We start from the raw sequence: 71909 nt of genomic DNA, 5'->3' as shown, positions 1-71909 counted from the left end.
TTCAGTTTTGGGGAAAGGAAATTCATTTGCAAAGAATCCAATCCTAGTAGAGATGATGCCGGAAAGGAAGGTCCACATTTTAGGGCCAAGGAGCCACAGAGCTGTGCCTTTCAACTATGGATCTTCCAGGCCTCCTTAGAAGGTTTTCTTCCTGGACCTGCAGGATGGTATTGGCTGGCAGAACCTATGTAAAAGGTACTCCCTCCCTCCTCCATGCTTTAAAATGCAGACCTGAGGGGACCACGCCCTACCAGTGAGGAGGTAGCCAGCAGCTGGCTCTCCATGGCCCTTAAAGTGAATTTGGGCCTGGTTTGAGCCCAGCGTGACCAGCTTTTTTCATCTATGAAACTTTGAAAAGGATCAGAAAACAACTAATTAAAAGCGTTCCTCTTGCTGCCACAGAAATACAATAATGACTTTAAAAGGTTTTCCTCTTTTAATTAAATGCCAGCTACCTTTGCTGATTTCAAGCCCAAATTGCCAAAGCTGTTTTTTCTCTCTCTCATGATGACAAAAGAGGAGACTGAAAGCCAACAGTAAACAGTGAAGTTAGAGAGTTTGTGTCCCAGAACATTTTGTCCAAATGAAGTTTTGTTCTCTCTTTGCTTTTCTTAGACAGCTATTGGTGGGTGTTGGGTTTGAGGCTAAGAGCTTGTCAAGCCATACCCACTCATAGTAGCCTCTTGGTCATAGCTGCTGTCAAAGAAATGGCAAGTGCCCTACAGAGAGAGCCTGTCTGTGAATCTGAATCCATTAGCAGTCTTCCCAGGTACCCAGTGTCTTAGTTAGGGTTTCTATTGCTCTGAAGAGACACCATGACCATGGCAATTCTTATAAAGGAAAACATTTAATTGTGGTGGTGGCTTACAGTTTCAGAGGTTTAGGTTTAGTTCATTATCATCATGGCAGGGAGCATGGTGCCTGGCAGCATGGTGGCATACAGGCAGACACGGTGCTACAGAATTATACATCTTTGATCCAAAGGTAACAGGAAGTGAACTGAACACTGGACGTGGCTTGAGTATATAACACCTCAAAGCCCACCTTCACTTCCTCTAACAAGGCCACACCTACTCCAAAAAAGCCACAACTCCTAGTGCCAGTCTCTATGAGCTCATGGGGCCAAATACATTTAAACTACCACACCAAGACTCAAAGAAGTAAATGCTAGACCTCAGACAGAGCTGCTCAAGTCATGCCCGTCTGCTGCCCTTTCTACCTCTACCTTCATAGTTGGTTCTGGGATCCCCACTGTCCAAGGAGACACAGACACCAATAACCTTGTAAGACTCCCCAGGTACCGGATTCTGGGAGAATGTCAGCCTCCCCAATTCTCACTTCCCCACATGCAAGTTTACAGCCAAGGCTGTCCGTGGCTTATCCCTCACCTGAATGATGGGTGCAACTTAACTAAATGTGACTCTTCTCCTAACTTCCCCCATATCCTCTCTTCCTCCAAATACAAGCTCCTCCTCTGCATCCTCAGCAACCAGGGGATGAGAGCTACCATGACTACAGGCAAGCACTGTGGCTGTTCACCAACCATATGACATGAAACCTTTCCCTTCTTCTGACACTTACAAGAGAGGACCGCTATTCTGCCTTGTAGATCTGACTATTCTTAGGGCTCCTGTCATACTCTTGTCTGTCTGTAGTGTTAGCATCACTTCAAATATACTCTTACCAGAGAGGACAGTCTGCCTCAGTGCCCACCTTGAACCCTAGACTGGAGACCTGACATTGGCTTGTTGTGGGTGTGACCATGGTCATGATGATGGCTGTCCTCACCTGTGTGCTATCTTCTCAACACACCATGAAGCCCCTGGATCCACAGGCTGTGGTTCATTATCTTTCTTTGGTTCTCTTTGAACTAATTTTTTTGTCCTGTGTCCTATCTCATGAATTTCAACCTGAGAACGTTACAAAGTCAGGGCCAGGTTCATCCCATCAGCGAATCCAGGGGGTACTGAACTCATTGGATGGTGGGAGGTGGGTGTAAGGGCTAAAGTTAAGCTGCAAGATCCACTTGCCCATGGACAGATCACTTCCTGGAATGCTGGGAGTTGGTGTTCCTGTGACATAAGAAGTCATGTGTTTCCCCACTTCCGTACACAAGGTTGGTTGTCCCAACTGCACAGGGAATGCTTGTTCACTTGTAAGCAGGAGATACGGAGACAGGAAGTACATCAGGATGTATGCTTGCCCCTGATTCGATGAAGAGGCTTTGAGGATTTGGCCTTTAGAAGCACCTGGCCAGTGTAGCTCACAGCCAATCTCTGGGAATCCCAGGTATGGATCTGGCCAGTGTTAAATAAAGCTTGCCTCACTTGGATAATTGTGGAACTGGTCTTTCTCCTCGTGACTATCAGGTTTAACACTGGGAAGGCGAGAGTTTCTTTCCACAGCTGTGTGTGACCCTCATCACTATTCACCTTTGCAGTATTACTTTATGTATGTGTATATATGTATGTGCCATGGATGTATAGTGCCCACGGAGGCCAGAAGAGGGTGTCAGATCCCCAAAGCTGGAGCTATAGTTGGTTATAAACCATCTGAGATGGGTGCTGGGAAACAAGCTTTGGTCCTCCAGAAGAGCAGCAAGTACCTAACTGTAGGTGGAGACTGCTCGTTCATTTCCTGGCTACCCAGACCCGAATAACAACACAGAAACTATATTAATTACAACGCTGTTTGGCCAATAATTTAGGCGTATTTCTAGCTAACTCTTACATCTTAAATTAACCCATTTCTATTAATCTGTGCATCACCACGAGGCTGTGGTCTACTGGTAGGGTTCTGGCTGGCGGCTTGCATTTTTCTCCTTCGGCAGCTACATGGTATCTCCTTGACTCCGCCTACTTTCTTTCTATATCTCTGTTCGGATTTCCTGCCTGGCTTTACTATGCCATTGGCTGAAACAACTTCTTTAATAACCAATGGTAATAAAACATATTCATAGCATACAGAGGGGAATCCCACATCACCTAACCTCTGAGCCAACTCTACAGCCCAGTGCCACATCTTAAAAATGAGATTTACAGGTTGATCATCATTGATGCTCCTGTGTGCGGGCAGAGGTCAGTGGCAGATAATGATTATAGCCTTTCCATTTAGTGTGCAATAATAGGAAAATGTACAATGGGTCATTGTCCCATGCAGTTAGGAAGAAAGGGCAAGTGTGTGGAGTCCAAGTTAACTTACCAGAGCTACCAGAACAAGCACTGCAGATGGTGACATCAGTTAAACAGGAATTCACTGAGCCAGTTCTCCCAATCAGAGTGCAGAATCAGGCTGTCTGCAGGGCATCTTCTGAGGATGGTGAGGCAGGATTTATTCCATCTCCCCTCCCCACAGCTTTGCGTAATTTCACAGCAATCTTCAATAAATGTTGGGCGTGGAGGTTGTGCTGGTTAGGTTTTTATTTATTTTATTTATTTATTTATTTTTGTCAATTTGACACAAGCTAGAGTCATCTGGGAAGAGAGAGCCTAAATTGAGAAAAACACCTCCATCGCTGACCTATATGCAAGTCTGGGGGCAATGTTTTGATTAATGATTGATGTGTGTCACACCTAGGCAGGTGATCTTATGTTCCATAACAAAGCAGGCTGAGCAAACCATGGAGAGCAAGCAGTAAGCTGCATCCTGTCTCCAGGCCCTGCCTCCAGGCCTCTGCCTCCAGGATCCTGCTTTCAGTTTCTGTCTTGACTTCACTCAGTGATGGACTGTGATCAGGATTATGTAAGTCAAATAAACCCTTTCCTCTAAAGTAGCTTTTGGTCATGGCTTATCACATGGAAACTAAACTAAGACAGGTAGCCGAGATATTACCCCAGTGTCTGCCTTCACAGGGGATTTACCCCTTCTTTCCTATTGTCTTTTTTTTAAATGAAGATACCATATTGTAACATGCCTGATAGGGGTCAAGATATTCTCAAGAAACAGTTGTGTCCCCAGTTTTGACTACCAGACTCTTGAAACAATTGACTCGAGAAATTGGAATTTCCCTAAGAATCTCATGCTGGAAGAAGAGAAAACCAAAAGTCTGGGCCAATGAGTGGTGGGCTTGTCTCCTGAGAAGAGATTTGTAATTTAACCCACCATCTCACAGGAAAGTGGAGCCAAAGGAAGCAGCGTGCCCATGATAGTGGACCACACCTTGGCCAGCACTGCTTAGATGCACCCAACTCTGGCCCTCTGCTTAAATCTAAACTCATGTCAGGACCCCAAATGATGTATGGGAAAGGTCAATGAACCAAATAATGGGTTTGAGGGGTTGATGGACAGTCTGTTTCTTTTCCCAATGTAGCCACATTAAATGAATCACTTTTTCTTGTTTTCACCATTAATTAGACTTTTAAATTTGAGTCATCTAAGACGGTGCCAAGCTTGGCTTGTTGGGGCACAGGCTGTGAACCAAGTCCGATAACACTATATGCTAGCCCGCCCTACTACGGCCCCATTTTAGCATAGCTCTCTATGTAGAGTCTTCCTCCAAGCGAAGCCCCACTCTGGGATGCTGGAGGTCAGCACTGCAGCATAGTTGTTTTCAGGAGACAGAATTCGGCTCACAGCAGAACCGGGAGCTCCCCACTGAGGCGTGACTCTGAGTTTCCAGCAGTGTGTCCTTGAGAGGACACGCATAGACCAAATTTGCCATCGTAAAATTCTATGTAAGGGGTTATTCTTCCCTTATTTTCAGAGGATCCTGAATCCCCAAAAGCATCTGTATACTCCCTCAGAGGAGCCTCCAGCAGTTCTAGAAATATGGTAATGTGCTTACTTCCGACAGAGGAAGAGGCTCAGGTAGGCGAGGGGGCCAGCCTGAGAGCTCACAGCCAGAGCTGCGACAGCTCCGTCGGTCTGCCTACACGTCCAGGCTTCTCTGCATGCTACCAATTTGCTAACAGCTTCTTCCTTTTCTCTTTCAGGAGATCACTCATCTGAATTGTGGGTTTTTTTTCTTTTTTTAATTAATTGGGCAATTTGCATAGAAGGGAATAAATTACTGACATAGAAAGGCACATTCTCCTAATCAAATGTGTTTATTTAAAGTTGCAGGGGAAAGTCTGGTAGGGAGAGAAGTTAGCGATGGTTGTTGGTTCTGGAGGGGAGCGCGGGGGGGGGGGGGCTTGGGGGGGAGGGGTGCTGGGATGCCTGAGAGGAAGATGGAGGAAGAACAGGTGGGCAGGCATGAGCTCCACAGCAGGGTACAGGGCACATTTGGCCCGGTCCTGGAAGAGCAGAGCAGGTTACCAGTGCTCTGCCTGCCTCAACCTACATCTTTCAACATCTGTGAAGCAATGTAACAATGCCACACTGGATGGGTGAGCATTTGCCTAGGGTGCACAAGGCCCTGGGGTCAGTTCCTGGCACTTTAAATCAATAATAATTAGAAACAACAACAACAACAATAACAACACTGGCAGCCTGTAAAACCCAGTGTTTGGTGATGTCATTAGCCAACTTAAATGACACAGAAATAAAGCATATTTTTTGGGGGGGGGGAATAGCACGAAGGTTTGGGGGAAATGTGTGATGTTGGAGGTAACAGATGAGAATTCCTTTAGACATAACCAGCAGAAAGATCCATGGCTGGGACTCCCACGAGAAAGAGGCTGCAGATAGACAGTTAGGGATTATTGGCAGAACTATTTTTTTTTAATGCATAGGTTCAACCATCCATTTTAGGAACTAACAGGCAAGCAGTTCTGTGTCTAAAAATAGACCTCTAGAACTCTGTGACAAAGGCTACACAAGATCTGGGAGGACGGCAGCAGAAGAGCTTACCTGGTCTGAAGGGAGGATTTCAGAAAAGCAGTGAATTTTAAACTGAATATTGACTATGAGCTCAGATGTGATTGGTAGATTCCACAGTTTGGAAACTGAGGAAACCCTGGGATAAATCTCGCACAGAGGAAAGTAGACCTGGGCTTTGTGAGTCAAGCCATTGTTAAACCAATTCTACACCAGATCTAACGTCCCGACGGAAAACAGGGTTGTGTTGTAGGTTGTCGAGGTAATTCTGCTATGACAAGCGGACCCAACATCCCACTAAGACTGTGAAAGATGCTCAGGTGGACAGGTGGCTCTTCGACACGGCAGCCAGGGACCCACGTCCCCTCCATCATCTCTGTCATCCCTGGATGCCAGAAAGCCCCCAGCTCTAACGTGTCGAAGGATGGGGCGGTCAGTGAGGAAGAGCAGAAAAGCCCACCTTCTTGAAAGAGCCAACCTAGACACGACACATTTCACACCCACTCACATGCAGGCAATGATGACTGGCATGCACGAAATGGTGGACATGAGAGGCGACCTGGTGACAAGTCCCCATATGAGACAGGACCATGAAAGGTTCTGGGGACCTGGCAAGCTCTGTCAGTATTAGCATCAACTGATTAGCAGAGGGAGCACTGAGCACCGTGTGTGACTCAGTGTAGAGGGCACCGGACGGCAGCAGGGCTCAGTGGGCGTGGGCAATGTGACTGAATCGCTGAGTGGCTCCTGGGCTCAGATAGGAGCAGCTGGGGGTATGAAGGCCAGTTACCTACAAGCCAAGCTCGACAGCTGTCACACAAGTTTATTTGGAACTCCGCCCCTGTGCGTTCAGAAATGGGTTCCATGTGGTACAGGACAGAGGAGTTGGGCACAGTGAATAAAACAGAAACAGGCAGGGATTATGCGGTCATAACTGCAGGAAGTGAAGATGAGGTGGTCCTGCATCAGGGCCCTCAGAAATGAGAGTTGAAGGAGGCAGAGAGAATCTCTAGTCACTCCACGGGAGTGGCTGCTGGAAACTACAGGGCTGCCAGGGCACCCATGGTGCCTCCTTGGAGTCTGACATCATCGGAGGGGTCACAAAGGTCAGCAGAGCTCAAGGGTCACATGTTCATTCTCTAGCAGTGTAAGATGAAGAAATCCAGGTATCTGAGACAACTTACATCTAAACTAGGTGTGAGTGTATTGTAGGTAAGACAGCATCACTTCCAACTGTCAGAAATAAGAGACAAGCAAGCAGAGAAGGAACACCAGGTGTTTTTCACTGAGAGGTCAAGACAGACTTGCATGTGCTTGAGGCAGATGAGAATGGATGAGCTAGATAGATAATAGACAATGGAAACACACACATGTGCACACACACACACACGCACACACACACACACTTCATAGGTTATGCCAGTAGGGGTTAGAACCAGCATAGCTCTGTACTGGTGAGAATGCTTACACCTAAATCTTGGTTTCTAAGTTTCTTGCCGCAATAGAAGGAACTAAGTCTTCTTAGGGACACAACAGATTTCAGGACTGGGAAAGGGGAAATATAAGATGAGCCTGGAGTATCAAATGAACTGAGAAAATGAGTCCTGGAAGTGTGGCTCAGGGGCAGAGCACTCACCTGGCCTGTGTAAGGCTATGAGTTTGTGCAACACACACACACACACACACACACACACACACACACACACGTATACATACATACATGCACGCATTCATACACATATCAACACAGAATATGTGCATACATATACATTCACTATACAAGCATGCATATACAACATGTACAAATATAGACAAATGTATATGTATAAGCATGCACACACAATACATACATGTATGCATCTACATACTTATGTTTATATAAATATACATGTGTAAATATACATCTCTATACACACATACATTCACATATATAATCACACATACAAATGTATATACACACGCATATACATATATTCATATGTATATACATAATGCCATGTGGGATTGCAGGGCACATCCTGCATCTGAAAAAGGATTTTAGTGGAAAACCTGGTGATATTTGCATAAAGTCTACAGATTCATTTTAAAAATAATCTATGTGAAGAGTTTGCTCAACATTGTTTCAGGATTTATGACTGCAAAATAATATTTTAATCTTACCATTAAACATTATATTTCCACACAACTAAACTCAGGAATAAAAACTGTTCCTAGAGGTGGGGAATGGGGCCACCCCTGATTCTGACAGGCTGTAAGTGGGACTAGGGAAGGGGCCACAGCTGTAAGCATCCTAAATGCAGACAGGAAGGAAGCAGTTTCTGTTGTAGGGCCTTTGAGGCAGTTAGTTAACATATTTAACCCGCAGCAGCCCTGCAGGAGCCGGAGGTGCTCATACATAATTCCAGGCTACAAGCAGGGAAAGCCAGGCAGAGTGAGAGGCCCAACAGTGGGGGCTGTTGGTCATGTGTACGGTAGGTAAACCGCTAAGCGTCCTTTCATGAAATTCTCGTAAAATGAGGCAAAAGCAATTCAGATCTCCACTTGAAGGATGACACCGCTGCACTCGAGGGAGAAGGGGCTGGCAGATACAGGCTGCTTGCCTTCCCCTCAGGCCCACTGTGCTGCCAGCGCCCTGTAGGCTCCACCGGGTACCCAGAACACCGCTCACCAGGAACCTCAAATGAAACACAAATTCAGCTCTTCCACAGACTCTAGGCGTGATCCCTCTGACTGAAGGCAGAGAAAAACAAAGACTGAGAAAGAGAGACCTCGGAGAACGTGGAAGGAGACGCAGTAGGATTCCAGAGGGCAGCCTGGCCAGTGGAAGGCAGCTGCGACCTACTGAGTCACAGGTCTGACTTCTGGGGAGGGAGAGACCCTTTTTGATGAAAGGGCAGGAGTGGGGATGGGGCGTAAATACCATGCTACGCTAAACTAGTCTGACATTGATGTTGCCTTGGAAACCAGCCTTTTCCTTCAACCGTTCAAGCTTGCTAATTTTGGAGGCTTCTCGGAAACATGATGAGGAATTTATCTCCTCTTCTACACAAGTCCCCAGTCAGATTAGAGTGGACTGTGGGGGTGGCACGGGGGATAAGTGGATTCACGGCAGTTCCAAGAGGTGGTCTCTCAATTTTCCCCCCAAATAACATCTCCCTAAAATAACTCTGTCCTGATCACCTGCTGGGGTCCCCTCCAGCACCATTATCTCTTCCCCCTGTCAGGCAGCAATTACCCACTCACTTGTCTTGCTCCCTGGCTGTCCTCCAGCCTCAACTGTGAGCCTCAGGGAGCAGGATAGCTTCCTTCCAGGTTGAGGCTCTGCCTGTAGTACTAGGCTAGGGAAGAGATCCCCCGGAGCACTCAGTTGAGAGCGTGGGCTTCCCCTCCTCTTCTGCATCTTAAAGACGCTGTTCCAGTGACTTCGGAGGGTGTCTCCACAGAGCCTCCCTCCCAAATTCTTTCTTCTAGCTGGAACTTGTCCTCCACAACCTGCCTCTCAGGCTGCCATCCACCCTGGGACTTCTAACTGGCTCCTAGGGAACTCAAGTCACTGTCCCCGCACAGCAGGGCTTCCCCTCAGAAGAGGTCCTGGTGTTGATAAATAGATTGAAAAGTATGCAGAGGCCATGAAGGGAGTCTCTTCCACTAACCTAAGTCCTGGTTTTATGATCATTGTTGGCTCAGCAGAGCTCTGTGAAAAAGGAGATTTTCTTGACTAAATCTTTGGTTAAATTCTTCTCACTGCTCTGGCGCTTCTGCTCATCCAGGGGATTATATTCCCTTTATTCTGATGAGAAAATTATAACTCCACTAGGAAAAATATTAAGGTCACCCCTAATATTCAAGATCCCATTGCCCCTCCATTGCCTCTTCTCTGTCCTCTCTCCCACCATTATCCATACTGCACATGGCCGCTCAAGGTAGAGCAAAGATAACCTTGGTGGTTTCTCTTTCTTCTTTCTGGCTTTATTTATTTATTTATTTTGGCAATAGAATAGCAAATCCACTTATGACAGAATGTTTGAACATGTGCTCATTAAGCCTTTAGTTGACTCTGTGTAGTTGAATGATGCATCTGGTGTTTACATGTTGGCTATATGGATCCATGGCCTCTTTAAGTGGGATGCCAGCTCATAGCCCTGCCTGGGCCTCCCAGGCTCACTGTTTCAAAAGACAGGCTGGCTTACCCAGAGCTCTGGGGTATGAGTAGGGTTGTCTCTGCCCTGGGGTGAGAGCTGGGGTTAGACTCCCTTCCTTCTCTCTTCTAGTCACGGGCGTGGCTGGCCCCAATCCCCCAGTTTTACGATTAGTGTAGTGTGCCTGCTTCCAGCTCTATCTCGCCAGTCCTGCTCTCCTCCCCGAATGGCCTGCCATCTGAGGCAGGAAGATGTGTGGGCACGAACTGCACAGCGTCGAGATGCGTAGCTGCTGCTGCTGGAACGGTGGTTAAGACGCGAGCACCAAGATGCGTGGGTTGGAATCACAGCTCAAGCACTTAACCACATCACCTTGCACAAACGGCTTCGTTGCCTCTGCTTGTGCACTTAAAATGGAAGTGACAGTGACTGCCAATGGCAGGGACGTCGAAGGTAGGGTTGTCTCCTTCCTGGAACTGCCAAGCACTTAGCACTTGGCACAGCAAAGGGCATTTGCTATTCTTAGCATTAAATACTTAGGCTGAGTTCAAGCTAAGAATAAGCCAGTTCGCTTTTTGTGAGAACCGCGGTTTGATGTTCTGAGAAATGAGCAGTGATTGTGACTGTGTTGCCCTGAGTCTGACACACAACAGAACGAGTTCGGGGCCAGGAAATCAACCAAACCTAGATTTAAACCCCAGTTTGTCTACTGGGGCCCAGGGGCCTCTCCCTGCCTTTGAGCTTCAGTTCTTCATCTGTCAATACCTGTCATCTAAAGCAGCCAAGACAATAGAGGCACTGGTGTTCTCTGCCTCCTCCTCGAGCTGCTGGCTGGCAACCAGATGCATCGTAGCAAAGGCACCAGCAGAGCCTGCTTCTGCCACTGTCCATTTCTGTATCTAATTTTTGTCTCTAAACTTTAGGGTAGTGACGTGTGCGGTAGTATATATGCTATGGTTTGAATCTGTAACTAAAGTATGTGTCGGAAACTTGGTCTCCAAAAGCACATTGTGGGGGGTGGATCCTGGTGAGATGGCCGTGGGGCCGCATCAGCAGGTTAATGCTGAATACGAGTGAGGGTTTGCTCCTGGAGATGGAGTCCTTGCTTTCTTATATTGACTCCTGGCCTTCCTAGAAGGAGCCGCCCACCTTCTAGTTCAATAACTTCCAGCAACCAGACCCGTGAGAAAGAAATTTCATTTCTATCCAAATTACTCAGTCATGCCAGGACCTCAGTACAGAGTCAGGCTCTGAGTATCGTTCCAGGCTCTCAGTGTAATGGAAGGAACTTAGTAATATGCCAGGACTTCAGTACCTTATCATGCCCCACTCAGTGTCACAGTCAGGACGTCAGGATAGCATCACTTTAGGCTTTCAGGAGCCATGTCAAGCCCCCAGCAACGTGCTAGAACTTCAGGATCATGGCAAGCACTCCATGTCAGTATCATGTTAGGGTCATACCACACATCCAGTAACACCAGGACTTAAAATCTCTTCATGTCCTCAATATCAGGTGGGACCTCAGTATCTTTCAATTCATGTCATATTCTCAAAACTATGTCAGGACTTTGGTATCATGTCAGGTCCAATGACAGGACCCCAACATTATGTGGGACCTTAGCAACACGTCAGGCAATCTGGATCATGCCAGTGCCTCAAAATTACGCCTGCATCCTGTGAGGCCCTTAGCATCACATGTCCTCACTATGATGCTGTGGCCTCAGTGACCTATCAGGATGTGAGCCTATTAACAGGCCCATAGCAACATGTCCGGATGTTAACATCTCTGTTACCATGGGAGTTCCTGAGCGTTATGTGACAAAAATCAGCGTTACTCATTCCCCTTGTGCTATGCTATTTCCTCTGCATCATGCCATGATCTCGTTAGCATGTTGGTGTCAGATTCTTCTATCAGAACCTCAGTATTGTGTCTGTCACTCAGGATTCTATTAGGTCCTCAGCCTCATGCTAGATCCTCAGAAAAATAGTGTTAGTCTAATGTCATGTCAGAACCTGTGTATCAGGGTAAGTCCTAACCTTTATGTCAGGATGTCAGCTGCTTAGTAGGTCTTCAGCATCATAGTGTTGTTCCAGACCTTGACATCACGACTTCAGCTGTGTCATGAGTGGATCTCTCATATCATGTTAGGTCTTCTCTGTCATGACCTGAGTGTCATGTTAGACATTCAACGTTCTTTCAGGGCCTCAGCAATGTGTCAGGACTTAATTTCATTGCAAGCCTTCAGCATCATGCCAGAGGATGGGTGTCATGTCAATCCTCAACAAGATGCCAGACCACAGTGCCATGTTAGCCCTCGGCATGATGTCAGGACCTCATCACAAAGCGAGGATGGCGGCACCATGCCTTCCATCAACATACAACCTCAGCAGAATGGGAGGACCTTAGCATCATTTCAGATGCTCAGCATCACACCAAGGCCTCTGTATCAGGCCAAGCTTCCCCTGTCATGTCTGAAACCCACCGTATCAAGACCTCAGCATCATAGCAATATCTCAGCATCGTGCCATTTTCTCAAGGTCACGTCAGGTCTTTTGCATCATACCAGAAACCCAGTGTATCAGGCTCGGATACCATGTCCGGCTCTGAAAACTATGTAATCACCGATAACACCATGGTATGCACTCAGAAACTTTAAGGTGGAGATCCCCCTCCCTGGGCCCCCAGTACCTCCTCCCACCTAACAGGGCACTCTGCTCCTGGCCTCCCGATCCCCTCTCCTGTACCCTCAGTCTTTCCAGCAGGCTCTGAGAAGAAGGAGAAGCTGTAAAGGACGGCCGAGACGCTCAGACACATCTATGTTTATTTTTTTTCCTGTCAGAAAATCTCAAGAATTACACCAAAAAATACTTCAGCCTCTGCTACCTACTGACAAAAATACACCACAAAATTATAAAGCGCTCTGTGGTTTTGCTAGGGATGATTTGTTGATCCGCTTCAGATGACGAATGAATTTACAGGTGACTCAAGGTGATGGGAGGACGGATGGGGGGAGGAGGGAGGACAAATCGGATGAGCGAGTTTGGCAGGATAGCTTGCGCTACGCAACTCCTGTTACCCAGCGGCTGTGTAAAATGATTTCAGCAATAAAGCAAGCCACAAAAAGCACTCTTACATGACCTGTTGGAGAGTCACTGGGAAACAGTAACACATGTCAAATGAACACTTCTCCTGGCCAGTTCTGGTCCTCCTGGGCCTAGAGCCAGCACTTCCGCAGAAAAGGGCCTTCCTGGAATTCTCCTGAGAAGCAAGAGGCTCCTGCTAGCTGCCCTGTGCCCTGGAATGGGAAGCCTAAGAATGCTGGCCACGCCCCTCCTGCTCCCCACCCCCCCCATCAGGGGCTTCTGGAACCCAGTTGGGGAGTTTGAGTGCACATCCTCTGTCAACACAACGAAGTGAACCAAAGACAGCCACCTTTCTTCTCCAGCTTCTTTTAGAAATGACCTGCCACCATTGCAGGCCCAATCTTCAGATTTCCTCCTGGCTGTCTCTTGGATTTCCTGGCTAGGCTCCCTCGGTCGCTGCTGCTGTCATGAGTACTTTGGGAAAGAGCAAACATGTAAGACCTGGGTGCCCATGCTTCTAGCTGGGCCCAGGGGCGACCCGCCTGTTTCCTTGCCACCCCTCTTCCTTTCTCTCCTTTTCCACCCCTGCCATCTTGAGAACACAGGCAGCATCTAGGGATACACCTAGAAAAATAAAAGAAAGACAACGTCTCAACATCTACCCACGTCTGTGTTTGCTGATTCACAACAGCTGCCCTATGAGCATCAGGAGCCTAGATCCCATGGGCTACCCTGGGTGGAGCATGGATGCCTCCCCCGTGGCTTTGTGCTCCTCTTGCAAACTCACCACTAAGTGGTACTCTATGCATTCCTGGTCTAGAAATGCCAGCGTCACCTTTCTCTCCAATTCAGCCTTCTCTGCCTTGCTGTGCTCCTCTCCTGCAGACCACAGGCAAACCAAACGGCTCACACTTTGCCACACAGATACCCGGTCGCCCACACTGAAGGCACCGGTGCCTTGTCTAAGAAGCCCAGAGAGGCTGTGCTCTTTCCTGCCCTGCTGTGTCTTCCTTACGGAGCCTGTTTCAGGTGCCTTTTACTCATTTTCTCTGGCTCCCCTTCCTGTCTCTAAATTATCCTAACAAAGAATAAGCAAGGGCTTTGAAAGTATCTTACATGGGAACAATCAACACGAAACATGCCTTTGTACACGAGCCTGACTTGGGTACGAAGGAACAATACGAAAGGACAAAAGGAAAGATCGATTCAGACGACCCCAGTGCACAATATTTTCAGGGAGTTCTCCCCAGACCCCGTCCTGCCCCTCCCCCACCCCGTACCCCAGCAGTACAGTGTTGTCTTGTAGCTTCAGCTTTGCCTAGCCAGTCGGGGGTTCCCCTCTCCACCCACCACCCCCATCCCGGCTGAGGCGGGCCTCTAATGGCCCTGGGTCTTGGGCGGCTTGGGCTCGTGGATGACGGCGGCTGCCGACAACCACGGTCCGATGGCCCGGGCAGTGCTCTGTTTGGCCACACTGTAGTGGCTGATGACGGTGTAGAAGCGGCTCCTGGAGCTGGGATCCTGGGCTGAGTAGTAAGCGTCCAGCGAGGCCGGGATACAGCGCTTGTGCTGGGGAAGAAAGAGATACGAGTCAAGAGTAGCCGGGTGGGCTGCTGGCACCCACGGACCCACAGACCCACGGAGACACTGCTGCCCTGCGCCGGAGTTTCAGAGACAGTACTGCTGAGCTTGGCCTCAGCAGACCTTCCCCAATTATACCATTGCCATCTTCAGAGCAGAGGAGATACACCTACTGGTACTGAGGTAAGATCACACTCATCGGCTTGATGACCATATGGCAATAGTAGTTCTTGGTAGCACGACATGACGTCCTCTTACCTGGTCCCAGTGACTGTCTGGGCCACTGTCCACAGATAATGATGATTTCCCGTCCTTTGTTTAATATATGTATTTCTTTTCTCTTACCAAGGTTGTTGGTTCCTAACATTAATATGAATTTGCATTATGAATTTGTATTATTCTACCATATATATATGGTAATCAAAAATACTACCAATATTAGCACTCATAGTGAATTGTGCATTGAACGGATGTTTCTATGTCTTAATGCCCTGGGCATTTTCAACTGTCTGATGGTACTAATGTGTACCTAGATAATTCTGTTTCTCGATTTAGCACAGTATCCAATAAATTCCATAAAATGGCCACTGTTACAAAGTAGGCCTCATTCCAGGCGGTTTGGGCCAACTCTAGGCCTGTGTAGAGTCCTGACAACCGATAGGTCAGATGCCCTAAAAGGCACTCTGCAGTCATGATGGTTCCAGCCTATGCAGGGTTCTCCTGTCGTCCCCACAGTGAGCTGAGGAGTAGCCACACAAGCTACTGAGATTCTGCAGGCAGTGGCTATTTGAAATACTAGCTTTCTTTGCCGAGTCTCTCCGCTTGATACAGAACTAGGTTCTTTGTTTAGCTTGTTTTCAATCTGCGGGGTTTACTTTTTCTTATTTATTTATCAAACAAGACAACACTTTACGTATTTTAAGGAAAATATATAACGAGCTAATTCTGGATGAACATTGCATCTGTCCTTGACTCCTTCCTTCCTCCTCTCTGAGTATCCATGTTTGATATTTTAAATGTTTATCTTTTTAGAATTTAGAAACAAGCCTCTTTCACCCCCCCCCCCCACTTTCTTCCTTTGTTTGCCAGTATTATCTCGAAGGGGAATCGATGTCCCGAAGCAGACAGCCTTTTCTCGCTGTCATACTCCTTAGGATCCCCTTGTGTGGAGAAAGCAGGGTCTATTCAGCTGTCTCTGCCACTTGCTGTCACAGTCTCCACTCTTTCAGAACCTCAGCTTTTATCCAGCAGGAGCATCACTCCATGGAGACACACAGCGGCACCAAAAGACACACGCTCTCAAGTTGGAACGGCTCTCATTTGATCCCCCACTTTGGAACAGCTTCCTAGCTGTGAGGCATTGGGAAACCCTCTTAACTAAATACCCCCAATTTCTGTTACTTCTTATGGAAAACAGGGACAAAAATAATCCCATTTTCAGAATGGTTGTGTGGCTTCGTAGAGATGATGTTTATGGAAATTTCTAGTAAATAGCCTGACAGAAAATAAGTACTCAGTAAACGGTGATTATAAAAATTAACACTGCCAGGCAGTGGTAAATCCCAGCACTTGGGAGGCAGAGGCAGATGAATCTCTGTGAGTTCAAGGCCAGCCTGGTCTAATGAGCAAGTTTCAGAACAGCCAGGACTGTTACACAGAGAAGCAAGCAAGCAAGCAAACAAACAAACAAACAAAAAACAACAAAAAAACCCACAAAAACAAAACAAAACACAAACAAAAACCAAGAAAAAATACATCATCACCTGTTTCCGATTTAAAATAGCTAACTTTATTGCAACTCATATGTATTGAGTCCGTTATCCCATAGGTTTTATTTATTTATTTATTTATTTAGTGCTAAACTATTTGACTGTTTGGGCATACATAATTCTCCAAAAGAATAAGAAAAGCCCTAGGTCACCCAACGCTTTGAAGGAAGGAGGGCAACTAAAGCAATGGTCAGGAGGAAAAGGACCCAGAGGACCAAGGGTCTGGACACAGGCTGGGAGGAAAGCTCAGAAGCGCTCTGCCTCGTGTCTCTTCAGGGACACCCTGAGGTAAGGAATCAGCAAGCTGGTCAGAAGATCCACGTGAAGTGGAGCTTTCCAAAGACGAGCGAGCCAGTGTCAAGTGTCAGTGGGCATCCTTCACTGCTCATGCGCAGTCTGGAGGTGGCCCACTTCCTGACCTTGCTAGACCGCTCTCGTGCCTGTCTGAGACTGATCCTTCAGGAAGCCATGATCACTCCCTTTCAGCTGTGTTTCAGTCCTTGGGGATAGTGCCATACCCAAATATGGCCACCAGGAAAGAGACGACATTGATAATGTCTCCGGTTATTGCCAATCACCTAGGGCTGCGCACCTGCCCTAAGCCCCTTACCTTATAGACAAATCCCTCAGGACAGCTGTGGTCATAGGTGAAGGCTTTGTAAACCACCAGGAACACAATGCAGGCGAGGAAAGCGAGGGCCAGGCTGACAAGAATGGTGACCTGAAAGAAGACAGAACTGAGCGTCACACAGTCTCAGCGCATGCGCTTTCAGGCTACACATGCAGCCTTCAGCATCTGGAGTCAAGAGGCGGGTTGGTACATCGGGAAGGGGAGTGGCCAAGCACCCAGGGAATTGAACGCTTTAGTCACTAACTAAAATTTAGCATGGGCCTGCGAAAACTTGCCCTTCAGGAGCTTCAGATTCTCCCTCCTAGGAGAATCCAGGAAGTTCTTTCTTGACTCTACAGATGCTTTCCCCGCTACTCTTCCTGTTAACATGAGGGTGGGGGCGTGGTTAAGCCATCACATCCTGGGCATTCTGCTTTCCTTCACCATCCCACCCCTATCGTCAGCACGGTGTTCTAATGTCAGGCACCAGTTGCTGGCTTTGCCTCTGCTTGGACACCTGGCACCATCTTGAATGCACCCCCATTCTCCCACTCCAACTTTCTTCCCGCTGCAGGAAACGGCAGCTCCACATAGTCAGTAGTGAACACACACCTTCCGGTCACGCTTAACTATGTCCCCCTATACTGCACATCAGCTCGTCAGGAAAATCTGCCTTGACATGAACTCACAACCTGACCCCTTTTGACTGCTTCAGTCATTTCCGGAGTGTCTGAAGCTATGCCACCTCTCCCCGGCAGTACTGACAGCAGCCTTTAAAACTGTAAAGGCTTTCTATAGCATGGTTGACACACAGCGATAGAAGACTTGGAAATTTTAGTTTTTCTACCCCCAAAAGCATGTGATCATCACCAAACAACCAGCTCAGTGTAAAGGATTGACTCTTGGCGGTGAGCGACAGCAAGTGTTTGTTTGTTTAGTACCCGCCATGCCAAACCGAAGCAATGCCAGGAATTACTGGAAAGGAGTATATGATCAATTACGAGCTCACATTGTGTCCACGACCACGCATGTGTACAAAACAAAAGGCACCTCCCATCTCCGTGATGCGAGGGTCTGCCGAGTTCTTGTCAAAATTTGAGAGTATGCATTATTTTTAAATGCTAGCCAATCGAATCAGTTGGCCTAAAAATTGGGCACAGTTCCTCCCAGGAAGAGAAAGTTCCTTTCGATATAGGAGAAAATTAAATCAATGTGGGTTTTTCTGGGGGGTCCTCAATCCCACATTTCACCCTCAGATATGGGGGCAACAATAGGAGGAGACAGGAATCTGTGATGCTCCAAATGAGGGGAGTTGCCTGATGACCCCTTTAAATACTGGATGGGAGGAGTTTGGAAGGGGAAAGACAGTGAGGAGAGAATCAGGCCGAATCCTTGGGTGAACACAGTCCACAAGAGATTTCTCCACTCGCATGGGTGTGAAATCCCATTTTAAGTTATTGTGGAAGCATTGTGCTGTCCTGGCTACTCTTTCCATTACCCAGGGCCTCTGCTGAAGCCTATTGCGCACGCGCCAGCCTCCCAAGCAGGCTGGAGTCTACTGCGCACGTGCCAGCCTCACAGGCAGGGTTATGGCGACCACGCAGGAGGATGAGGTGATTCTGAGGTCTGACTTGGGTCCTTCAGAAGGGCATGGGGCTGAAAAGCCGCAGAAGCCCATGGAAACGGAACCTGGAGAGATGCTATGCTCCCCCAAATTAATATTAATTTATTAGGAAAGCAGGTCACCCAGGATCACCACTCACCAATCCCAAGAACTCAAAAGCGCTGGCCAGAGAGTGTCTGCATTACAGATGTATAGAAGCTAAAACAATTCCAGATTGTCCAAGACTCGAAAGACAGAAATAGTTCAGGATAACCAAATATTATCTTATCAGCCTCTCATATTTAATGATTCCACATTAATGGGTTCAATTAACTAGAGACCAAAAAATTTGTGGAAAAGTAAAATTTTCTATACTGAACACATCAGCCTTTTTATTTTATTTTTTATTTTAATTTTTTTATAAATATGCTCCCCATATAAGGCTATATAGCAATTACTAACATGGATTTATATTGTACTACTTTATAAGAACTTCAGAGGAGAGCTAACACCCACAGAAGATGTACAAAGGTCATATGCAAATACACGGGAATTGCACATCAGAGGAGTTTGGTACCCCAGGGGGTCTTGTGTCCAGGCACCCCCTGATCTTGATAGATGGTGTGTATTCATATAACATCACTCAGTCATAAGAGGAATGAAATACGTGTTGACAGATGTAGACAGACCTCAAAACCATCACACCGAATGAAAGAAGTCATATCTAAAAGGTCACCGTGAAATACCGAGAATAGATTAAACTGTAGCGATAGAAAACACATTGCCAGGGGCTTGCGCACGTACACTTTGGGGGTGGGGCAGTGGGGAATGAATGATAATGGATACCAGGTTCCTTCTAAGTGATGAAAATGTTTTGAAATTAGACAAGGATGATGGTCACAATGCTGTGAATATTCTAAATGTCACTGAATAGTTTGTTTTAAAGTGACTAATTTTACAGTGTGCAAATTTTTACCTCAGGTTTGAAATGCTAGAACTAAGGGAACATGCTGCCTCCAGGGTGGGAGCCATTCCTATACGTGGTGACTCCATCAGAGAGCTCTAAAATGCTTCCCTGCAGGCCCAGCCAAGAGGGCTGCCCATGTTCTGGATGCAAAGAGTTATCTGTGCAGTATCTGTGGCAACCACATGGCTGTGGACGTCATGCACACAAAGGAGAGAGCAATGGTCCACAGGATCACCTAGCCAATATCAGCAGTCACAGGCAGCTCAAGGGGGCCCTGGGAAATTCCCCCATCCCAGTAACCACATGTGATCTCAGCCTCTGACTGAGCTGAGCCCCAGCCTTTGGCAAACCTAGCAGCAGGGCAAAATATCTAAAGACAGTCACGGTCCCAGGGAACATCCGTTTAGGTGTTCCCACCCCAGGGGTCTCTAGCAGGTTAGAGAAGGGTGTCCAACATGCTCACCCAGGGTTAGCCTCCCCAGACATGGCAGGGCTCTCCCATTCCTAACCTTCTCTGAGAGAAGCAGGTGTGATTCACCAAGGTCACCAAGGCCGACTGTGTGATGGAGGGGCTTTCAGAAAATGTCACTGGGAAAAGAGGAGGGAGGAAAGAAGGATGTGGTTTCAAGTATACTGCTAGGAGCATCTGAGGGACCCGAGGATGCTGACATCCAGGTTTTCCTCTCCTGTGACGCCTAACTTAATGGACATGGAGCAAATGGGCACAGTTTTCAACCTTCCAGTGGACTGTAAGGTACACCCATGGGAAGACTGGCTTCTCCTGTAAGCTGTTTGGATTTGGATCTCAAGCTGGCTGCACATGTTGTCATCATGTAGCAAGTGTTTTAAACAAGCCCCATCTCCTGCCTCCACCTGGGTAACGACCTCAGAATCTCTGGGATAGAGTCCAGGCTACAGGATGTCTGAAGTCCCCAACTCCTTAGAGCAGGCAGGGAGAAAGACATTGTGTGTAGAGCTTGGATAGGGTGGCTTGTGGGAATGCTGAGTGGAGGCTGGGGAGTAGCCTGGTTGTGTGTGCGATTCTGCCCATCAGGCTAGCTCTGGTCAGGGTAAGTGGAGGGCGTGTTGTCTGAAAGCCTTCGCTCTTCTCCTAAAGTTTAGTAGGGCTTTCTCTGTGACTGAGGCTGTCAGCACGGGGGGCGGGGGACTCTGGGACTAACCTGCAGCAGGGGATGTGACATTATGGGCAACTGCAGAGAACACCAAGTAGGAGGGCTGAAGGCTCTCAGTAGAGGACTGTGCATTTCCCAGAGGGCAGCTGGAGAAGGTCTGGGCCATCCTGGATGCAGGGTAGGTTTGACTCAGAGGAGGCAAAGAAGGAAGAGGCCTGGAGCGGAGGGGTGGGAAGTGGACATGCTCAGCACAGAGCCTTAACTCAAGGGTGGTGGGAACTATTGACAGTTTTACCCATGCAAGTGGCTGGATCAAGATGATTAGGCTTTGGCAGGGCTGGAGGCAGGGAGGCCAGTGGGAAGGCTGGTCATTAGGTTAGATCTCAAATGTTGAACTGGACTGGGCAGTAGAGTGGATTGAGTTGACTCTGAGACTTGCTTAGCAACTAGGGATTTCTGACTTGCCTTGCAGTGAGAGTTTCAGACAGATAGAGACCTGGCTGCCCTGGGCCAACCTCTCCCTTTCTAGAGGATCTGTGGAATTCAGAGGCCTCCAGAACCTGGAGCCTGTAGCTAAGTCCCCCCATGGAAAGGTGAGCCTTGGCCTGCAGGGAAGGACCTTCCGTTTCTCCACATACCAGGCTCTGAGCATAGAAACTGGGCTCCGTGTCCGGATTTACCGACTTACTTACAGCCCCTAGTTCCTGGAATTTAACAATCTGGGACTAGCAGTGAATTACACGTTTCTCGCGCTAGATTCAGCGCGTTGTGTGACGCGACTGTCACCACCTGCCAACACCTGTCCCTCTCTTCCGTTCATTTCCTCACTCCCTGACTTCCTCATCACAAACAGATGTAGGCTCTGAGCCAAACGCCATGAGGCAGGCAGGCTACTAGGACCGTGAAGTGAGCAGTCAGGTGAGAGGCAGGTATCAGCCCCTGACTGAATAACCTCCCAGCATGCCACAGGGCAGGGTGTGGGGCGGAGCAATTGGAGGACAGGGGTGGGCTGGAAGGAGCCAGATACTGTGATTCTGGGCAGAGCATTCCAGACTGCCCAGAGAGTCTGCAAAGAGCTTGGGGGCCCAGAGGGCCTGGAAGGAGGTACCTTGTGACAGGAGGGTTATAGGAAACATTGCTGAGGTGACAGGGACCAGGGCCATCCCAGTCAGGAGAAAGCACCGCTCTGAGACTTTCCACAGATCTCCGGCCCCTCCCCCACCCACTGGCCAGAGTCAGACACCCAGCCTCCCAGCTGCTTCCTTGCAAAAAAGAGCCCTTCCTCCATTATGTGTGCTCAGCAGAGCAGACAAGGCCCTGACACAACCTGCCTCCTTTCCTCTGTGTGGTCACCAGTTCTTACCTCTGAAGTCACTAACTTCTCAATCTGTCCTAGACGCCCTAGATCAAGGAGAGCTCATCCATCCCCCAATCTCCCCTCAGGTTCTCAGGCAACACTAGCCCCTTCCCATCCACTCCTGCTTTCTGAGATGCTCTGTATCAGAAAGAATCTGTCCGTCTGTTGTCCCCCTTGGGAGGCAGCGTGGGTCAGTTCTCACTTCCGGAGTTGGATTCTGTTTGATTGATGGTCCCTGAGGTAGAAGCTACTGGATCTTCATCTTTTAGACCAGACTAGGCACAGAGAGGTCATGCGCTTTCCCCAAGGACGCACAGCTCATTAAGCAGTGTTCTCCCAGGAGCTGAACTATGGGATGGGCCACCCGGGGCTGGTCTGCTCTGCTCCTCAGAAAGTGTGGACTGAGCACGTGTTCATCCACTGCATGCTGGCTTGAAACTCATGTCAGAGGTAGTTCTGCACCTGGGGCAGACGGTGCTAAATGTGCAGACGAGGGTCTTGCCCCGTGGGCTCCAACTTTGATCCCTGTGGAAACTTTCCTCCTCCACAAGAGAAGGATGGGGTCAGATAGACAATGCAGGTGAATCCCTGGAACAGGGAGGAGACTGGACCCTGAAATGCATGCCCACATCTTCTGCCATAAATAGTACCTTGTTTGGAAGGATGGGCGTGGCAGGTATGATTAGGTCAAAGGTCTTGAGGTGAGATCCTTGTGGATAACCCAGGTGGGTATTACAGTCCAGGAAACATGGCTTTATTGGAGACACATATGAAGAGAGACGCGCAGAGGAAGGGGAGGCCATGGAGGGAGCCCCAGGAGTTAGGCCAGGCAGAGAGAAGACTTTTTAGAGGACTGTGCTGGCTAGCTTCATGTTAACTTGAAACACGCTAGAGTCACTGGGGAAAAGGGAGCCTCAGTTAAGAAAGTGCCTCCGTAAGATCGGGCTGCAGGCAAAAGTCTATCAGGCATTTTCTTAACTAGTGCTGGAACTAGTGCCCACTGTGGGTGTTGTCATCCCTGAGCTGGTGGTCCTGAGCTCTACAAGAGAAAAGGCTGAGCACGCCGTGAGGAGCAGGTCAGTGAGCAGACCCCTCCATGGCCCCTTCCCCTGATCCTGCCTCCAGGTTCCTGTCCTGACTTCTTCAGGGAAAGGCGGAAGTGTAGGAAAATGACCCTTTCCCGCACTCTGTGGCTATGATCATGGCGCTTCCTCACAGCGGTGGTAACCCTGACTAAGACAGGGCCTAGCCACATGTTGGTTGTGAACTTGTGGCTTCTGTAACTGTGAGAGAATGAGTTCTGCTGCTTTAAACCACAGGGTTTATGGCCCACTTATCAGGACAGCTCCAGGGCACTAACAGTGTCCTCCAGAGGTGCCCAGCATGGGAGCTACAAGAGCTTTTTCTCCACACCACCGGCCAAGCTCCTCACTGCTTCAAAAGACCCGGATACTCAGGAGGACTGCGGTATGTATGACTCACCATGTATGGTGTGCCAAGTCATTCTCCCCATCCCCACCCCCACCCTCACACTCTTAAGCCTTGAGGCCGAACATATCACACATCACCTTCTCTTGCTATGTGTGTGTGGTGTGTGCGTGGTGTGGTGGTGTGTGTGTGGTGTACTGTAAGCATCACGACACCACTTCACAACCCAGCTCCTTGTGACACAATTCTGTACCGTGTGTGTGTGTGTGTGTGTGTGTATGAGAGAGACAGAGAGACACACACAGAGAGACAGACACAGACTCCTCAGTCCCCTCTCTACAGCCCCAGCTTCCAGCTCCGGATCTGGCCCCATGGAGAGGAGATGTCATACGCACAGCACATTCCCCACCTTAAAGCCGTGTCCTTGTTTTTGGCACAAAGCCCTCTCTGCTGTGACATCTCACATCCCCTCTGTCTGTCATCTGTCTGTCTGTCTGTTCACAGAGTCTCCCCATGTAGCTTCAGCTGACCCAAAATTTACACTGTAGTCCAGACTGAACTCAAACTCACCCTCTTGCCTCTGCTTCTGACTGCCCAGATCACAGGCATCTGCTGTTATGCTGGCTTCGGGCCCCCATTTCGTTGTTCCCCAGTATCCAGGGAGGCAGGAAGGGAAGGAGGGGCTGGCCATAAGTCAGTAGACTCTCGAGACTGACATAAAGACCACACGAGGTAATGCCTCCAAACTCAGTGGCTCTGACTGACTGCTCAATGGCACACACATCCCTGTGTCAGGGGACATGTATGTTCTCTCTCCTTTAAGCCTCATGCTGATCTTAGAAGCTCAGTCATCATCCTCACTTACAGACCTGGAAACGGAGGCACAACGAACACAGTTCTTGGTAACTGAAAGACCAGAGCCTGACCGAAGCCCCAGAACATTTCTGCATCCTTTCCCCAAATGCCACCTGGCATGCTCTGCTAATCCCCCCGTCTGCAGCTGCACCTGCCTTCAGGAAGGCAATGAAGTGCCACGTTACTGTGAGGTGAATTGCCCACTGATTCTGGGAGCACATGCCACCACAGACGCTAGGGTGGAGAGGAACAAAAGCCATTCGCTGTCTGCCCAGCTGGGCTGCTGACGCAGGAAACTTGGTGCTGGGGTAGCAGGGGCTTTGTGAGCATGCAGGTCCTGCTGCTCCTCTTTGCCACAATGCTCAACAAACTGCCCTTCCTTATGAAGAGAATAAACCCTGGAAACCTTGTGGCCACAGAAGCTCTCATTGGGGAAATTAAATTTCATGGTGATACAAAACCAGAGTTGCCCAATACATGTACATGTACGTGACATGTACGTGGCAGCTGCCCACAGAAGAGATGGAATTGTGGCACCTGGCGCCTTCTCCCTGGATTGGCCCTGAGGTTCCAACAACAGTGGAACAGGAGGGGGCTCAGAGCCTCTGCGAGGCCACCGAGACAGTTCTGGCTTCCTCAGCACTCTCCTTGGCACCAGACAGAACAGAGAACACAGGAGTCTTCCAAGATGGGCCATTTAGAGGGAAGCCCCAGAGCTGTCTGCACCTGGGTGGCTCTCCTGCTTCTGGGGATCTCAGTTTTCTTCTTGGCTGAGGGTGGTATTGTTGGCATCCTCATAGTGACTGAGTGTGGCGATGCATAGCAGCCCTTGTGTAGGCCTGGATCAGGGTAGACATTCAGGGTCTCACAGAAATGACCTCGGCACAGGGGGCAGCTCTGTGCCCATTTTACAGATTTGTGTCAGAGGCAGACAAAACAACTTGTCGTATGCAACTGTCTTCTTGTTCCTCTACAGCATCTTACCCAAAGAAGAGATTCTGGTGGTTTCTTTTCTCTTATCCCATTGACACACTTGAGGGGAGGACACAGAGTTCAACCTCTTGCTAATTTCAGGCTACCTGAGAACCCTTGACTTCACATATAAGATGGCTCTAAGTTGTTCCATTAATCTATACTAAGTGCCCAGATACAAACAACATGGGGCCGTGGGAGAGGAAGAGCCACGAGAGGGAAGTCACCAACTCAGCTCCAGGATATTCTATTCCTTCTGGCCTGGGCCCCACCAGGCCTGAATGTGGCTCAGTGGCTTCTTTAACACCAGGACCCAGGAAGTGGCACCGTCATCACCCTGTGTGCTCTTGTTCCCTTCAAGGGCAGGGCCAGCCTCTCTCTGAGCTTCCTTGAGGCATGGGGGTCCTTTGAGGACCCTCTGGTGGTTCCTGTCTTCTCTGGCTCTTCTGCCTCCCCTGCCTAGCCCATTCTTCCTAGGGCCACCGAGGGCTCTTCCTACCTGACCCTTCTGGACACTGTGGAAATGCTGAAAACCTTCCTCTCACGTCTCATCCTCAGGGCCTGCAATCTTGTGGAAGTGGGTCAGGTGGAGTCCCGGGTTCCCGCCTGCAGGTTCTGATAGCCTCCATCCTACCCTACCCCTGGAAATCAGCATAGTCCACATTGATCCTGGCAGTCTGGAAGCAAGGTACCCACAGCTGTCAATAGCTTATGATAGTCAAGATAAGTTTTCTGGCCTCGAAAGAAAAGAGAAGAGGGCTATTGTTCAGTGTCTGTGAGGAGCTGGTTCCAGAACCCTTGTGGGTCTTGTCACTATGCCCATCTCTGCCCGTACTGTTCTTTACAGCTAGTCATGGAGGATGAGGGATTGACCTCCCAAATAGGTGGCTAGGTTCCTTCTCTACAGAAATATTAAGACCCATGACCCCAACCCTGACCCATGAGACAAGAAGAAAAGGAAGCGATGTCAATGGGGCTCGGGAAAACAGGAAGGGAAGATGGAGGGAGGGCTGAGACCCTGTGTTCTGTCTCCAAAGCACAGGGCCTCCGAGAAAGCCTTGCTTACCATCGTCAGGGCACTGGGAAGTGAAACACATCAGAGGAAGGAAATGCTACAGGTCTCCAAGGCCATGACCTGGAGGACCCAGACCCAGAGGACTAGGTATGACGTGTGTATGCCTGGCTGTGGCTTATCACCATCAAGGGCTAAAATCAAAGCCACCAGAAGAATAAGAGCCCATGGCCAAGTCCAGCCAGGAGCAAGCTCCCAAAGCTCTCCTGGGGTGGGGGGCACGCAGGCTGGGCTTCATCCCCACCTAAACTTTGTTGTTTTTATTTGCCTGCATGTAGGAGAGTTACAGACAGTTGTGAGCTGCCGTGGGGGTTCTGGGAATTGAACCTGCATCTTCTACAAGAGCATATAGGTGCTCTTAACCACAGACCCATCTCTCCAGGACTCATTTCCAACATTACAGCATGTCACGTGAAGCTCATTAGAGACTCAGTGCCTGGGGATTTGTGCTGGGCGCTCGTCATGATGTCACCCTCTGCTGAGCACCTCCCTGTATTTTAAACTGCCAGACTGAAGATGGGTGTGCAGCACACGCTGTATTGTGTGTAAATCGGGGCACAAAGAGGCCCCCATCGGTTCTGGGAATGGCGGATCACTCTTAAAATCTAAGTTTCCAGAGGCTAAACTTACAAACAGCTCTCTCCAAGGGGTAGAGGGGGTGATCTATAGTCTATATGAGTGCTTTTTTATACAGACTGCTTCTCAAATGCCACCCCAGTGTGTGTGTGTGTGTGTGTGTGTGTGTGTGTGTGTGTGTGTGTGTGTATGTGTGTGTGTCTGCCTGTCTGGGGCATGTAGAAAAGGAGATATAAGGACCTAGAAGATTCAGCAGGGAGTAGTTCTTCCACCTCACAGAAAAGGCCAATAGTATGGAGCAGAAATGTGTCTCCCTTCTTCCCTTCTGGCTGGTTTTATGTCTACATGACTCAAGCTGGAGCCATCAGAGAGAAGAGAGCCTCAGCGGAGAAAAGGCCTCCCTAAGATCCAGCTGTAGGTAAGCCTTGGGACATTTTCTTAATTAGTGATTGATGGGGGAGAGCCCAGTTGGTCGTGGGAGGGACCACCACTGGGTTGGTGATGCTGGGTTCTATAAGAAAGCAGGCCAAGCAAGCACGAGGAGCAAGCAAGTTAGCAGCACTCCTCCATGGCCTCTACTGTATGAGTCTCAGCTTCTGGTTTTCTGCCTGGTTTAAGTTCCTGTTCTGACTTCCTTTGATGATGAACTGTGATGGGGAAGTGTAAGTTAAATAAACCCTTTCCCCCCAATTGTTTGGTCATGGTATTTCACCACAGCAATCCTAATCCTAACCAGGACACCTCTGTGTCCACAGAATCCTGTTGCCAATGCTGACTACCTTGTAGACAGAAATGGCTGCTCACCATTCTGGGAATTACAGAGACATGTGGGCTAGCCTTGCTGGCTCTGGAGCCTTCACTGACTTGACTAACAACACTGCAGTTCTGTTCGTTAGGATTTGGAACAGAATCTAAATCTCCAAATCAATTTTGCCGACCTGATTTTTTAAAAACCAACTTTTCTGCCAAGAAAGGGGATCAAAGAATGAAAGTGGCTGAAATAAAACAAGGTACTTGGACTGCGGAAATTGTTCTTATCCATGGAGAGGAGAACATTGGCTGCACAGGACCAGCAAGATGGCTGGGTGCAGGAAGACAACCATGCACCATTGGCGGGGCCAGAGGTGGGGTTCCCACCACAGGTGGGATTCACTTTGAAGTCTCCGGAGTGGAGGAGGGGCTGCCCTGCTCTGGCCCCTCATCGTAGAGACTGACTAAACACATGGATGTCAGTCTGTCAACAGTTAAGTATGCTATGTTCCAGGTCCCGACTAGACAGAGTCATTGCTCTTGGGCTCCTGACCTTGGGAAGCACAAAGCCTGGTGCAGCAGCCTCAGCGGGCAAGACACCATGATGCTTTGGCATTAGGTGACCACAGCTAGGACTCATGGCATGGGAACCCAGAGAAACTCACCCCAGAGACATGTCAGGGAGGATTCTTGTGTGCCCTGGGGAGGGGTGCCCTCCCCGGGAAAGAGAGAAAAAACATGCTTCTAAGCAGGAGCAGGAATTCTAGTAAGCCCGATGCTGGAAACTGGGAGCAAAGGCGGTTTCTCCCATGTTCCACCTCCAGGGGTTAGTTGGTTTGTTTTCTGGTTTTGGTGAATGTTCCTTGGGTTACTGTTATCATCTGGAAATGGCCTGAGTTCATGTGCTTGCAGCTTGATACCCAGTGTGGTTATCCTGAGATTTGGGGGAACCTTAAGAAATGGAGCCTCAGGAGGTTAGTCATCTGGAGGCACTGCCTTTGGAAGAGGTTCAAATACTTCCCAGAGGACCTTGGTTACTTCCCAGCAATGGGCTACCAGAAGGAGAGTAGCAAGATATGGTACCAAAACACTCTTACTTTTCCTTTTTAATAAAAGGTTTTAGAAAGTTTTAATTTATGTGCATACGTGTGTGTGTGTGTGTGTGCATGTGCGTGTGTGCGTGTGTGTGTGTGTGTGTGTGTGTGTCAGTCACATGTGTGGCACCCACAGAAGCCAGAAGAGGACCTGGAATTACAGATTATAGTGATACACTTAATGTGGGTGCTAGGAACCAAATTAAGGTCCTCTGGACTGCTGAACATCTCCTCAAGCCCTCTCTGAATCCCATCCACCAGCTGATTCACCTCCTCTTCTCCCAGCCAAGGTGCTCCACCATCTTCATCCTTAAATAACACACAAAAACTCAAGACCCACAAGTCTGTAAGGCTGTGAGCATGTGTGCATGCATGTGTGTACAGCGTGTGTATGTGTGCACGTGTGTGTGTGTGTGTGCATGCGTGTTTGTGTCTCTGTGTGTGTTCCTGTGGCCTCAGGTGGAGTCTGTTCTGGGAGGGACAGGAAGGTGGGTTAGTTAGTGACAGGAGTCTCAGTGATGAAGCCAGAAGCTCTCATGCTTGTATTGCATCTCACTCACTGTTCTCTTACCCCATTTCACAGCCCCAAGTTCTCATCTGGGGATGGAGATGCACGGACACAGGAAGGAAACTGGTCTCCATGTTTGATGCTGAACACAGCACCTGGCATAGTGCAGGAGCCAGAGACTACGACTGAGGAGGATTGGCTGCCTTGGGATGTACCATCTTCCTTCCTCTTCCTATCCCAGGACTCTCATGTCTGGGTGACTATTTTTTATTCCCTAGAAGATAATCTTCATCTGACACTGACTTGTTTGTTTTGGTATTCATCGGACTTGTGCATATAGCAAGACAGCCTGAGCTGCTCATGTTTCTGTCAGTCTGTCTCGCTTCACCAGGAGAAAGGGAGTCATTTCATTCTGGTTTTGTGAATAGCAGGACAAGGTTGAAGACAGCTACGACTCTTGGTCAGAGCTGGTTCAAAACCAGTGTAGCCCTTAGGAGCAGGCAGACCATCCGTTTGCTGCCTGCTCCTCTCATCATTGGTAAGATGAAACTGTGTTTTGTCACACTGTGAATGGAATCTGTTTTTCCATCCATGAGAGGAAGGTTTCACTGCCTCCTAACACTTGCACAAGCATTGAAAGATGAGCCCAGATCTTAAAGGCCACCTGCCTGGCTTTGGCATGAAACGGTACATTCTCAAAAGTGTCATCTAAGGGAATACATCAGAATGATCTCTGTAAAGGTATAAAGGACAGAAATGCCAGCCCTAAAATGACGAGACAGGTTTGGAGTAAGAATCTAGAAAAAGGTCCTGTTCACTGTTTGTCATTCTGTCCACGTCTTCAGTCGGAGCCAGTTCCTAAGCAGGGACTTGGCTTTGCTTCCCTCCCCAAGATTCCATTGGCAAGGTTTAGGGCACCATTATGAATTATTAAGCAGAATAAAGGTTTTTTCAGTTTTATTTATTGTTTTACACGCATGTGTGTTTGTTTGTAACATGTTCTGTGTGCAGGTGCCCACTGAAGCCAGAAGAGGGTGTTGGAACCCTGGGACGGCTATGAAAGATGGCTGTGGACTGCACACTACGGGTCCTGGGAACTGAACCTGCACCCTTTGCTAGAATGGAGAATGAATGCTCTCAACCGCAGAACCGTCTCTCCAGCCCTGAGGTGCAACTGTTTAATGATTCTTAAGTCCGTCATATCAGGTAAGCCCTATCATTTCTCCCAAACCAAATTGCTATATCATCATGATGTTTGACCAGCTTCCCACAGAACCCCCCTCAAGCCCATTACAGAAGATATCTCTCCGGGGCCCCGGTGAAATCTGCTAAGTAAATTGCCTTTTGAAAGTAGAAGAAAATGAAACATCTGTGGCCCTCAAAATTCACACAAGCAATGCTTGGAGGATCTCTTTCAGAACTCAGGGGGAAATTCCCCATGGGTGGAGAATGGCGTGAAAGCGTGGCCCTGCGGCACAGGACCAGGAATTCATGAATATTTGTGGCATCCTTGAAAGAGAAAAGACACTGTTTAAATTGGAGCGTTCCAAAGCAATCACTCATTCCCCAATTTAATGTGCTATTGGCATAATGATTACAAAGGGGGCGGGGCGGGCCCTCTGCAACTCGGAGATAAATCTCTGGCTTTCTAAAGAAGTTTTCATCTTAAAAGTTAAAGCTATAATTCAGCCCAGGTCAGGGGATATCGAGAGCTGTGGCGGAGACCCTCTTACAGGCGAGAGAAGCTGAGAGGCCTTAATTCCCACGATGGTGTCTGTCTATGACGACAGAGGACAGCTAAACGTGAAATAGTTCTAGACAAGTTCCCTGTGTCTAACTAGCCAGCTGGTCCTGGTCACCTTTTCTGAACAAGTGTGGAGCTGACGACAGGAATATGTGACAAGGGCCAAGAGGAAGGCAGAGGGCACACTGGGGACTGTGGGGGTCCATCCCATCATACTCTCTCTCCAGACGACAGAAAAGACAGAAAAGCGTTCCTACATCTTCTGATTTTTCATACATACACCGTGTGTTTCTCTTCACTTCTAGACGCGGGAGAGCAGACCAAATGATACATTCATTACCTCCTTGATACTCACTTCAGCCTTTCAGCTGTCCTGTGAAGTATGGCTTTTTAATCTTTATTTTACAAGCAAAGAGATTCCCAAAGCGTGTGGTTAAGAGGCTAGAAAGCCAGACGTCACCTTCAGTCTGTTTTGGACAAGGTCCTGGGGGAGGCAGGCGGTGTGATTGGTCTAGGGCTAAGTATAGACCCAGTTCCAAGGTGGCACTACAGACATAATTAATTATGGTGTGTGGCAAGGCAGGAAACTAAAGGAAGGGGTCTGGCCTACATATCCGAAAGGAATCTCCAGATAGATGCAGACCTTTGGCGATCACAGGGAAGGAAGTGAGGAAGTGAGGAGGCCTGTCCTGAGCAGCCAGTAAAGTCAAGCCCTGAGCTTTACACACAACAGCTTTAAGTCCATGCCAGTAACTTTCAGATAAAGCTGTCCTTACCCTTGTCTTCTTTACTCCGTGTGTGTGTGTGTGTGTGTGTGTGTGTGTGTGTGTGTATCTGAGTGTATATATCTGCACCATGGGCATGCAGTGCCTGTGGAGGCCAGAAGGTATCAGATCTCTTGGAACTGAAATTACAGACCAGTGCAAGGCACCATATGGATGCTGAGAACCACACCAGTATCCTCTGCAAGAGCAACCACTGAGCCATCTCCCCAGCCCCCATTGTCCTTTTCTTAATAAAAACGAAGCCAGGGGCTCCCCTGGAAGCCCAGAACCCAGGCTGATGGAACTCCCCCGGCCTTTGCTTTTTATCCCTCCCTTGACTGTTGAACATGCATTTCCCTCAGGTCACCATTTTGATTTCAGACAACAGTCAGGACAAGCAAACATGAACACTCTGACCAGCGTTGTCACGGATGACGCCCGACTCAGCAAGCCCAGCAGACCACAGTCTGGCGTTTCTGGAGCTGGTGATCACGGCTGCTGATCTGCTCCACCATGCAGGCAGAAATACTCTGAGCAGCAGGGCCATGGGCTTTATTAACGCTGCCTGGCGATGACTTTAAATTATGACTAAGAAGATGAAAGCGTTTAGGATACAGGCAGGGTGATAATTCACTTCTGCCCACCCAGAGGCTGGGATGCAACTGTTTGAAAGGGAAGCCATAGAAAGGAGGAGGGAGGAAGACTTAGCAGCAGGCTAATACAGTGCCAACTGTCTGTTCCAGCGTTGAGAGGTGTGTGACCTCAAGTGAATGGCACCACTTCTCTGAGCTCCTGTTTCCTTATCTGTAAAACAGCAGCTAGTTATGACACTACCTGCCAGTGCAGTGGAGCATAACACCCTGAGGCATTGGATGCTGTCACTGTCATTACCATTGTAACGTAGCCCTTACACAGTCACCACCAACCGACACCTTGACATCCGGCCCCTGCAGTCACTGGACAGCTGACTTTGTTTCATGGAGAAGGCCCGGTGGGTGTGTCACAGCCCTGATGAGCTTTCTCACAGCTTCACTGGGCACGTGTGAGACACGTGTGCTTCACTGACTCTCCCTGTCCGTGGATAATGAAAGGCCTCACGTGAATGAGGAGGTCATCTAGCAGACTCCAGGTTGCACACACAGCCAACCTGTGAGTCCATCGTGACATTGAGATGTGGGCCTGGAACACGGGGCAATGTCTGTCCAATCCTGGTTCCCACAGAGGTTTCAGGACTTTGAAGCCCTGGATGAGGGGGCAGCATGGCGCCCAGTGGAGAGTCTGAGGTGGTCTTTGTACAGAGCTGTGTTTGGAAGGCTACGGACAGACTGAGGGGTCAGAAGTGAGGCTCGGGCCAGGGAATCTTCCTGGATATGGAAAACGAGGCCCCCAAAGGGATGCAGGCTCTGCGCTACTCCAGGCTGAGGAAGCCTGCTTGATGTCTGTCTGCGCCAAAGCAGGCTTTACCCAAACTGCTCTCTGAGAGCCAGAGAACACTGAATATTATTCCAGCACTTCTTGCATTTGGCCGAGGCTAGCTACTGTGGGTGCTTGGCAAGTAAGTCGGTGTCAAGTAAATAAATGCCACCTAAGGACTTCTGTCATCTCTAAAATATATTTATGTACAGGGTTGTTTGCCTGCGCGCGGTGCATGGCGTGCCCAAGGAGACCAGAGGAGGGCGTCACGTCCCCTGGAACTGAAGTTACAAATGGTGGCTGTGAGCGGCTGTGTAGCTGCTGGGTCCTCTTTAAGAGCAGTCACGGCTCTTCACTACATGGGTTTTCTCCCTTATCTTGTTATCATGCCCCATCATAGGTTAATAGCTCCGAACGTTCACTGAAAGCATACCTTATGTCACGCTCTGCCCAAGCACTTTGCACAGTTCCTCCATTGTGTGAACAATTCCCACAGGCCAAGCATCACTAATCCTAGAATCTAAAAACCAGAACATTCTGAGCACTGAGGTGATACCATGCGTGCAGAATTCCTGACTCAGATGACAGGTTATGGTCAAGATGCAAACAAACCTGGTCAGAATACTGTAGAAAGTGACCTTCAGGCTCTGCACAATGTATGCATGGAACATAACTGGATTTCATATGTAGGCACGGTTCCCAGCCCTGAGACATCTGAGCGGAGATATGTAAATATTCACAATCAATTTCAAAGACTCCTGGTCCCAAGTATGACTGGACAAAGGCTCCTTAACCGTCTGTGTGGTTAATCATATTATTTCAGTGAATCCAAAGGAAGGAACAAAAATGACAAATTGGATGCATGGAAGATAACAGGTCTCATGCTGGAGATGAATGGGCAATCAGCTGACTCAGTGTTTTCTAGCTGTTTGACCAAAGAAGGAAATAGCTTTGTGATAATGCTCATAACACACAGAAAAGAAAAACAAACTGATTGCTTACAAGATGTACAGATGGCTTCTAGTCGACCTGTTTGGCCTCAAACAAGTGGCTCTTCTCTCTCATTTGTTTTCTATCCCAAGAGAGTGATTCCAGCAATGTCCCCGTCACAAGGTAGTTATGACATCTGACAGAGATGGCAATGGTAGCAATCGGTGGAACCGGGCCCCAGGTTCTGTCACACTGAAGTCTACTCCTGGACTTCTTTCTCTCTTCGTACTGAGGCAGCCATTTCGGAGTGTGGGTGTTTAACTTTCAATCACTGGCATTGTCCAGAAAGAACGAAGGGGCTGCCTGGGAAGGCTCGCAGCTTTGCAAGTGCACCTGCTCCTGAATTTCATGAACCACGGCGAATGGCTGAGCAGTTTGATCTCCAGGCTAGGTTGGAAACACTCATTAAAATAAAATGGGCAGTGGCAGTCAGAGATCATGCCCACCTGATGGGTACGTCAGGAAAGTGTAAATCAAAACCCCAGCTAGATACCTAGTTAGAATGACTGTTCTAAATAATAATAATGATAATAATATAGATGCTGAAGATAATGTAATGAGAGAGGGAATATAAATTAGTGTAGCCACTAGGGAAAACAATACTAAGGCACCATCAAAAGTTGAGCATATCCCGTAAAGCAGTAGCCACCATGTAGAAGAGACGCTGTGTTTTTGTCCTCACGGCAGTGACGCTTCTACTAGTCAGGCTGTGGAATCAATCTGGGTGTCTATTAACAAGCAAAGAAAGGCAATAAGATATTTATGCACAATGGAATATAACCCGGCCATAGAAAAGCATGGAATCTTGTCATGCGTGGTAGCATGGGTCCATGTGAAAGGTGGTCTGTCAAGTGAAATGCCAGGCAGAGAAAGACAATGGTCACTGATGTGACTCCTGTGTGGAGTCAAAAATGGTTCATCGCACAGAAATTGAGACTACAATGGGGTGACCAGAAGCTAAGGTAAGCCCGCGAAGAGGCAAGGGTGGTCAGTATGGTCAGCGTTACAGAGGGAAGAGGAATAAGCTCTGGCAATCTGTTACTCCAGGGCAAATATAGTTCCCCCCCAATATACTATATACCTCAAATAGCTACAAGAGGGTTTTTAGTGGAATAGCCATAAGGAAATGATAAAAAGGAAAAGATTGCTAATTATCCTGAAATGATAATCAGAAATCAGAACATCAGATTGAACTTCATAACAATGCTCAAATATTATGTGTCAATCAGGAGATCAGGACACTATTTAGAGTAGTTAAGACTATATGAATAAATGATATTCAAAAGATTTAAACCTTTCTGGTAGAATGAAAATAATTAAAGGAATCTCCAATTCCCAGTTACAGTGTCTTGCCCTGGGGTCTTTTAGGAAATTCATATTTTCTCCTCTTCTACAGCTGAGAAATGCAATTGATTCTCCTGGCTCGTTTTTGTTTTAATGAACCATTTCCCTGGGATCCTCGGAGAACTGAAATGGCAAAAAATGTCACTCACATGTGATTGTATAACTCAGAGCTGACTGCATACTGGATCACAGACATAGGCTGGGTGTCTAATTTGGGAAAAGCTCACTGCCAGGCACATGGGGTGTAGGGATAAGGACGGCCTTGACCAGATGAGAAAGGGTAATGCTGGAAACAGTACTCCTGAGCCAGCCTAGCAGGAGGGGATTGGGGGGACGAGGAAAGCAGGCAGAGTCTCAGCCTGAAGTCATGGAGACGGTCGGCAGGAGAACCACTGTGAAGGATGTGCCGTGGTGGATAGGCACAACAGAGGAAGGAACTTGAACTGGAAAGCTTGTTGGAAACATGAGAGAGAGAGAGCTGAATGGTGGCCAAGCACCCGAGATTCACCGACCTGATTCCACTCGAGTCCTAGGAAGCACTCTGGCAGTTTAGATGGAAGTCGATGCCAGGAGGAGTAAATCCATAAGATAGGAACACCAGCTGTGGGCCTCACACACAATCCAGATACAACTGGATCCCACAGCAGCCCCAGTCACGGTCCAAGATGGAACCAGGTGTTTGGATGGACGCCAGGAAACAATAAGAAAACACCAAAAACTGTATTCCATGACCTTATGTGCATCTACTCTGTCTAATCGTCCCACAAAATAAGATCAGGGACTCCATCTTACAAGCCAGAGACCTAAAGTTCAAAAGTCAAAGAGAAGTGAGCCATATCAGCAGGGCAGGTCCGTGCCCTGCGACCCCAAAGGCCCCTGTGGCTTCACTCGGCAGACGCGCATCAGAGGCCGGAAGCAGAGACACAGGCACAGGAAACGGTTTGTTGTAGGTGTGTGCAGCCTGGAATTAGATGTTTTTCTTGAAAGCCAAGGATAACTAGCGGATCCCTAAAGAATTAATCTGTAAATATGGATCCAGTCCCTCGTTTTCTAATATTCCAGGATGAAAAAAAGATTCATCTAAACAGGAGCTTTCTCTGCATGGCAGCACCCCGGGGATGAGGGCTTGTGCTCCCATGAGTCACCCACCCACACCACATACCCCAAGGCACTGGACAGGGTAGGTACTCTGTAAATACGCACCGACTGAATGGGGCCACTCAGGGAAGAATCGCTCAAGGGAGCTACAATGGGCACAGGGGAAAGACAATGGGCACATCTCAAAACACAACCTTTCAGAGCTTAGAGAGACAGCTGGGTATAAACCGGGTTTGCATATTTATTTCTTCACATATTTACTGAAAACTATCATACCCCGACAACGCTAATACAGATGATTTTTTATGGGCTGTCTCTGTTTATAAAAAAACATCCTGAAAGAAAGATGAACATAATTTTTGTACTCTGTTTTCCCAGAGAATAAAGAAAAAAAACCATGAACTCCATTTCTCTCCCAAATGCAGAATAGCATTCAAACAAAGCTGATAAAGATAACACACACAGAGAGAAAATATAATCTCACACTATTCTTTAACCTTAAAATAACACAATAGCAATAGAAGTTGGAAGTATACAAAATGAAGGCGTGTATTACAAAATGTGTAAAAATTGGCTTCATATTTGAAAATCTAATGGTAAAATATACCATATTTGTCAAAATTTTATCAGTGAATAAAAAAGACAAATGACAAGACATAGGACTTGTAGTCGATAGCGGATGTCCTGCACATGTCTCCGTTTACATGTCCTGTACATGTTTCCATTTACATGTAGTAATGGAAGGCTCTGTGATTTATATGTGTCCCCATTTACATGTAGTGATGGAAGGTTCTGTGAAGGCTGCTGGACCAAGTGTGGTTCCTCCATGCTATGATACGAACCTGTCAGGCAGGAAATGCCCGCTGGTGCCATCATGGCATGACCATTTTGTTAGTAACCCACCACTTTCTGATTGGATTTAAAGCCTGTTCTAGGAGATCATGCTGGGCACTATGAGCCTTGTCAAAGTCTGTGGCTGCTGAAGAAGCCACAGATCCTACCTGGATGTCTGTCAAAGTGATTTATAGATATTCATATTTATACCTATGTTAGTGCTGCTCTCAGTCTTGGCCAGAGATGCTTCCTTTTGTAGCGGGAGGCAGTTATTGCAAAGACTAAAATCTGGTCAAATGTTGAGCATAAATGACTGTTGAGCACTCAGCCCTAAGTAGGACATCTTTATAATCACCTTCAAGGCCCAGAGAGTATCAAAGAGTGGGAGGAAAGATCGTGAGAGTAGGTAATAGAGAGGAGTATTGCAGAATGGTGTCTTCCAGATATGGCCTGGTTGTTAGAACCATGATCACAGGGCAGCTGCACTTATGTGCACAAAAAAGATGTGAGATAAGAGGGAGTTAGTGGTGAAGAATTAGGGGTCACCAGGAGTGGGACACGAGAGAGTCACCAGGTGATTATGATCACAACACATTGTACACATGCATGAAACTGAACAAAGAGTTTTAATTTTAAAAAAAGAAGATAAAACATATGATCATCTATATAACTCAGAAAGGACATTTTGGGGGAAAATCCATTAAAATTTAAGTGATAAAATGCTAGAAACAGCAGATCTGAAATTACTGACCAAGGCAACTAGGAAAGAAAAGGACAACAGGAGTTTAACAATAGGAAAGGTAACACAAGAAAACAAAATATGGAAGAGGGATCCGTCATTGGCATTAGGATGCCAAACTAAACCTGCCAACAAATCACTAGCAACAATAAGAAACTAGCTGCCTGATGGCAAAGAAGTGTAAACAGAGTATGAACAGACAGACAGACAGACAGACAGACAGACAGACAGGGCTTAGGGGTATTATAGCTCATTGCAGATACTAGCACAAACAATAACACGATGTCCAACCCACTCTTCAGTCAGAGGCAAATTCTAGATGGATCAAACCATGAAACACAAAATAACAAAGGCATGAAATAAAGCACAAGTTCAGGGTGGGAGAAGGCCTCAGATTAACAGAGGGAGATGTATTTTTCTCACATTTCTGGGTTGATGACTAATTTCAGTTAAACTGAAATGGAAAATCCTATAGTATCCAAAAAGAAGAGGAGGAGGAGGAGGAGGAGGAGGCGGAAGCAGCAGCAAAAGAAGCAGCAAAGGAAACAGTTAGCCCATAAGCAAAACCGAACATAAATAACCAAGAAAAAAGTGAGAAAGGTGCCATCTGTAGCTCGGGGGTGCAGGACTTGGATAGGTGGGAACCATAGCCAGCCGAATGGCACAGGAAGCTTTCAGGAAAGAATCAAAAGTCAAATAGCCAATAAACCCACACACTATTATTGTGAAGAAAACAGAGCTGCTTATACTGCTGGTAAAAATAAGAATGAGCACAATTATGAAGAACAGTATAAAGATTTTCACAAAACTAAAGATAGCTCTGCCATGTGAGTCAGCCATTCAGATATAGCCCCGGGGAATAAAACCAGCAAGCCAAGTCTCCCCCACACGTGTGCATGTCCACGTTTATGACAGTGCTACTCATAGTGGTTAAACTGTGGGATCAGCCGAAGTGGCTGCCAACGATGAGTGGAGAAAGAACAAGCTCTCTATCTAGATAAAGTAGTGCTAGCCAGCTGCGAAGAAGAATGAAATCACACCATTTGTAGCAAAATGGGAGGAACTAGAAGACATTCTGTTGACAGAAAAATCAGTACCACATCTTCTTTCTCATTTTCAGAAGCTGGAAAGATAGCATGAGAGAAAAAGATAGGGGGAGAGAGAGACAGAGAGACAGAGAGAAAGACAGAGAGAGACAGAGAGAGAGACAGGCTATCTGAATGAAGGATAATTGTCACAGACACTAGGAGATGGGTAGATGAAGAGAGATTGGATTTGACAGGACACATATATGTATGCATGTAAATATCATACTGAACCTAATTAATCTGCATGATTAGTACATGTTAGGCAAAAATATGGAAAGATCAGTCTTACTGATAATGTTAAGTAGAGTTAAAAATCAAATAGCATCTCCACCCACATTATTGGTAAAATAAACTATCTTTTACCTATGTTGTGGTACCATTTTTGAAGTTAGTCGGAAGCTGGTGCTGGCAATGTGAGGAGAGCTGCATCTTTAGGAGGAAGTAGATAATTGGAAAACGTCTATAAAAATTGAATGACTGTGTGTCCTTGTGCCCTATAAATATGAATGTATGTAAGGTGTGCGTCCATGCACATGTGTATACTATAGGCTAGGGAGCTTGCAAACAATGAGAATCTCTTTCTGCCGTCTGAGGACTGAGAAGCCCATATTCAAAGCCTCTGCCAAGGTTGTCTAGTGGAGACCAATTTGGGCTCATGCATGGCACCTTCTCCATTTGTGGAAGGTTCAAGCAAGCCTCCTCAGGACCATTTTATTTACTTATTTTTAATTTAAACCTTTTAATTTTTGAGTATTTTGTACTTGAGTACCATATTTGTATCATTTCCATTCCTCCTCTCCCCTTCCAGCTCTTCCTTGTTCCCCAGCCTTTCTTAAATTCCTGATCTAGCCACAACACACAACACACACACACACACACGCACATGCACACGTGCACGCGTGTACACGCGCACGCGCACACACACACACTCTGTATAAATATACCCTGTTGGGTCCATTTAGTATTGCTCATATATATATATATATATATATATATATATATATATGTGTGTGTGTGTGTGCATATATACATACATACACACATATGTATTGCATTTAGGGCTAACCACTTGGGCTCGTCCCTGGAGAAAACTCTCAGTAGCCATTAATTACCTGTGAGTCTCTATCTAGAGGTGGCGCCTTGAGATGTTGCTCCTGCACACTGGCATGCTAGTTGGAGCTGTCATCACGCACATCTTGTCTAGGCAGTCTCATTGTTGAGAGTTCATGGGTACAGCTTCTCTGTCATGTATGAAGACACTATTTCTCTGTGTGCCCTAGTTTTCCAGCTTTTACAATCTCTCTGCCCCTCAGGACTATTTTGTAAAGGTACTAATCTTCTTTGTGAGGGTTCCACTCTCATGATCTAAGGACCTCCGCAGAGGCCCCACTTCTTAATACTATCATCTGGGTGTTAAGATTTCAACATATGGATTTGAAGGAGAAGCATTTAGACTGCATGTGGTGTGTGAATGTGGTGTTGGTGTGTATGGTATGGAGTGTGTGTATGTTGTGTGTGTATGTGTGCATGGTATGCTGTGTGTATGTGTTGTGTATATGTATATGTGGTGTGGAGCAAGTGTGTGTATGTGATATGGTGAGTATGTGTGCATGGTATGCTGTGTGTATGTGGTGTGTGTATATATATATGGTGTGGTGTGTGTATGTGGTGTGGTGTGTGCATGTGGTGTGGTGTGTGTATGTGGTGTGGATTGTGTATGTGGTGTGGTGTGTGTGGTGTGTGGATTGTGTGTGTGTGGTGTGGTGTGTGTATGTGGTGTGGTATGTGTGGTGTGTGGATTGTGTGTGTGGTGTGGTGTGTATATGTGGTGTGGTATTGAGTATGTGTGTGTGTAGTGTGGTGTGTGTGTGTATATGTGGTGTGGTGTGTGTGTATGGTGTGTGTGTGGTATGTGTGTACGTGGTGGGGTGTGTATATGGTGTGGCATGTATGTGGTATGGTGTGTGTGGTGAGGTGTGTATGTGTGTGTATGTGGTGTGGTTTGTGTATGGTGTTTATGTGTGGTGTGGAGTATATGTGTTATGGTATGGAGTATGTGTGTGTGTGTATGTGGTGTGGTGTGGTGTGTGTGTGGTGTGGTGTGTATGTGGTATGGTGTGTTATTTGGTGTGGAGTATGTGTGTGTCTGTGTGTATATGTAGTATGTGTGTATGTGGTGTGTTATGTGGTGTGGAGTGTGTGTGTATGTGTGTATATGTAGTATGTGTGTATGTGGTATGTTATGTGGTGTGGAGTGTGTGTGTGTATGTTTGTATATGTAGTATGTGTGTGTATGCAGTGTGTATGTGGTGTGGAGTATGTGGTGTGGTGTGTGTGTGTCTGTAGACATAATAAACATGAATTTTGTTGTAATGTTTAACATACAAGACTGAAAGGCAGAACAATAGCAACATAATTGGAAGAGATTATGAGACAGCCTCAGGCTGCAGTAGCAAGGAGAACAGGAGAGAGCTCAATGTGCGGTGGGAAAGGTCTCTGAGGTGTGGTATCACGAGAAAGAGAACAAGCAACAGAAGACCGAAAAGCGCTCGCTTCTGATACAACGAAGGGAGGCATCAGATGCACACATGCATGCTTATGTAAGTCCAAACGCTGCCCGCAGAGGTCTGAGGAGAAGCTAGGAGAGGACTCCTGAGCAGCGTGTGTGACTCTCAGGCCTGAGCCCTGCGGTGTGGGCTGCTCTCCGCTCCTGTGGCTACTCAGCACTCTGAACATGGCTCAGGACTATGGAATCAAAGTCTGAATTGTATTCATATGATGGTTAATCTTGATGGTCACTTGATGGACTCTTGAGTTACCTTGGGTGGTTAACAAGAAGGACGTGAGCTGAGCTCCAGTAACCACCCCCTGACCTGTGGCAACCCCCTGACCTCCGGCAACCCCCTGACCTCCAACCTGTGGATTTCGTGTGCTCAGCTGCCTCCAGCTCCTGCCACCAAGACTTCATCACCACTGTGGGCTGTATTCCCTCCAGCTGTAACATGGGATAAACCCTCCCTCCCTCAGGTGCTTCTCCTCAGGTGTTTGCCACAGCAGTAAGGGAGCTACCTAACGCACCCATTGGTTAATCCAATTGTATTTAGCGACACGTGCCTAGAACCTTCCAACTTGAATGGCACAGACCCACACAATGGGTATTTCAGGAGTAAAGGACATTGAAGGAGAGAAAAGGGGGATTTGACATTTTGGCTTATGTTTGCTTCTTCATACTGTGTGTGTGTGTGTGTGTGCACGCACGTGCAGTGTTTCTCATACTAAAAGATAAAAACAAGAAACAAAACAAAGCAAAACCCCATGGGCTGGGAAGACGACTCCACAGTTGAAACATTTGTCCCATAGCAAGAAGACTAGAACTTGGATCCAACCAGAACCCATGTAAATTCCAGGTGGGTGTGCAGTTCCAATCTTGGTAGTCAGATACAAGGGAATGCCCAGAGCACGCTGGCTGGCAAAGCTAGCTTTATTAGTGAGCTCTGGGTTTGACTGAGAGACCCTGCCTCAAAGGATGGAAGGATGACCAACGGAGATTCCTGACATCAACCTTGGGCCTTTGCCTGTGCAGGCACACACACACTTACTTACACACTCTCTCACATACTTACACACACACACACCACACTGTTACACACACACCATAATACACACACACTCTCACATACACACATGCTCACACTCATTCAAACATGCGTACATACACACACATGCCATAGACAATGCACATAAAAAGAAGTAGTATTTTTTTTTTTGTTTTGCTTCAAAACATTACTGCCTATCCTTCTCATAGCTCCTAAACATGTAGACACACGGGTTAGGAAACTGAATTGGACAGTTCTGCCCTGGAGAGGCCAAGCTGCCTTAGGATCATGGAAATGCTGTTTGCCAGGAAATAGCTGCATGGAAGGGCGAAGGTGGCGAGGCTGGTGGTAGACATGGTCTCAAGGAGGAAACCACCAATCCTAACCTGCCAGTGGGAAGACAGGAGCGGCTCTCAAGAATGACAAGTTTAGCCGGGCGGTGGTGGCGCACGCCTTTAATCCCAGCACTCGGGAGGCAGAGGCAGGCGGATCTCTGAGTTCGAGGCCAGCCTGGTCTACAAGAGCTAGTTCCAGGACAGGCTCTAGAAACTACAGGGAAACCCTGTCTCGAAAAACCAAAAAAAAAAAAAAAAAAGAATGACAAGTTTAGGAGGTGTGTTACCAGATGAATAAATAAATGTCTGTCAGAAGTGAAGGAAAGAAAAACACTTGGTGTGGGAAGGGGAACAGAGGCCAGGAGGATGCTGACATGGGATTGAATGGGCGGGAAGAGCTGGAGGCAAGCAGGAGACTGAAGAAACGCAAGCCCTGATCACACAGCTATTTTTGGAACTGAAGCATCTGGAGCGGTCTTCCTGAGGGATGATGCAGTCACATCTGACTCTCACAGTCAGGTAGGAGCAGGAAAAAGAAGGAAGAGGCAGCTGCTCCTTCCCTGCAGATCTCATCCTCACGAAGGCCCCACAGCCTCCAGCCACCTTCTGCTCATCGGCTTCACTGTGTCTTTTAAAACCTCTTTTTATTTTACGTGTGCGGGTCTTTGTCTGTATGTCTGCCAGTGGACCACTTGCAAGCCTGTTGCCCAGAGAGGTCAGAAGAGGGCAATGGAGCCCATGAGACCAAAGTTACAGATGGTTGTGAGCCACCACGTAGGTGCTGAGGAATGAACCTCGGTCCTCTGGAAGGGCATTCAGTACTTTTAACCACTGAGCCATCTCTCCGGCCCCTTTGTTGGGTTTATTGGTGCTGTCATTGCTGTTTTGCTGTGTTGGGAACTGAACGTGGGACTCAAGGTCCTGCTAGGAAAATTCTTTTCTGTTGCACTGCATCCTCAAACCTGGGGTGTGGCTTCTTTCCTCTTCCTCCCTTCCTCACTCCTTCCCTTCCTTCCTTCTTTCCCTCTTTCCTTCACAACATCTTCTATACCCCAGGCTGTCCTTGAACTCTGGATTCTCCTGCCCCAGCTACCACACAAATGCTAGAATTAAAAGTTTGAGTTAGCATGTGTATTTACTAACCTCACCCTGTTTGCGAGCACCAGAATAAGAGAGAAACAGCAGGAAAATCTTAGTGGCAGGACTGTGGTGCGATCCTGTTTTGACACCGACCACAGAGCAAGGCTGCTCATTTCCGCCCCACTGGCACCTTGTGGGTGATGGGTCTTTGTTGTAGAGGGTGGTGCTGTGCATCATGGGATGTTTAGCAGTGTCTGTGGCCTCTCCCCACTTCATGCTCCTAACACACACATCCAGCTACGATAGCCATAATCTCTCTAGGCATTTTCAAAGGGCCACAAGGGACAAAGCTGCCCCTAGTTAGAAGCACCGTTCCACCAAATGACCACAGGACCTCCTCAAAGGTTAGCACACACAGGCACTAACTTTACAGATGGGGAAACCTAGAGGTGTGTTGTTGTTGGCTTAGAGATTAGGGGTTGATTTCTAAGCCTCAAGGAAATGCAATGGGGAAACATTATCCTAAAATTTTAAGTCAGCTTCACCTAAATATTGATTTCCCCTGTGTCTCCAACTCTTTCTTTTTGTCTCTCTCTCTTTTTCTGTGTTTCTCTCCCCCTTCCTCTCCTACCTTCCTTTTTCCCTCTCTCTCCCTCATATACAGCTCAACCATAATTTCTGTATAATAATTGGGTTTTGTAACAAAAAATGTTATCAGAAACATTTTATTTTTAATAATAGAAATACTTTAAGAGATTTCATCCCTCCCCCGCCACTTCCAACATCCATTTTCCACGACGTCAGAGTAAAGGAGATCAAGAAGTTGTCCAGAATCTCTCAGGCACTACTGCATGCAGAGAAGCCTGCTAGTCACACCACGCACACCATTATTACTGCCGCTCTCTAGCGGGTGTTGCCACCCTATTTTACAAAGAAGAAAAGCGAAGCTTCCAGAAGCATGATGATTTGGCCCTCGGCCCCACAGCCAATGAGCTGTAGAACTAACATTTGAACCCTGGCCTGCCAGTAAAACGAGGAATTAGAATGAATTAATGATGGCCACCCTAGTGAGCCATGAAGCCTCCATAGAGAAACTCCCTCCTGTCAAGGCACTCCCGACTGTCAGCATCCAAGGGAGAACGGGAGGGCTGTATGGCAGTTGCCATGACAACTAGTTTCTGTGTAATTATGGAGCTCAGTGGTGACAGGACAAGCTGCACACAGTCACTTTGTTAAGGCCTGTCTTCCCCTGACTGCTCCAGGAGCTTAAGCATTGTAAATTTAGGGGAAAAAATTGATATAACCACTCATTATAGCAGTAGCAGCGCAGAGACCCAGAAAATCAGAGAGCAAAGCCTCCTGCCTTGTAGGGCCGGGATTGGGAAGCAGGTGGGGGAAATGTCTGCTTTTCTTTGCCTTTCTTTTTCCCCATTTTGGACCAGAGCATTTCAGGATTTGGCTATATGGTGTACTCAAGGAAGAGGAAGAAACTTAACAGGGATGTGCAGTTAAAAATTCAACTAATTTAGCAATCTCTTTAGTTTAGTAATTTAGGACAATCTCTTTAGTTTAGTAATTTAGGACACTTCCTAAATATGCTGCCTTTTCAAGTTTGGAAGATAATAGTGATAAGAGGGTGTTGGTGTAGATTTGCACACACATGAATACACCCAGACACAAAGTCCTCTTGACCCAAAAAGCCTATCTCCGTTCCTCATTGGCTGTGTGACTCCGGGTACCCTCAGTCAACATTCTGGTCTCCAGCTTCCTCATCTGTGCATAAAGAGAATGTACCCACTTCCTGACTACAGCAAACAGAAAGTGGGAAATAGTTAGCAAGATACTGGTGTATCATAGAAGTTTGAACAAACAGAGCCTATGACTATGAATCATAAGTAACGATATTTCAAATGCTGCTTTGCTTTCTGCACTCAGCTTCATCTGACCAACCCAGTGAAGGGCATAGGGAAGTTGTCTGTGGCCCCTGGGACCACCCCAGCATTTCAGCCTGGCAATAGGGCTCCAGGGAAGCCCTGTGATATCAGGGACATAAGTGTGGGTACAGAGGGAAGGGCTTAGAAGTGTACCCAGGTGGGAAGGGGACTCATAGAACCAAGAACAAGTTCTAGGTGGGAGGGGCCAGGGAAGATCTGAGCTGGGTCACCATGGAACAAACATGGATGGGAAAGGAGGTAGAGGAGAGTATGTGGGCAAAGAGCAGGAGGTGTAGAAAGGCAGTTCTGTGGAGCCAGGACCGAGAGCCTGGGTGGTGAGTGTGCAGGGAGCCAGAGAGCCCTGGGCAGTGAGTGTGCAGGAAGACAGACGCAGAGGAGAAGAGACCGACAGCAAGGGCCACCTTTGGAAGAGCCTGGCACATGAGACCTTCAAACATCTGCCCGTAGGGAGGAGGGAGTCATCAACAAGCCCACAGGCACTCTGGTGGTCTACTCTCACTTTGCTCATCCTGAGTGGAGAGAGGGGTGCAGCAGAGACGGAAGGTCCAAGGGTTCACAAGGAAATATCCCTTAAGACCGAGGGTCTAGCCTTCCCCAGACACCCAACATGAAGGATGCATTATCCAGTCCAATAACCCCACTTCCGGGATGAAGCTCCCTGGAATGGAGCCATGAGTCTACAATGCAGGGACTGCGGTCCCACTTTACAACCAGGAACACTCATACACTGTACCCTAAGACGCCAACCCCCACCATCTCTGGCGTTACCCATTTTCCACAGTACCCTCCACACAGCCATGTCAGAGTAAGGCAGCTCTGGACAGAGAAGGGAGCTGGTCAGAGGCTCTGGTTTATCTGGTGTAGACTCCCTCTGTGGTGGGCAGCCTATACTTCCAACTTCCAACAGCTCTCCCATTGCTTTGCACCTCAGGACTGGGAGGGATCCAGCTCCAGCTCACCACGGTATGTGTACCAAGGAGATGGAACAGTCACAGGAGTCTGGGTTGTCCTCGGCTAGATTCATTAGCAGTTGCTTATTCTATCTCTGCATTTATTGACACGGGTTTGCTCCAATCAGGGAGACTGAGAAACCAGCAGCTAAAAATGGCCTGGGAGTCTGGCTTTGGAGCCATTGATTCCCACATTGCTTCATACAAACTATTCTGGTCTATTTCTCAGAATATTTTTTTCTTTCTGGAAAATAAAAAAATCATATTTGATGCTCAACTATTAATTAGTAGTAGCACATATTTTTCTTAAAATTTTCTAATTAAAAATTTTACATGCAATATATTGTGATCATATTATCTCTCCCCCAACTCCTCCCTGACCATATTCAACTCCTTATCATTCTCTCTCTCTCTCTCTCTCTCTCTCTCTCTCTCTCTCTCTCTCTCTCTCTCTCTCTCTCTCTCTCTCTCTCTCTCTCTGTCCTGGAGTAGTTAGTTGGTCAATACAAAATGGACTCTGTGTTTTGTTCTTGTTTTGTTTGTGTATACTTTTTGTTTGGTTTTAGTATTTTTTTATCTTCCTGTTTTTCTCTCTCTTTTTTTTTTGTTTGAATGGCACATGTCCTTAAAGGTGTCTCTAGAAAGACACTTAGCCAACTAGAAACAAGAGACTTTATTCTCATTTTCAATGACGACCTAACCATAGGGAAGCCGTGAACTTTAGACGCCATGGCAGCAGCCTTTGGTATCTAAAGCTCTCATGTGCAAATTCTTTCCGAGCTGGATAATGACTCTGCCCTGAGCTCAGCAGGCAGTTTTTAATAACATGCCTAAAAATGTTCCCCAAAATAAAAAGGTAGCAGTAAAAACCAAGACAACAGATACTAAAGTAACATTTTAAAACTCCACTTGCTGCTGTCAGCAAGTATTAGCATCCCACCCATGAAAGGAAGTCCCCGTGGTTCGATGAAAAATTGGTAGCTGCAAATGGCTGTGCTATAAGCATGATCCCATCTCCCGAGGAGTGGGGAAGGGAGGTGCCATTGGTGAGGCGTCAGGGGGACAGAGAAAGCCCGGATTGAGATGAAGATGCTGACAACAGGCCACCAGTGTCCTGATGTTGACATTGTAGAGTTCCTCGAACAGCTACAGTGGTTTTGCTTGTTTGTTCATTTATTATATAGTCATTTATTTTCTATATAATAATATATATTTATATATAGTCATTTAAGAGTATCTTTACACACTTAAGCAAGACTCTTCTGGGGTATAAGGATGAAGAGGACGTGGGAGGGGCAGTGAAAATGGCATCAGGGAGGCTGAGAAGGGAGATAAAGGGGTCAGGGAGGGAACCTGACAGGAAGGTGCTGTTGAAGGAGAGGAGGAGTGGGGGTGCAGAAAGGGCACCTCTAGGGACAACGCAGCTGACATAAGGTGGCCGGTTCTTCTGATTCTCCATGTCTCCTGCCATGCTTGTGTTGGCGGAAATGCAGAAGGCTTGAGGCCTGAGGCAGAAGGTCAAGACCACATCACTTGACTTTACAGTATGGAAGAAAAAAGATGGCAGGAAGGCGAAGTAGCCTCTGTAGAGCTGGGGCTTGCCCAGAGCAGGCTTCTCAGCACTGGACTCCCTGGGGTGGGACCAGTCTTAGGACCTTGGGGGACATCCAGATTCACAGCCTCTCAGTGGGGCCCAGGGTGAGCAACCTTGCTTCTCTGAGTATGGAAGAGCTGTCCCTAGGGTTCACATCCTGTCTGCCCAGAGCAGCCTTTCTATAGGGCACATCATACAGAACATGCCAGACGCCACTGGAATCAGGGAAGAAACCTAACAACTCTAATGGCCCAAACAATAGAAAATCAACACTAGAGAATATTTGGGTCTGAAATGTCTACTGGAAAGGTTTTATTTCAGTTTTGATGTGTTTGCTGTGGTTGTTTGATTTTAATAAGAGCCGACCTATACTGGCTCTTCAGGAGAGACTGGGCCTCTCACTGCTGTGGTTCCCCCATCTCATCTTTTAATGTTTTTGTCTAACAGGCTTGGTTGATGCTGGTCACTGTTCTGGCTTCTACTCATTTGGGCTACTCTACAGTATCCCATGACCTTCCTCCAGGAACCTGTACACCCTCCAATTGAAGCTTTCCTAGAGCAAGCTCTGCAAGATCATGAAGACCACCTGAGAGAACTGGTCCACACTGCAACCCATACAATCACTCTGTCCTGGGAACTGGAAACACAACAATAGGCCAGGCATTTTCTTAGATCAGAGGGGGGGTCTGCATGTATTGGGCATCCCTGGGAAACCAAGTGGAAATGAAGACCCAACATGACCATACAGAGCTCAGAGAAAGCCCAAGACCAGGCTAAAATGACATAAGAGGCTTTCACAAGAGGTGGCATGTGTGTGTGCGTGCGTGCGTGCGTGCGTGTGTGCGTGTGTGCGTGTGTGTGTGTGTGTCTATTCTATATTGTGATGAGTGCTTAGGAAGCACTTTGTTCTCCTAACCCTTTGTGTCTTCCAGGAACATGTTTTGAGTCAGCCTACAGTACATAATAAGGACAAAGAAGAGGAAGAAAGAGAAGGTAGAGAAGAAATCGGGTGGGGCAGGGCCATGGCATGATGGCATGGAGGTGTGGCAGGGATTGTGACACAGGGCCAGCAGATGTGTTGTCTGGTCCAACAATTCATGCTTAACAACTTTGGGATTGTTCTTACATTCTCCTGAGCATCGTTTTGGGTTAGCAATAGTATCTAGGCAACAAGGCTGCTGGAGGGAAGGCGGGCTAAAGAAACACCTTTTAAACATGTTATAATCATTCGTGTTATAACATGTTGAAAAATAGCCTACCCCAAAACAAACAAACATAAACAACCTCTTTTTGCTTTGTGACCCACTGAGTTTAACAGGAGCCATTTGTGTGACCAGGGGTTTGGGACATGAGTTCAGTGGAGTGGGGGATCACAAATGAAGAGAATGCCTGCCTTGCCTGGGATCCATCAATATCCCATAGTTCAGCAGGGAGGGTAGGGCCATTGTGGGTCCCTCCCCAGTGTAGACTGGCTGCTGATAGAGCTGGTATTACACAGTCCATAGTAGGTGAAGGGCTCTAGCAGTCCTGAGCACGGTAGATATGGTGTCTACAGGCTTTGCCCTGCCCCCTTTCATTTGCTTTGCTATTAGATTATATTCCTAAAGCTGGCCAACAAGGTCTGTTCCCTTATTTGGACACTGACTCATTCCTGAGTCAAAACGCCAAGGTCCAACAATCAAAATTAATTATTTGGCTAACATCAAATCAGAATTTACCAACTCACTCTAGCACAGACTCCCCCCTTTTCTCCTTAAAACCCACTCCTGCAGAAACACATGCTACTGCTGCTTCCTGCCTGCCTTTGTCCAATCCGAGGCACCCTCCCCATCTATGCTGGCCTCTCTGGGGGTAATAAATCTCCTTTGTGCTGAGAATTTGGTGTTTGGGGGTGTCCAGTACCGACTCCAAGGGGCCAACCTTTCTTACCATTGGTAGCTATGGCTGCTATGAGATCATGGCTATATTGTAGGGAGGACAGCAGGGACGGAGGAAGGAAGGGAGGTTAAGGGTAAATAGAAGGCACTACATATAGGCATGAAGTTGTCAAAGAACAAATTAATATAAGGTAATGAAAAATAGCTTCCTCTTTGGAAAGACATAACTCTAGAGGACACTGTTACAAAGCGGAGGTCACCAGCGAACCTTGACATTGAACTGGCTACAGCCTTCTATAACTCCTCCATATCGCCCCAGATACATCCCCATGGGAAGGAAGAGAAAGGCTCAGAGCCCAACCAAGAGACAAATCCAGCTTCTTAGACGGGAAGCTGGGAACCAAACAGAAGGGCAAAGGCCACAACCACAGAGAGGATAAATGGGCATTGCTTAAGTACCCAGAGTATTCCAGAATCTTGAGCTCTTTGTCATCTCAAGAGTGTGCCCCGTGTTCACCCATGAGGAACTAGAGAATATCATAGGCTAAAGGAATTTTCCTAGGTCATGAACTGCATCCTCAAAGCCCAGGTGTTGCTCTGAATGCCCCTCATCCCCATAATATAATGGTTTCCAAACACAACAGTAAGTTCCCACTAAGGGACTAGCCCTGGAACAAACAGCCTTGGCGCATGGGTCCCTCCCACAGCACAGCATCTTCCATGCTCCTAGCATGGCTGCAGCGCCAGTCCTTCCAAGGCACTAGCACCTCCTATACCACTAGTGCCCTCCATAGAGCAATAACCTTCCATGCCACCATGACTGTTCATAGTGCCAGTACTCTTCACGGCGCCAATGCCCTTCGCAGCACCAGAGCCTTCCATAGCAACAGTGCCATCCTTAGCACCAGCACTACTGATAGCGCCAGCATCCTTCTTGGCACTAGCACACCCACAGCCCCCGTCTCTTCCTCAAGATCACTACTTCCTTAGCACCAAGACTTCCTGTAGTAACAGGACCTTCCAAGGTACTGCCACCTCCACAGGACCAGAATTTTCCATAGCAGGAAAACCTTCACCAGCACACATCTCTCCATAATACCGTATTCTCAGTGACACCAGAGCCTTGGACATCACAGCGCCCTCCTTGTCATCCTCATCTCATAGCGCAGGACTCTCTCCACCACCAGGACCTTCCTCTACAGCGCCAGTCCTTCCAGAGTGCAACTGCCTTCTGTGTCACCAACGCCTCTCATGGCAGCACCACCCTTCCGTGTGGAAACCTGCCCTATGTGCATCAGATGCCTCTATGTCACCAATACCTTCACGATGCTAAGACCACCCAGAACACCACGTCTGCAACACCCGTTCTCCAGTGCACCATAAACTTCCACAGCACCAGCTCCCCATAGTACCAGTCCATCCATGCAACAGACAACACCAGAATGTTCTAGAACATCCCTTTACATTCTGCAGCAAAGGCAGTTTAGCAGCTTCCCCGGGTCCCAGGGCTCAGGAAGGAAGGATTTGCTCCATTAGCCTGTGGACACTCTCCTTGCATTCTGCAAGAACCGGAGAGTGCATGGGGTGGGGTGGGGTGGGGTGGGGGTGGGCAGCAACTGCTGGTAAGCACCAAGTTCTCTAAGGCTATCTGCAATGCTGCACCCCCAGCTCTGCTTCTCTAGATGAAGTCTCCATCCATTACTCTGGGGACACCTAAGGATGCAGAGCTACCTCCTCCACCCACCGTGACTCTAGGCTCAGAACATCTTCCCAGCCTCTTGCCTGCTTGGAAGGTTCCCCTTGGGTCCAGCCAGAGGAGTCCAAACCTCCTTTCCCAGGCAAAAATAAGTCTCACGAGTCTGCGCCCACAGCAGCCTTGGTGGATCCCTGAGTCCCAGTGAGCTTACTCATGGAAGACCCTCAGACTCTTTTAATTACCACACAGCCTCCTCACCCTCCTCCCACACCACCCTCCAGCCAGCAGATGCAGCCTCTGCAAAGCCCAGAGGAAGCTCTCAGAAGAAAGATGAAAACCAGGCTAATTAACACTTCAAGCTTTACATAAGCAAATGAGAATTTGCTTCACACTCCCCCCCCCCCCGCCCCTTTGGTTCCGAAAAGGCAGAGCTTGTCCACACCTACACTTGACAGAGCTCAGGAGAGGCTGCTAGGGAACCACAAGCCTCTTGTGACCCACCAGGGCCAACTGGGCCAAATTGCGCGAGTGGTCTTCTACAGACCAGGACCCCGGCAGAGCCACCCTTGTTCATTCTCTTACCTGACTCATTCTTGCTCTATCTGGCAGTAATGAACTGCTGGAAACATGGCTGGACAGAAAGGCCAGACAGGCCTCGCTCTGACGCTGGCTTTGACATTGGTAGCAGGGCCAGCAGATTTAATCATTACCTGAGCCACAGTTCCCTTTTGATTAATGGAGGTGGGGTTATACCAGTCTCCCCCCTTTCTGTCTGTCTGTCTCTGTCTCTGTCTCTGTCTCTCTTCTCTCTCTCTCTCTCTCTTTCTCTCTCTCTCTCTCTCTCTCTCTCTCTCTCTCTCTCTCTCTCTCTCTCTCTCTCTCTCTGTGTGTGTGTGTGTGTGTGCATACCAAGACAAGCATGTGCAGTCATGGGACAACTCTATGGAGCTGTCTCTCTCTCCTTTATGTGGTTCTAAGAGACAAACTTAAGTCTCCATGCTTGTCACCTGCTGAACCATCTTGCCAGCCCAAAAAAGTAAACCTCGAGAATTTATAAAATAGTCTATTATAGAGATATGGTTTATTTATAAAATCAAGAGGAAGAAAAAAGGTCTAACCTTGTCTAATATTTTGATTCATATATAGTTCTTCTGTAAGCATTCATATGTGTGACTCTGGGCATTTTGTTGTAAACTCTTCTGCCAGGACAAGTCAGCTTTGCCCCAAGGCCAGATATGTCCACACCATCACCACAATCCCTGCTTTCCCCTCAGCCCTCTGTGCTCAGTCCTGCAGGTAGCCACGCACCGCAGGAGCCAGTCCCATGCTCACTAGGTCCACGCTGCACAGTGGAAGCTAAGGGGACGGTAAGTGAACAGCCCCCGCCTTCCCAAGGGAGCCGGCCTCCAGGCTCACACTGGCAGTCACTCAGAGATTTAGTGTAAAGCGAGATTGTCAAAGGCAGAAAGGAGCCCACTCCAGCCCCTAGACGACCGAGGGCCGTGCTCACTTTCAGTCTTTGGCTCTGCTTTCTTCCCTATCCATTTACTAACCTTGTTGATTTTCACTTGGACAATTATAGTGACAGTCTCCCATTTAAATTCTCACTACCACACGTCATTATGTGAAAGATGATATAATTTTTCTAAAACCCAAGTTCATCCACATCTCTCCTCTACTGATAGTCCTTCAGAGCCTCCTACAGCTTTCCCCGTACAACCTAAGTTTCACCCACATGGCCCACAAGACTTGAGACTGTCTGCATGTTACCCACATCTGATTTGTCTGTTTCTCCCCTACTCCTTTTCTAAAGCACAGCCTCATTGCCTTTGTTCCTATTGGTGCTAATGTTCCTACAGCCTTGGGCCTTGCCACAGCTATTCTCTCTCTTGGTCCCCAGCACCCTTGTTCTTGCTGCATGCTGGGCTTCCCTTCCTGTCAGTTCCCAAGCAACTCCCCAGGTGCTAACCTTAACTTCTCTTTTCATCTGCACACAGCATGCATTACTGCTCTGTCCACTCCTAGTGACTTTACCCCCTCCACACACAGCATGCATCGCTGCTCTGTCCACTCCTAGTGACTCTACCCCTTCTGCACGCAGCATGCATTACTGCTGCTCTGTCCCCTTTTGGTGACTCTACCCAATATGCACGCAGCATGCATTGCTGCTCTGTCCACTTTTGGTGACTCTACCCCCTCTGCACGCAGCATGCATTGCTGCTCTGTCCATGTTTGGTGACTCTACCCCCTCTGCACACAGCATGCATCACTGCTGCTCTGCCCACTCCTGGTGACTCTACCCCCTTTCCAAAGCAAAAACAAAAACAAAAAATCCAACCCACTGGTTTGTATCTGTCAGCTTCTCTTTCCTAGTTTTCTATGCATTATGGTCAAAGCCTCTGACTAAAATTTGCCTTTCTTCATATGTTCCTGACACTTCTCCCGAAGACTGTAAAGAAAATGCAGGAAGAAGGGGGCAAGGGGAAAATGAGAGCTGCAGACAGCCTTTATCAGTTATCAAATCTGATGAAACTCAAGAACCTGGGATGAACCTCAGTGGCAGAGCCCATGTGACTTCCAGAATCCCTCCTGAAATAGCCTGTACTGCTTCCCTCCTCCCCACTGTCCCTGTGCCACCAGCAAGCTCCTCCTTTCCTCCCTTCTTGTCGCCCTGCCAAGGAACTGACCGTAAATTCAGCGATCTTCGGCACCCGGAACTTCCCTTTGTTCCTCTGCTCCGGCTGGTACTCTGTTCTTGTCTTCACGATCACCTGCAACGTTGGACCAATGTTAGCACAGAGACAAGTCCTTCCCCTTCCCTTCCCTCTGGCCACCAGGACTTGCTCTCCATCTCACAGACATTGGGAATGACGAGCCCCCTTCCAAACACATGACCCCCATCCCAGCAAGCATGGTGATGACGTTGATTAGACCTCTCCAGATGTTTGTGCATTATGGGTATTCCTGTCCATAGATATGCATAGCCCATTTTGACAAAGTGAAATCATTGATCATGGATTTATAGGCTACTTTACCAGGTAATTCATGTTCTTTTCCGATTTTCCACTTTCCAATGTAAACAAATGTGTGTGTGTGTGTGTGTGTGTGTGTGTGTGTGTATTAGGGATGTAACTCAGAGTCAAACGTTTGCTCAGCAAGTGTTCTACCACTGAGTTAGGCTCTCAACCTTTCATTTTGCCCTTTCCTCTCTTCCATATTGACTAAATGCATTCTTTGATGATTTCCATCACTGACTGAAGCGCCTTCTGCCTAGTCTCCCTCCTCCCGCCCTGCCATACCTCACTCTTCCCGGCAGGTCCCTTCCCGCACTCATGTCTTTTTCTTTTGTTACCCACTATGCATTATGGACCATTTTTGTGCCCATGGGCTCAGGAATGGCCATTGGATTCTGGAGGGCTCACTGTTTGATCCACAACTGAAGAGGGTCACCATTCCCAGAATCCACCGGTTTAATTGGTTGAACACCAATAGTTCAACAGGGAGGAGTAGGGTCTCTGTGAGATCCTCCTGGTCCAAGATTGGCTGTTGACAGGCCCAGTGCAGTCGGCCACAGCTGCTATGGAATCATGTTTGGAATGCCCTGATTATGGCATCTTTTTTTGATGTAATGTGTTTCATATAGGTACACTGCATCTGATATTTAATTTTTTTTAAAAAAAATTACGTGGGCCGGGCGGTGGTGGCGTACACCTTTAATCCCAGCACTCGGGAGGTAGAGGCGGGCGGATCTCTGAGTTCGAGGCCAGCCTGGTCTACAAGAGCTAGTTCCAGGACAGGCTCTAGAAACTCCAGGGAAACCCTGTCTTGAAAAACCAAAAAAAAAAAAAAAAAAAAAAAAAAATTATGTGTATTTGGGGAGGGCATGGGCATGCTGAGATATTTGTGGGGAGGTCAGAGGACAACCGGGGGAGTCAGGGCTCTCCTCCCACTGTGTAAGTTCTGTGGGCTGAGCTCAGGTTTTGATGGCAGGTGCCTCTCTACCTGCTGAGCCACCTCATTGGCTCTACAGTTGATTCTTTTTTAATTAAAAGTTATTACTTTTTTCAATTTTATACAGAGACACCACACACTCCTTATACCTTATCCTTCTAAAAATGATACAAGATAAGAATTGCTTTGTTTGATCAACGAGGAAACTGTAGTTAGAAGGTTACTAACTTGCCTAAGGCCCCAAAGACACTGCCCACTACCAGTGCTGCCATTCACACCAGGGTTCAGCTGACTCTAAAGCTGTCTGCAGCTGATCTTCCGCTGGCAAGTGTTTAGGCCACTTCCACAGTCTGGGTTATAGAAACAAGTTATGATTAATAACCTATTGGTTAATCCTCCGCACATATTCTTAGTTGTAATAAAATTTGGGGATTGGCACAAGGAAAAAGGAAGGCATTTGTCCAGCCCATTGCGCCGTCTCCTTTCGCCGAAATCTATTTTGGCGGCATATTTTACCGAGGTGCGCTGCCACCTCACACGGCTTTTATGGACCTCCACCCCACTTTGTGGACTCAGAAGGAAAAAAAAAAGAAACCCGACAAATAGTTTGCAGTTATTGCCACGTGTTAAGGCACAGTGGACAGCACGGAAACAGACCGAGCTGTGAGGCCCCACCTGAAGCTACAGACCCTGGCCATCCCACAGCCCTTTATGTATTCCCTGTCTCATGCTAAGCAGAGTACCTGGTACTGCCACAGGGGACTGTTTCCACTCCACAATGCACTGAGCTTCTTGTTGCTCCCGATAGCAGCCTGAGCCAGGTATGTTCACAGGTAGGGCTTTCCTATCCTGCCCGCGGTGGGTGGGGTGGGGTTGGGGGAATGCTGGTTCTGTTCTCTTTATATGTTCCTTTCACAGATGCTTCGCAAAGACCCTTCCGTGAGTGAACAATGTCATACAACTCTGGAGAAGGGGAAAAGACCAACTAGGGGCCTTGACAAGAGACCCTAACATGCTGTGACAGGGCCATGCAGCTAGGACCCGAGGGCAAGCCAGAACTGACAGCTAATGAGAAAATAAGAATTTCAGTCCTGCAACCACAAGGAAGGTAATTCATCCAACAGCTCAAGTGAGCTTGGATGAGGATCCAGGGATAGATGGGAATGCAGGCCAACTACACCTAATGATGTTAAGACTGACAAACTCACAAAAACTCGTAGGTGAGAAATTTGCATTGGCTCAAGATAGCAGCGGGGAACTAGTTTGCTCTCTCACATGCCTGGGCCCACTCCTCACCTACTGGTGCAGGCCCATCCCTTCCACAGCCATGACCAACAGCCTCCACTAGAGCCCCTTTCCCTCAGATGCCAGATGGGAAGGAGCATTTACATTGAGTCTTCTTGTTGCCTCTCTGTTGTATGAACATCCTGCCCAGAGCCCCCAAAAGAGCTTAAGACCTTCTTCGTCATTTGGTGTAAATGAGAAAGGGCCTATATTCCTGCAGTCGTGTTGAGCACTTAGAGGTTGCTTCTCTAGTATCTCTTTCCTTTTCCTTATCTTTTCCTGAGTCAGAAGCTCCCTGGGTTCCTTTCAGGTGCTCACTCACCCCCGCCGCACTTGTGATCTGGTGGGATTCTCCCCTCCTTTCATGACCACAGTGGTATCTAGTTAGACAAAGGCAACCAGGAAACACAGTCTTGACATCAGCATGTCGCTTAGATCAGATGGATGCATTAGATACAAGGCACCACTATAGCCTTGTGGGAAGAAGCCCCCCCCCCCATTTTCATGGGTTCTCTGAAGTGGCATTTTCCCTTGCATGATGCCGTAGGGACTTAAGCGCTGAGGTAGCAACTGTTGCTGCTCCAAGAACAACCAGGGGGAGAACAAGGGTGGCGCATGAGCAGGGCAACACCACAAGCCCATGGCGCGTCCCACAGATATCATGTTAAACACAAGAAATCAGCGCCCAGAAGGCCTTTTAGACACCGTGGATTTCACTGATGTCTTCAGGTAAGTGTGGAGCTAACATGTAATTAAATTGGCCACTACAGAAGGTATTTGTTCTAAATATGCACACATCTCCCTTGGCGGTGCTGAGGGGGGCAGTGTTGGGGCCAGAGCCCTGCCATCTGCATCTTGTTCTGCTCTGAATGCTGATGAAATGCTCTGGGTGCCCTGGGTAATTTTTCTAATGAAAAAATTGTTTTATACTGGCTTCAGGGACCTGCCAAGGATGGTCAGGTGCCTCTGCCTGGTATGTGAGCACTCTCAGCTATTTCCTTCTTTTTAGAAAGGCCACATGTTCTCCAACGCAGCTGTAAAGTAGTCAAGGTCCCCACAAGAGATCTTAGAGCCCCAAGTCGGCTTCAAGCAGATAGGCCCTTCTACCTGGAGTAAGTAGCCAGCATACAGCCCTTCTTCTGAGCTTGGAGCTCTCCGGTGTGCCATGGCTCCACTTAGGATCCATCAGCTCCGGTACCACCCTAGTACCACGCTAGTGTATCACTTAGGATCCATCACCTCTGGTACCATCCTGGTAGCACTCTGGGGTATCATTTAAGATCCATCAGCTTTACATGGTCAATGGAAACTGAACTGGAAGCTTGCATCGGGGTCTTTCCCAGGATAGATCCCTCAGCTGCCTGGACTCAAGGCCAGTGTCAGGAGCCTGAAGAAAGAATGCCCCAGAGTACCATGCTGCTACATGGTTAGGCCACACGATATGCTACACGGGTTGCATGCTCATCTGACTTAGGATATCTTACTACCAGATCCGGAAGCAGTCCTATTAAGTGCCAGAGGCCTGCTGTCCCCCTTCTCCTTGAGAATTTCTGCTCCCTCGGTCTATTCTGATTAGCCCTCCTCAGCTTGCAGCCTCCGACCTCTCCCCTTCCTTCCTGCCTCTTCATTCTAGGGTGTCACTGGGACTTTACAGAGCAAGTTCTTTGTTGCTCTCAGTCCTTGCATGTGCCCAGGTCTGTGTGTCCCCACTTGCACCATCATGCTGAGTGCATCTTTCATTCTCATGATTCTCAGTGGATATCCCTACCCAGCTCACTGAGATTCCATTAGTCTACCTGATGCTCTCGGATCTACACACCCACATTTACCATGGTCATGCTCAAGCTGCAGGGCTCTGCCTCACCCTTCTCCTCTATACTGCACTCTCATGCCTATAGAATCTGGGCCTGAAAATAGCATCATACAAACTGTGCTGGTCAATTTTATGTCAATTTGACACAAGCTAGAGTCATTCGGGAAGAGGGAACTTAACTGAGAAAATGCTCCCACCAGAATGGCCGGTGTGAGGGTCCAGCTCACTGTGGATGGTGCTACCCTGAAGCATGTGGTCCTGGTGCTATAAGAAAAGAGGCTGAGCAAGCCATGAAGAGCAGGCCGGAAATCAGCACTTCTCTCTGGCCTCTGCATCAGTTCCTATCTTGAGTTCCTGTCCTAAATTCCCTGGATAATGAACCACAGCTATAAGACGCATTGAACCCTCTGCTGCCCAAGTTGCTTTTGGTCACGGTGTTTCATCACAGCAACGGAGACTTTAACCAAGACAATACCATTGTTTAGCTCGGATCAGATGCAGGACTCTCATTCCTTCTGTTTCCAAATCCATTCCATCAAGTCATTTGTTCCAGTTGCTATCTGTCCAAAACATCCTCAAATGAACACATTTATCTAGAGATACTTCCTTGCACCCCCTTTACCTCTCTTCAATCTGGCTCTAGACATGTTTCTTGCTTCCTGTCCTGCCTCCCTAGACTCAAAGAAATGATCTTTCTAGGTGGAGGGAGGAGCATACACCAGCAAAGAGACCCAGGAGGCTGACACCTGGTAGAACCACACAGGCATCTTGGAGTGGCCAGAGAACAGGGTCACAGGGGGAGTGATAGAGATGAAGTTGGAGGGGCAGGCAGAGGTCTAAGCACAACCGAGAGATGGCCCTAAGGGCACAAGGAGCTGAAGGAAGGTTAACAAGGTAGCCTCCCTAGGTGTTCAGTGCTGGAGAGAGCCCAGCCACTGGGAGGAAGCTGTGGTGGGGGCAGAACTGGAAGCCCCTCCTACTGGATTTGGGCTGCTATTAGGAGCATCAGGAAGCTGCTCAGTGTTGTGGTCCTGTGGAGTAGAACCAGAAACAATTCCGTCTTGGAAGAGGAGGGGGCGTGGAAGGAGGGAGAGAAAGAAAGAGAGATGTCACAAAGAATGCAAAGAAACGGCCTCAGCGTCATCGGCGTCATCGTGGATAACTGCCTCCCAGGCCCCCAGTTAAAACAGAGCAAGACAGGGTCCTGGGTGCCTTAACTTGATTTGTAAAAGAAATGGGCTAGAGGTGGGGCTGGAGAGGAACGACAATAACTGTCCTGGCCCGTCCATTATGAAAAGGCTTACAGCCATTTAACAAACGAGGCTCCAGGGTTTTAAATATTGTGGGCATGGACAAAGGCACTTTGTTTTTTCTCCTGCTCACACACTGGTCCCCCATTGTCCTTTCAAGCTGCTAATATGAACATAATTTAATATATGGGAAAATGGGATAAATTATTCATTCCCAAAGGATGCCCTTACCCCCCCTCCCACCAGTTTCTATCCCTCACCCCCACTTCGCCGGCATGGCTAGATCACACACGGTGGTTCAGTTGGCTCAAAGTGCAGATCATAAAAATTTAAACTAATACTTCCCTGAATTATCAATAATGAAGAGGTTCCCACACGGAGAGTCCCCAGAATTGGCAGGAACAATAAATGAAAGCGCAGAAGAGCTGACAAGGAGCAAAATTGTGTTTTTGTGAGTCGGACTTGCAGAAGCCAAAAATAGACCTTCATTGTAGTCACAGCTCATCCCTGCAGCAGGGCGAGGGCTGCCACGGGCACATCAGGTGCTCTTCATGCTGGGGACGCACCGAGGAGGGCTGCTTTAGTTTCCTTTCTTTCTTCTTCTTTTCCTTTCCTTTATCTTGGTTTGTTTTTTGAGACAGGGTTTCTCTGTGTAGCCCTAGCTGTCCTGGAACTCACTCTGTAGACCAGGCTGGCCTCGAACTCAGAGAGATCCTCCTGCCTCTGCCTCCCGAGTGCTGGGATTAAAGGCATGCGCACCACTGTTGGTCAACATCATCTTTGGGAGGTAGCGCCAGGTGCTTGGCACTGTGCGAAAAGCCTGCCGTCCTGAGCTTCAGCCATCTCGTGACCTCTGGTGTGGGTGAGCATCCACACTTGACAGAAGACACCAAGGCCTAGGGAGAACCATGACCTCAATCCTCACCTAGCTGCTAGGAGGCAGTGCCGAATCAAGTCACCTCTCACATCCTGGTCCTGAGGGTCCTGCATGCTGCCAGGGCCCCACAAACCTGCTGCCAGAGGTGAGAGCAGAGGGAGGGAGGCTGGAGGAGGGCCAGGTGGGGCTGAGTCCTCACTCAGCTCTTCCCTGTTTGTCTGTTCCTCACCTCACGTGTTCTCCTAGGATTAGATTTCCCCTGGGATCCTGAAAGCTGAGGAAGGTGGAGAGCACAGGTCAGACGCCAGTGCCGAGAGCTAGTGGCGGTCTATAGGGCTCCACGGACTTCACATTGGGAGATTGGAGCTGAGAGAAGGCAGACATTTGGCACACGTCGCACAGTGAGACGAGTCAAAAGCAGAAGGCTAATATGAAGCTGCCACACGGGTCTGGGCTCTTTCCAGGGCTCTTTTCTTTGCCAGGTTTTTGCTTTCTTAGAGTCAAAATATAAGGCAAGTGTGGCCAGCATGGTTGGAGCTCAGCTCCCAGCTTAACAAAACCCTCTGCAGGGGCTCACTGGGGGAGGAGAGCAAGTCAGCTTGCCCACCCGTGCCGTGTGAGATGGGAGTGACGTTTTAAAACAAAAGTTACAAAACTGAAAATCATGGACTTAAGTCTTTAAATGGCCCTCATTCTCATTTCTCAAGCATTCAGTGACGAGGCACACACATACCGTTTGTCCTCCAAGACCATGCGGGTTGTCAAAAATGACAAGATTTTAATCTCTTATGGCTAAATAATATTCCATTATGTACATTTTATGATATAATGTATACATGTGCCAAAACATTACATTTTGGGGGCCGGAAAGACTGCTTGGTGGTTAAGAGCACCCACTGCTTCTGCAGAGGACCAGAGCTTGGTCCCCAGCACCCATATCAATGGTTCCCGATGTCTGTAACTCCAGCTCCAGGGGCTCTAGTGCCTTTTTCTGGCCTTGGAGAGCATGGCATTCATGTGTACACATCTCCCCCCAGCACACTGAATTTAAAAATCACATTTTCTTTTGCTTCAGAAATATGTACCATTTCCAAGTACGAATAAAACAAAAAAGAGACTAGAATTTATGCATATTGTTTTTATATGTGAGACCACATTACAATATGTTCTCATGGAGCAAGCCACAAATTGTCTCTTGCCCCCTAAGGTGAGAGTCTCCCAGTGTTTCCCAGTTCACACCAGCGTTCACTTAGCCAGCCCTTTCTCCTCAACAGCCCAAATCATTCCCATTTTTTGGTAATATCTATAGGGCATTGTATAACTGAAGAAATTATGCTCATAGGATACATTCTTACCAATAAGAAGCACAAAAGCCAGGCGATGTCGCCAGTTTAACTTTATAAATAATGCCATATATCCTTTGAAAGGCTTTATTAAGTTCTGCAGCCAACAAGAATGTCCTAGGAGCAGGAGGAAAGAATCTAACAGGAGAAGGCAGGGAAATAGAGAACACATATGACCTAAAAGCAGAATGGGGAGAGGCTGGGGTTGGAGAGGTAACTCAGAGGTTAAGAACACTGGCTGCTCTTCAAGAGGACTGGGGTTAGCTGGGCAGTGGTGGCTCATGCCTTTAACCCCAACACTCGGGAGGCAGAGGCAGGCAGATCTCTGTGAGTTTGAGGCCAACCTGGCCTATAGAGTGAGTTCCAGAACAACCAGAGCTACACAGAGAAACCCTGTCTCGAAAAAAACAAAACAAAGCAAAACCAAAACCAAACCAAACAAAAAGAAACCCTGTTTTGAAAGACCAAACAAACAGAGGACTGGAACTTGATATCCTAGCACCTACGTGGAGGCTCACAACTGTCTAAAACTCCAGTCTCAGGGGACCTGACACCCTCTTCTGGTCTCCATAGGCACCAGGCAGACCGTGGTGCACAGAAATACATGCACACACACACACACACACACACACACACACACAAAAGAAAAAAAAAGCAGAAGAGAGAAGAACATAGAGGGAAGAAAGGAGTTAGCAGAGGAGGGGGCAGGCTTGAGAGGATGGTAGAGAATAAATAAAAACAAAATATGAGGACATGTTTGTATTAAAGTGTCGCAGTGAGACCTATCCCTCTATCTGTTAACTTAAAAAGAATGGAAAAAAATATTCAATATAACATTCAAAAAAGCACATACTGAGGTTGCTTTTCCAAAACTTACCAACATAAGCATCATTGATATTTTTTGTTGTTGTTTAAAGTTGCTTTGTTTTTAAATTACAGAGACTTTGTACTCTGGGTAAAGTAAACCTTTTTTTTTTTTTCCTTTTTAACCTATTCACAGGCACTTCCTGAGCCTCACCCAGCGTGGGGGCTCTCAGAAACCTCTGGGAGCCTCTCTGTCTAGCAGGGGACCAGGGAGGCTGTCCTGGGGTGGTAGGGGGTGAAGCTGCTCCCTGGGGAGAGGCTGTCAATTTGTTAAGGAGAAAGGGAAGATAGGAAGGCTGGGGGCAAGGCACAGGGCCTGGAACAGACAGCTCCACCTCTGCCCAGGTCCTTCCACCTCTGTCCTGGCTCTCCCCGCCCTCACCTTGAAGCCCACCATGCTCTTTTACAGTTTGCCACACGTTTTCCACATTAGGTGACATTCTGAGTGTCCAGGGAAAGGAAGGAAACTGGGTCAATGAGCCCTCTCTGTGTCGTGCCTGAGTGAGGCCCTGGATACTTTTACATTCTTTTTCTCGGATAGTAAGCTGTTAGGTGGACACTGGGCCCACCTTCCAGCTCCGACAACAATGAAGCCCTGAGTGGCTGAACGACCTGCAGGAAGCCTCACAGCAGGCAAGCAGCTTGGCAAAGACCTGAACTCAGCTCTCCAGGATTGTAGAGCGCGTGTGCTCTACCGCCAGTTTCATTCTTCACAAACTGCGAAGCGTGGCAGGTGACAATAACTGATCTCAAAATCTTTCCATTCCTCTCCTCTAAAGGCATGTAAGCCACCCATGCCCAAGACTCACAAAGACTTAACAACTAGCAGAAAGGAAATGGGCGTGGTTGGAGCCTGGCAGCTTGCTCAGCAAGCACATGATGGACTGGAGGCTTTCAGAGGCAAGTGTGTCTGTCTGTGGCCTGCTGTCTGCAGCCCTGCCATGCACCTGCTGGCATCTCCAGGATCTCTGCATGCAGAGTTCAGCTGCAGCTTTTTTTGGGTGAGACAGTCGGTCTAGTCTCTGAACTCACTTCTGCAGCTGCAACGTGGGAGCCCTGGGTAGAAACCTCACAGAGTTTCCCAGGGTATCTGTTTGTGGTGAGAAGGCCCTAGAGGAGAACTGGGTATTCCAACTGTCTTAGTCACCTTTCTACTGCTTGCAGGGACAGCATGGTCGAGGCAACTTAGAGAAGAGAGTTTGTTGGGGTTTACAGGTTCAGAGGGTGAGTCCGTGACTGTTATGTTGGAGAGCATGGCAGCAGGTAGGCAGGGATGGTGCCGGAGCAGTAGCTGAGAGTTTACACTTCATGCACAAGTGGAAGGCAGAGAGAGAGAGGGGGAAGTGCATGGGTTTTGAAACTTACAAGCCTAGCCCCCAGTGACACACCTCTTCCAACAAGGCCACACCTCCTAATCCTTCCTAAACATTTCCACTAACTGGGGGGCCGAGAATTCAAATATATGAGCCTGTGGGGGCCGTTCTTTTTTCCATAACCCGGCGGGCACTTACCTGCTTGGCTCTGAGTCTATTTCCCCACACATCTGGTGAAGAGATGAAAGACATTTTTAAACACTGAAAAGGGAGGCTTATTAAAAAGTTCCTTCTTCCTGCTGTGTGGCAGGACTAAATTAGTTCATGCAGAGCCGATGACCTCAGGCTATGTGACCAAATGCAAAAGAGCCAGGATAAGTTCTCCACAAGCCACCATGGCACCAGGTCTTGGTGAGAATCTACCCAGCTACTATTGCCATGGTGCCAGTCCCCACAGCACCGCTGCCTCACACCCCAGCTGCAGTGTCTAGTCAGGCTCCTGCTTCTGCTCTTTTCCCTGTAGCTTCAGGGAGCCTGGCCACATTTACTGGGGTTAACTGTTCCATTATTCTCTAGAAGAATGAATGGAAGTGAAGAGAAAATTCTTAGGGACCATTGTGGGGCTGACCCTGTCCATTGTCTGTGGGTGGCCCACAGCCTCCAGCATAAACCTCATAGAATGTAACTCCAGGTCCCATTGTCTTCCTGAATGAAACCATTTCCTTATTCTGGGGCCTACCTGACGCTCACCTCCCCATTCTCACCTCCTGTCTCCTCATCTCTTAGCATCTCCCACCAAACTCCTCCTCGTCTTATCATGGCCGTGTATGCTTAGTGAGGCGCAGGATTTTCTGGGCAGGTGAATAGATGGAAGAATTGGTACCTTTTAGTATGGTTGTTATCACTACAGCTGTACTTGATGGTGGTCAGGGAAGGTTTCCAAGGGGCATTCTGTCAGAACCTGGCTAAGGAAGATGAACACTGTCCTATCAAACCAGCGCAGCTCAGAGGACTATGTTGAGGGAGGAATAGAGCCAGCATCTTGGAGAGCATGGAAATTTGCAGGAGAAAGTTGGGATTCCAGGACACTAGGCCTTCAATCCTGTAATATACTCCTTGTCTGTGATATTTAGATATGCTGCTGAGTCTTAGTTTCTGTGTGTGTATTTTTTTTTTTTTTTTTTGCTTTTGGGGAAGGATAATTCTTTAGGGCGTCAGCTCTGGCATTCTACTCCTTGTCTGTGACATTTCGATGTGTCACCTCACTGCTCTAAATCTTGGCTTCCTCACCGGTGAGATGTGCACACTAACATCTACCCCCATAAAGCTCTGGAAGATGAACTAAAATCACAGACATGAATGTTCCGTGTGACCCAGGGCATGCCTTCAGACAGGCTTACCACTATGGTTTGGATATGGTTTGAGCGTCTCCCCAAGGACCATGTGCTGGAACTGGGTCCTCAGGAGAGCTATGTTGAGTGATATGGAACTTTCAAGAGGCGGGGTCTAGTGAAAGATAATGAGGTCACCGGGGGCACTGCCCTCAGAAGGAATTAGTGTGGTTCTTCTGGAACTCATTCCTCAGAGAACCAAGGAAGACTCTTGCCTCCTGTCTCACCATATGATGGATCTCTTCCCTTTCCACATGTTCCCAGCATGATGTCCTAGCCATGTTCTAGACCAGCCATGGCTGGCACTGTGCTTTCTGGGCCTCCAGTCTGGGAAACTGGGCTAGCTGCGGCTCTTTTCTTTATACAGTGTCTAGCGCCAGGCTTCTGCTATGACAACAGAAACTGACGAAGCAAGATTCCAGCATGGGTGAGGGAGAGGCTCACTGTGCCTCATCCACAGCCAAGTGGGACTGGCAGTTGATGGTTGCTGAAAGAGGAGTCATTTTTCTTTGTGGGCGTGGCCACTAGTAGGTTCCCTGTGCCCACAGTGGGTGGTCTTATACCTATGTTCATATGGACAACATTAATTGGAATCTGAGCTATTTTTTAAAAAAATTAAAGAAGAAGCAAATGAGGGCATGAAGTTGGGAGAAGTCATTTTGGGGAGCTGGAATGGAAGAGCTGGAATGGAAATGGGGTTATATGATCAAAATACATTTCATACATTTGTGAAATTCTTAAGGAATAATTAAAATATTTAGAAAAAAGAAAGAAAATAGAAATAAGGATCTGAATCCTCCTGAACATGTTTCTTGCAGTTCGTGATGGTAGCTGTCATTTAGAGAAACTAGCCTCTGGATCGGATTCTCTTTTAACACATTTGTTCTGCTCCGGGGAGGGGGGTGGTGGTGGAAATCGTCTTTGCTTTTGTAAAGAACATAAACTCTGCACTGGAGACCTAGCTCGATGGAAGAGCATTTGTCTAGCATGTGTGATACACTAGCTCTAACATCCTGCCCTGATAACAGAAACAAATCGTAATAAAATCTAAGTGATCAGCATAGAAAACCACTAAGACAATTCCCGACTCAGAGAAGAAGCAGGCCTAAGACACAGCTGATCCCTATTGTGAGTTCCTGACTGAGTCAGAAACAGGTCAAATCTGTGGATGCACAGACCGAGTTCAGGCCTTGCTCCTGAAGTAGAAGGTTCTGGAACAACACCGCCCAGGTTCTGCATCTAGATGCTTCACTGACTTTTGCTTCGAGAAGGTACAGTTTCCTTAAACACTGGATCAAGAGAGATAGCTATTCCCTTACCAGGGTCTATTCACTAGTGAGAGACTGAAGCAAAAGTGCGGGCGTGCGTGTGTGCGTGTGTGTGCAAGAGCATGCGTGTGCTTGGGAGAGTACTTAGCATGTTATAAAGCGCTTGAACGTGTTTATCCTCTTCTGTTCTTGGCTTTGCGCCATTTGGCATCTGAGGCCATATCTGGTTTTGTTCTGACAGCCTGAGGTAGGAGCTTCCTTGCTCCACAGAGGAGGAAGCTAACACCCACTTGGTAGCGAGTCAGTGAGGAGCCCCAGAGGGAGCATTCAGTGTGCCTCTGCAGGGACGCCTGCATCTTTCAACACACAATATGAGAGAGCTGATTAGTCTGGCCTTGGAATGACTCCCTGGTACGTCTGGACTGGCTGCTTGGTGGGAGGAAAGAACTCTCAGCGGGAGTTAGGAGAGTAAAGGGAGAGGGGGCGGACTATTCTCTAGATGGCCTGTAACTGTGTGGGAGGCTGTGGGGAGGTGGCCTCCCATGGTCCCTTGTCATTACACACCTCTCAGACACATGCACGTGGCCACTGACTTGAAGAACCTCAAGACACGTGTCTTTTCTTTGGAAACCTGCACTGGGGCCTAGATGGGGTTCAGACACTCCCACCTGGGCTTCCTGTGCATCTGGAGCCCCCCAACCTTGGGCTTGTAATATGAGTTTGCAATCCCAGACACCCGGGTGTGTTATGGATCTGAAATCGAGTTTGCTCGACTTTGGCAGCACTCGGGGTTCCTGTGGGGAGACATCATTTAGGCTGATGGCTGGATCTCATCTCAGATTCTGTCAGAATTGCTTTGGTTGGGGGTGGGGGTGACCTTAATAACAGGAGTTTCTAAATCGCCTGGTGCTTCTAACATGAAGTAAAAACTGAGCACGTCTGACATGCCTGAGGCGAGTACTCAGTGTGTCTCTTCACACTTCCTTAGCAGCCATGGCGTTCAAAGCTCTTTTCAAAAGGTTTTATTAGTTTCTCAGGATAGCTCAATGGCTCTAATTCCACCACCCACCCTGACACATTCTTCTATCAGAAACCTCTAGGCTTTCAAAACAAATGACTCAGTCCCAGCCAATCAGCTGGCTCTTCATCTCGGTTTAGTTCCTCTCCATTGATTGGATGGAGCCAAGTGGTTAAGACGCACAATACCCTCCTGGAGATGCCAATGAGAAAAATCGAACAGATGGGACGATCCATTGTTCCGTCTCCAGCCTGGGGGCAGGACCATTTACCTGCAAACCTCTCACGATGGGCACTAGCTCACCCCCTAAAGCCTCTGCGCTCTCGGGCAGACCTCACACACGCTCTCCTACCTATGTCTGTGGGATGACACCCCTCTGCACCTCCATTTCTTCTTTCAGGAGATGGTCCATCAGCCCGAGGCTGCTTCCCAGCCTCGTCTCCCCAGACATTCTCCTGCAGCAGCGCTGTCCCCGCGAGCTTCCCACACTTGGCACACTCGCTTCCCTCTTTGCCTTAAATACCGGTTCCTCCCCGAACCTGGAAGACTTTATTCACCTTCAAGACTAATTTGGATATTCTCCACTGTAGCTCACCTATCTAGCCCTCCCTCTCCATCTCCCTGGCCCTCCCCACCCTTTGTGAGGCTTGGGTCCAGCATTTACCATGATGCACTGTGTTCATCTGAAGAACGGTTTTGTAACTTCATCTTTTTATAGCCAATTCATAGGACAGGGGCGACCTTAGCAGGTGCAAGCTGCAGGACTGAATCCAAGTCTCTGCCTTCCTATCTGTACCAATCAATATTTGAAACACCTCAAGAAAATTGAGACAGGCTTTTTTTCTTCATCCCCATGTAGAAGCTTATGTGTATTTACCTGCCATGATAAAATCTTAACAAGAAAACATTAATTTGCTTGCCTGTATATGTAGATATGAACAAACACCATAAATCTGCAATAACACAGGCGCTCTCACCCCTGGATAGAGCATTTTCCAAGGATGGGAGCCTATTTGGTGGCTGGGAGAATGAAAGTGTTTATCGGGGTAAAATCTTTTGCTGGTTGGGGTAACCTGGGGGGCAAGGGAAGGAAGATCACCTATTACCTTCTCGGGTGCAGCCAGTTGTAAATGATTAACCTCCAAGGGCGTGATGAGGGGGACCGTCTGGAAGCCATCCTCCACCGAAGGCGGCTTGGCCCCCTTCTCTCCAGGGTTGCCGTTCAGCTTCACCATACTTCTGCTTTTATTCCCAGACCTAAGGCGAGCAGCAGGATTCTGGTTACGGCAGGAATGTGAGAGGCTGACGATGGTCCACTACCTCTCCCCTCCAGCAGCGTCCAATCTGGTGGTCACCGTCAACCTCTCACTAGATTTCCTGACATGATTCCCATTGTCCAGGGAAACTTCATTAACCAGCACAGTGTGCCAACTGCCCCCCGAGTTTACCAACCCTCAAATTAGGGAGCAGTAAAAAAAGAAGAAGAAGAAAAAAAAACCCCTCAGACCTTCATTTAAAAACAAAAATATACAAGCTTAGAAAAATAGTAAGACACTATGGCTAGCACATCCCCCGAAACCACTGGCCAGCTTGTTCTCAGCACAAAAGGAAACTCCATTATTCTGGGTCCCCCTGCAGTAGGGTATACTTCACCTCAACACCCACACTGCTATTTTTGCCTTTTCTTCCTCGATTTCTAAAAACGTAGTTAAATACATTCAGTATCTCTCGCAGTACCTTTTCTTTTTTACATAATATGCAGATCGTACATGAGATTTGGGTTTCTAAATCAGAAAGAGGCTGTGATGAACCTGATCTTGTTATTCAGCCATGAAATACCTCCATTTCCTCAATAGCCAACGGCTTTTTTTTTTTTTTCATGGAAAGTTAGCAGCCCCCCCCCCCCCCCCCCATATTGCAAGATTGCCAACTAAATAAACAAATCACATTTATTTCTCTCCGGCTCCCTTTTGAAGTCAAGCATTGCTTTCACCCCACCCTCCAAAGCCCAGCACAACTGAATCTCTCCTGTCAATCCTGCGGGTGGGACATAATTAGAGAGAACAGGGTTGTCGCGGGGATGACAGGGAGGTAAGGGCTGGGAGGAGGCTGGGGAGTGGTACAACAAAAACAAATGCCTACTTACTGTGCAGCGCTGGTAGGGGTCAGAGCAGAGTCAAGCCAATATGAAGAGGAGGAGGACGAGCCCGAGTCCTCCCTCCACAGCCCGAGCTGTTGTCGCTGAGAAAGCAGCCGTCGTGAGCCTGGATCCGGAGCTTCTGAGAGCGAGGCGCCAGCGCTCAGAGAAGATCTCGGCAGCTGCCAGCCTGCTCGCCTGCTCGCGCCTCCCACCGGGGACGGCTCCCACACCACCTGTCATCTGGCACCACCTGCTGTTTCTCATGCATGGCCACAACCCCTGCAGAGGACAAGCGGCTTTGAAAAAGTGGAAGGGATTTTGGTTATGCCAACAATAATCTGGCTTTTAAAAATTATATAGTTAGGTAAAATGTGATTCTTGAATCTTTGGTGGTGGTGGGGGGGCTGGAAAGCACTTCCGTCCTTCCGTCCTTCCTTCCTTCCTTCCTTCCTTCCTTCCTTCCTTCCTTCCTTCCTTCCTTCTTTCTTTCTTTTTTTCTTTCTTTCTTAGGAGAAGGGCTCATCTTTTACTAAAGCTCCCCTAACAATATTATAAAACAGAATGGTTTGAAACACCTGCTCTGGGGTTAGAAGGGAAGGTAAAAAAATTTCCCACTTCCCATGCAGTAACACTTTTCTGGATTCTTTCAAGCTTTCGTCCTTATTTGCAAATTGGTTTCTAACAGTGACTTTGGGGGACAGCATGCAGTGTGGACACCCCAGCACACAAAGCTTGAAGCGCTGCACAGGCTGGAGCTCTTTGACTCACGATTGCCCCAGCTTGTCCAGGTCAGTTAAGGTCACAGAATTGGAAAAGACCAGACCCAGGGTTTGAATCCTGACTCCATATCTAGGACGAGATAGTAGATGACACCCAGGCTCAAGACCGGTGTGAGGAGTGAAGTGGCCGCTCCAGCCCTACCAACATTGGCTCCATGGTTCTTGCATACTGTGCACGCTAAGCCCCTGCTTCCTTGTCTCTGACTGCGAATAACACTTTCATCGCAGAATGGCAGTGAATACGGGAAGAGAGTATGCCCATGGAA

General features: G+C 47.9%; 1 protein-coding gene across 1 annotated transcript; it reads right to left on the bottom strand.

The window, feature by feature from the left end:
- Window positions 1-13279: 13279 nt before the first annotated feature.
- Nsg2 (neuronal vesicle trafficking associated 2) lies at window positions 13280-70983 on the bottom strand. Its single transcript, XM_038328141.1, has 5 exons — window positions 70871-70983; window positions 69831-69981; window positions 55040-55123; window positions 16941-17051; window positions 13280-14549 (listed from the first exon to the last, which is right to left on the bottom strand). The coding sequence occupies exons 2-5, from the start codon at window positions 69957-69959 to the stop codon at window positions 14358-14360; spliced, it is 516 nt and encodes a 171-aa protein (XP_038184069.1). The 5' UTR covers window positions 69960-69981; window positions 70871-70983; the 3' UTR covers window positions 13280-14357.
- Between the last annotated feature and the right edge of the window lie 926 nt (window positions 70984-71909).

The sequence above is a fragment of the Arvicola amphibius genome, chromosome 4 (assembly GCF_903992535.2).
Source record: "Arvicola amphibius chromosome 4, mArvAmp1.2, whole genome shotgun sequence".
Classification (NCBI taxonomy): Eukaryota; Metazoa; Chordata; class Mammalia; order Rodentia; family Cricetidae; genus Arvicola; species Arvicola amphibius.
Note: the sequence above shows the minus strand (reverse complement) of the source record. Positions and strands in the feature narration are given on the sequence as shown.

What these genes read in the sequence shown, in the direction of transcription:
- Nsg2 (XM_038328141.1), bottom strand. Translation starts at nt 69,959, where the DNA reads ATGGTGAAGCTGAACGGCAACCCTGGAGAGAAGGGGGCCAAGCCGCCT. An exon ending in AACTGGCTGCACCCGAGAAG is followed by an intron (nt 55,124 to 69,830) that starts GTAATAGGTGAT and finishes CCAACGTTGCAG; the next exon opens with GTGATCGTGAAGACAAGAAC. An exon ending in CTGAGGGATTTGTCTATAAG is followed by an intron (nt 14,550 to 16,940) that starts GTAAGGGGCTTA and finishes TTTCTTCCCCAG; the next exon opens with CACAAGCGCTGTATCCCGGC.